This window comes from Eutrigla gurnardus (genome assembly GCF_963514095.1).
Source record: "Eutrigla gurnardus genome assembly, chromosome: 12".
NCBI lineage: Eukaryota > Metazoa > Chordata > Actinopteri > Perciformes > Triglidae > Eutrigla > Eutrigla gurnardus.
The window spans coordinates 25,009,094-25,071,897 of record NC_139926.1 but is presented as its reverse complement, the minus strand read 5'-3'; the positions used below and the strand labels follow the sequence as shown (position 1 = coordinate 25,071,897).

General features: G+C 43.8%; 4 protein-coding genes across 10 annotated transcripts; 1 reads left to right on the top strand and 3 right to left on the bottom strand.

The window, feature by feature from the left end:
- Positions 1 to 8,567: 8,567 nt before the first annotated feature.
- Positions 8,568 to 26,853, top strand: ppp2r3b (protein phosphatase 2, regulatory subunit B'', beta). 4 transcript variants are annotated; one of them, XM_084023041.1, is made up of 15 exons: positions 8,569 to 8,740; positions 9,207 to 9,565; positions 19,315 to 19,500; positions 20,048 to 20,151; positions 20,773 to 20,875; positions 22,147 to 22,221; positions 22,305 to 22,391; positions 22,966 to 23,122; positions 23,641 to 23,689; positions 23,772 to 23,861; positions 23,944 to 24,119; positions 25,323 to 25,441; positions 25,518 to 25,627; positions 26,139 to 26,185; positions 26,708 to 26,802. In XM_084023041.1, exons 2-14 carry the CDS (start codon positions 9,227 to 9,229, stop codon positions 26,155 to 26,157), a joined length of 1,614 nt encoding a protein of 537 aa, XP_083879167.1. In that variant the 5' UTR covers positions 8,569 to 8,740; positions 9,207 to 9,226; the 3' UTR covers positions 26,158 to 26,185; positions 26,708 to 26,802. The 4 variants fall into 4 exon arrangements, with proteins under 4 accessions (XP_083879165.1, XP_083879167.1, XP_083879166.1 ...); XM_084023039.1 differs by lacking the exon at positions 26,139 to 26,185 and having other exon boundaries at positions 8,568 to 8,740; positions 26,708 to 26,853; XM_084023040.1 differs by having other exon boundaries at positions 26,139 to 26,850.
- A 1,729-nt stretch (positions 26,854 to 28,582) lies between these two features.
- LOC311022025 (cohesin subunit SA-2) lies at positions 28,583 to 42,759 on the bottom strand (the record flags this gene model as incomplete). Of its 2 annotated transcripts, XM_084023024.1 has the most annotated exons (33): positions 42,600 to 42,759; positions 42,052 to 42,144; positions 41,296 to 41,383; positions 40,863 to 41,024; positions 40,117 to 40,213; positions 39,944 to 40,020; positions 39,672 to 39,743; positions 38,857 to 39,061; positions 37,971 to 38,122; positions 37,829 to 37,902; positions 37,635 to 37,758; positions 37,452 to 37,550; positions 36,485 to 36,564; positions 36,299 to 36,406; positions 36,093 to 36,213; positions 35,886 to 36,015; positions 35,700 to 35,803; positions 35,227 to 35,319; positions 35,052 to 35,138; positions 34,316 to 34,516; positions 34,156 to 34,238; positions 33,997 to 34,084; positions 33,834 to 33,914; positions 33,121 to 33,213; positions 32,872 to 33,031; positions 30,660 to 30,796; positions 29,742 to 29,843; positions 29,631 to 29,660; positions 29,410 to 29,564; positions 29,207 to 29,335; positions 28,940 to 29,124; positions 28,794 to 28,869; positions 28,583 to 28,718 (listed from the first exon to the last, which is right to left on the bottom strand). In XM_084023024.1, exons 2-33 carry the CDS (start codon positions 42,093 to 42,095, stop codon positions 28,583 to 28,585), a joined length of 3,573 nt encoding a protein of 1,190 aa, XP_083879150.1. In that variant the 5' UTR covers positions 42,096 to 42,144; positions 42,600 to 42,759. The 2 variants fall into 2 exon arrangements, with proteins under 2 accessions (XP_083879150.1, XP_083879149.1); XM_084023023.1 differs by having other exon boundaries at positions 28,583 to 28,708; positions 28,820 to 28,869; positions 39,944 to 40,213.
- Positions 42,760 to 43,677: 918 nt separating this feature from the next.
- LOC311022040 (uncharacterized protein) lies at positions 43,678 to 47,010 on the bottom strand. Its single transcript, XM_084023052.1, has 7 exons — positions 46,474 to 47,010; positions 46,180 to 46,298; positions 45,336 to 45,464; positions 45,089 to 45,191; positions 44,369 to 44,487; positions 44,146 to 44,291; positions 43,678 to 44,074 (listed from the first exon to the last, which is right to left on the bottom strand). Exons 1-7 carry the CDS (start codon positions 46,532 to 46,534, stop codon positions 43,966 to 43,968), a joined length of 786 nt encoding a protein of 261 aa, XP_083879178.1. The 5' UTR covers positions 46,535 to 47,010; the 3' UTR covers positions 43,678 to 43,965.
- Positions 47,011 to 47,769: 759 nt separating this feature from the next.
- Positions 47,770 to 60,740, bottom strand: med14 (mediator complex subunit 14). 3 transcript variants are annotated; one of them, XM_084023016.1, is made up of 29 exons: positions 60,313 to 60,740; positions 59,814 to 59,840; positions 59,589 to 59,694; positions 59,295 to 59,468; positions 59,051 to 59,180; positions 58,783 to 58,911; positions 58,584 to 58,691; positions 57,562 to 57,694; positions 57,315 to 57,465; positions 57,111 to 57,222; positions 56,667 to 56,792; positions 56,461 to 56,539; positions 55,991 to 56,150; positions 55,655 to 55,849; positions 55,323 to 55,457; positions 55,153 to 55,229; positions 54,370 to 54,530; positions 54,138 to 54,284; positions 53,692 to 53,936; positions 52,788 to 53,057; positions 51,919 to 52,177; positions 51,292 to 51,414; positions 50,905 to 51,081; positions 50,318 to 50,556; positions 50,051 to 50,230; positions 49,848 to 49,955; positions 49,078 to 49,203; positions 48,799 to 48,988; positions 47,770 to 48,707 (listed from the first exon to the last, which is right to left on the bottom strand). In XM_084023016.1, the coding sequence occupies exons 1-29, from the start codon at positions 60,486 to 60,488 to the stop codon at positions 48,634 to 48,636; spliced, it is 4,317 nt and encodes a 1,438-aa protein (XP_083879142.1). In that variant the 5' UTR covers positions 60,489 to 60,740; the 3' UTR covers positions 47,770 to 48,633. The 3 variants fall into 3 exon arrangements, with proteins under 3 accessions (XP_083879142.1, XP_083879143.1, XP_083879144.1); XM_084023017.1 differs by having other exon boundaries at positions 53,692 to 53,906; XM_084023018.1 differs by lacking the exon at positions 51,292 to 51,414.
- Positions 60,741 to 62,804: the final 2,064 nt, after the last annotated feature.

Here is a 62,804-nt window from a genome sequence, read left to right as displayed (position 1 = left end):
CAGCGACAAGTTGTGTGTTAAAAACCGACACCTGCACAACCCTAAAGGTGTGTTTGTATCTCTGCAAGGCTCCCTGCCCACTAATAATGCATCATTTCATCACTTTGTGTATACTCTACTGAATCTTATTTTTCTCCAACCCTTTTCATATTTTCCTCCCGTTTCAAACAGATTAAGGTTTTTCCCCCCCGGAGAGTTTCCACCCCCCTCTCCATCACACTTTCTGTTGTTTATGCATATATTATTTCATTGTGCATACACAAACAAACAAACAAAAGAATGCATGCCGCTTGTACACCGTTGTTTATGCGTTTGCTTGGTTTTAAGGGTTAATAAACAGTAAGAGAAGTAAGAGAATTATCGTGTTTCGTCGTCATGCAGACAAACTGGAAGAAGAGAAAACACCTGGAATGGTCGGACCTGGTTTGAGTCTAACAGCGATCCTGCAGCGAGGGCTCGACCTCTGCTGCAGGGAAACACCACTGCAATAACAGAGAGACCCACCTTTTTATATCGCTAACTTCTCCCCCGTTTGCATGCAAGACCTGCAAAAATCTGCTAATGTATGCAACCCAAATAAACAAAGATTATAAACAAATGTGTGCATATTGGGGAGCATGAATATGTATTTGCCGAGCGTTGCAACAAAGACACAAAGGGAGGCCCAACCTGTTGTCGGCTCAGCCCCCTTTTTTTTTTTTACTCCCCCTGCTGTGAAAACCCTGCTCCCATAATAATCACACATCATTATGACAATAGATGTTAGGCAAAACACATAAGAGCATCACACGAGGAGACGAGGAGCATGAATACTGTACGGAGAACATCACCGGCTTCCTGCGCGTCATCCTGTGAACATCATGTTTGGAGATAAAGACATAAATATATAAAAAAGGGACGTGACTTTACAGTTCCCTCCCTCCCTTCGTAGTCCGGCACCGATCCCACAGACTTATCATCTAATTGCTTTTCATTGATCCTGTCCGATCAGGTGCTCAACCTTCATCCCCCCTCTCTTCTGAGAAAGTGTGCGTCCTCTTCTGTTGCTTATATAAATGAAAAAATGCCCAGCGAGACGGAGAGAGGATTTGTTTTACAGTGAAAAAAAAACTAAAATCAAAAACCTCTAGAAGAGGAACATTTCCTCGTGTGTGTGCAGGAAACCACATTTGTGTTCAGATAGCTTTAATGTGTTGTGGACGGTTTGAGGATTCATTAAGGATGATATCAAGGATAAAATAATAATCAAAATATGTTTAAAACTCTTAAAAAAATGCACTTAAACATACTGAGATTAAATACGCTTCATTCATGTGTATTTGTACTGCATCCCTTTAAACATATACATGTTTATGTGTATGTTTTTCTTTTTTTGTGTGTTTTTTCTCTTTTCTTTGAGTGGAGTGGTGGGGTGGGTTCCAATATGCAATATTGTGACTATCTATAAAGATTCTATCTATTCTGTACACTTGGCAATACCTTTAAAAATCAATAAAAAGAAAACATACCAGGATTATTTACATTTTGTTAGGAGACAAACTCTCAACTTTAGAGTGAAAAATAAGATTATCACAGATCATAAAAATGTATTTATTTATTTTGTAAATCAGGCTCTACTTTTCTCCACCTTGACAGCGAGCTAGACGTCGTACTCGGGTCTCTCGTGACGATATTCACGATAATCCCGATGTCACACCACGATCCACTTATTGTGTTTTTTTAATAGCGATCCAGAATAAAACCCTACTTTCCTGAATGTCTGCGTGCCTCGGAGAAGAAGAAAAAAAGGGGAAATACAACAATGAGTGTTTATTTTTGGAGGGCTCATCCTGTGAGGTGATCCAGATCAAGGATTTGAAGATTAAATGAAGCATCAGAAGTGAAGGCCAATGTGCGTTGGCAGGCGCTGAGCTGGACTTCTGAGAGATATTACACTTCCTAACCACCATCAACGGACAGCACGTTACAGTTTTTTCTCTCTCTATTTTAGCCCTGAAAACTGGACCGGAGCCACACGACGACGAGACTACACACATTAAATATCATCCCGTCTCCGAGGAGCGGCATCACAGCGTCGGCTTTAATATGCAGGCCGGTTCTCGGTGCTATCAGATCAATGGAGAGTTTCAAAATCAGACACAGCCGCCGCTGCCGAGCCCGGCGGAGGAGAACGCTTTCCTTCCCCTCAAGATCACAGTTTCATCTTCTTCTTTTTTTAAGGAGTAACACTCATGTCTTTATGATGCTCATTAAAAATATCGTTCATTCCTTCTGCTCCAAATTGTGAGGTTTACTTTGAAAGCAACGAGCTAATTACAGAAACCTTTATCTCAACACGTGAGCTCTTTGCCGTCGTGACCACAGGAATCACAGCTTTTCTGACTGTTATCGTTTACGACGCCGAAATCTGGAGTGTGTGGCCCACGTCGGGAGTCCACCTGGCGGAGGAAGCTCTACCGGTCTCACTTCCTGTCTACCACATGAACACGCCATCGCCGACTCCCTCCGAGCCTCCTGCCGTGCATTATTCAGTCTCCTCCTGCAGAAGCAGCCGCCCTCCGCATACGCAGGCACGCCGACCACTAACACGCCGCACTAATGTGATGTAAAAACGAATGATGAAATTCAAGGAGGCCAAATGAAAGAGAAAAACCCGATGTGTGTGTGTGTTTGTGTGTGTGTGTGTTCAAAGGTGAGGCCTTGGGTGATGGAGAACAGGATTCCCTTACCTCCTATAAGTACAGAGGAGGATAAAAGCCAGCTGTAATGACCTTGGTATAATGAAGGCCTTGCTGATTTCCATGATTTTCTTGCTTTCATGCCACGAATCTGCGATTCCATAGGAGGGGCGAGGAGGGGAGGGTGAGGGGAGGAGGGGGGCGGTTTGTCTGGCCAAACATCAGCAGCCAACATTTACCCAGGAATCGAACACAAAGTCTTGTTCCCATGCTCCAGCCATTAAGAGAAAAAAGATTATTATCTCGGCAGCAAATTAACAGATGAAACACAATTTTTCTTAATGGGTTTTTTTTGTTTTTAGGTGACCAATTTACGCACAATTTCCCGTCCACTTTGGCTGAAGTTATTTAGAGAGTGATGTAATGCGTGTTCCTTTTTATCTTGAAAGCCAAGCGGCGGCGCGTGTTTGTCTCGGGCTGTTCGGAGCGAATATGGCAAAATGAAAGGCTTCAAACGAGGCTCTCCCCCCCCAACATCGGTAAGGCTGATGCTGCGGCGCCGCGGCCGACCTCCAAATGTGATTAGACTGCGAGTAAACACGACAATGGCAAACAACAATAAACAACTGGTTAATTGGTGTGATCCTCTGTTCCAACAGAATCTCCCCTTGATTTGATATGAATTATGAGCGTTAAAATGTTTGTTGTGCGACACGGCTCCTCTCGAGGATTTAAAAAAAAAAAAGGGCTCCCAGCTCCGTCTTCATGCCCCTCCTCCTCCTCATTAAAGGAGGAATCAGTGATCATGACCTCACCTCTACTTCCTACTGTCTCTGTGATGGAAAGGTGAAGCATCCCAGGTGAAGTGTGCCCCCTACAGGCAGATGTTACACCCTCTCACACAGCTGCTGTATCGATACAAAACTGCAGATTTGAAGCAAAGACACACACCAGGTCATGTTTACACATGACGTACGAGTGTGTGTGTGTGAGTGTGTGTGTGTGTGTGTGTGTGTGTGTGTGTGTGTGTGTGTCTCCAGCTCTCCACACACGCCACCTCTTTTCATTAATACGTGATGAGAGAGTATAAAATCTCCAAAGACCCCGATAGGCAGAAGAGAGAGGCATTGTTCCTCTTTTTAAAAGTCATCTCAGATGGAAAGGAAGCGAACTTCTGAGCGCCAAGTGAAGTGTCTAATGAAAGAAGTCTCCTCCTCCTCTGCGGCTCCGCTTCGCGCCAAGGATTAGGAATCTAAATGTTGACTGAAGACGGTTTGATTCTCCCGTCTGTGATTTCTTTTTTTTTCTTAAAGGAATGAAAACAGTGTTTACAGTGTAGCCATGAAAGGAAGATGTGGAGAGAAAAAAAGAAGGCTCATCATCACTACCCGGTGCCATTTTGGGAGGCGGGGGAGGAGGGGGGGGGGGGAGAAAGTGAGGTTCGCGCCACGGTTCATCTGAGAAGTATCAAACGGAGAAATGTTTAAGACCAGGATCAAAGACATTTCTGGTCGAAAATATCGTAATCTTGTATTAAAAAAAAGTGTTGCTTTTACACGAGCAGCTATTTCAACAATGTCTGGCTATTATTGGAAATCAGGCAGAGAGAGAAATATCTACAAATCTATCACGCTTCTTTACTTTGAGTTTAAAAATGAATAAATGTGAGATTATGGAGCAACATGCATCAACATCCAGCAAAGAAACATCCAAAATACATAACCTTGTAAGTGCTAAGGAAGCTCAAAAATTATGTTTATATATCTATATAAATATATTACACATTTAAGGTAGAACATATCCAAAAAAAATGTTTTAAACTTCTGTATAATGAACAAACTATGAAGCAAAACACATGAAACATAAGTGGGCTCCTCATAATAAGCTTCTATTTCCACCTCACAGAAACTATGAAAACTGGAAATAAGAGAGAAGTTATTCATAAGAGTCGGGTCGGTTTTAAAGGTTTTCATGACGACATTTTAATAGGAAAGTCTATTAGACACGTCAACATCGTTTCCATGTCATAAGTGCAATACACTATTTAAAAAACAACAGTATGAGAATCAGATGATTCAAAAGCAGAAACTGAATGTTTTTTTTCTCTGCAGAGTCTGGAGAGGAAGAGACGAAGAAGAGGAGGAAGAAAAGGATGAAAAGAGGACGAAGTCGACACCGATATCACTTGTTTCCTCAGATATCATGAGGTCCATACGTACCACCTTAAAACAACAGTGGAGGTCGCTTCACTGATCTGGCGTCAGCAGGGAATGTTGATTGGATTAGTGAACAAACAGTTAAAATGTTGAGGATTAAACAGATCCACAGAAAGTCCCGGTTCTATCTCAGTCATTGTGTTTCCATTAAAGACAGAACAATCGAGGAAACACTAGTTTATCTAACAGTGAGTGACAGTTTGTTTTAGGGAGAAAGCATTAAAAAGCCACAGAACCTTTTTATTTATCATATATATATATATATATATATATATATATATATATATATATATATGTATATGTATATATATGTGAGAAGATGAGAATCCCCCGACATCGTCACGTGAAAACCTAAATTACATTTTCACGACGGCGTTCCAGAGTAGATGTCAAAACCTCATGTGCACTTTTGATCTTTATAATTTTATTTCTTTGGGATTTTTTTTTCTTTTTAAACTGTTAAAACGATTAAACCAACGTTTGAATATTTGTCTTATCACAAAACAGTGAGCTTAAAAAAACTAAAAAAACGTCACTGTGTGATGCTCCTGATTTAAACGGAGGGGTTTAATTATAAAAAAAGCACCAAGTGTGTATGGACCAATGCGGGGATCACTCGGAGAATATATGACGTCTTGGATCGGAATCAAAGGAACCTTTTTCTGCAACGACAACCATCTGGGAGAACATTTTGTCTGAATGTTAAAAGCATTTAACCAATTAAAAACCATCCATCTATGTTTGAATTTATTTTACCACAAAGCCGGAAGTTTAGAGATGCGTTCAGGCGGGAAAAAACCTCCATTCATTGATGCACTTTAGTCGATTATAAAAAACCTCCAATGTGTTTATTTAAACAAGAAACGGAGAACAAAGTTGCGTCTAACTTGCAGAATGCGAGAGACAAACTTAGAACAGCCGTGGCCCGTTGCCTTTTCTATTATGTGCAAAGACTAACAGCGCGGTCCAAATAACTCTCCGCCGAGCAGAGCTGCAACACAACACTTTCAACTTTACTCACTCTCCTTATTAGAGCAGATTGCTTATTGCCTACTTCACAGAGCGCCCGTGTAGCATCGCTGACAGCAGTAAGGGAGAGCTGCACACATGAACTCCTCACTAACACTTTCCTACGCTAACCAGCTGTCCCCCTGTGGTTTCAGCTTCGGCCAAACCTTTGAAATGTCCTTCAAGGCGTGAAAAAAAAAAAAAAAACAACAAAAAAAACATGCACACTGCTTTGGGTAAAAATCCTATTTGTACACTGTAATTACTCTCTGAAAAGTTGCAAAGTTTAAAGTTTCGAGACCTTCACTTTTTTCCTTTCTGGTTTTCTGATATTGATTAGGGCTCTAAAACACAGAACAAAGAGGTTTTCTCATTACACGCCGGGCCTCGGCACAACTTTGAATGTTTCAGATTTTGATTTGTTATCAAGGGAAGCAATCAGGAGGGTTCAGTCAATAATGTTCTCACCACCACACCGTGCTCTTACAACACGTCTACGGGCTCTTTGGATGCGGTTATTAATGAGATAGAAGTCGGGCTGATAGGTGTCCCTCATGTCCTTCAAAACACAAAGAAATACAACATATAACCGGTTACGTCTGCGCCAGGTAACTTTCTAAGAAATAACGCTTTCTTTATTTGCATTAATGGTCACAAAACAGAAGAATAAGCAACAAATAAATTCCATGATAAATAAAAAATGTTATGTTTAGGTCTATAATCAGTCGTTTGAATTCGTCTAGACTGAATTTGTTATGTTGCCTGCATAATAAGTGTAATTACCCAGTAACAGTGTATTCACGGAGACGGGGAGTAATCAAGCTGTTGTTTTTGGTGGCGGCCGCTTGCCTAAGTGAAAATAATTCTGTTATTGTACCATTAATTCCTGACCCTGTGATCGTTAAACCCCTTTCAGTCGTTCTCATGGAACATGTCGGCGACAGCATAATAATGATTCAAAAAAACAAAAGAAAATGTGTTTTTCATCTCTTAAGTATGCATGCAATGAACATGTTATTGTTTTTTTGTCCCCTGGTGTCAAATATGGTGCTGATTATTTAAACTGACCTCTCCGGGTGCTGATGGGGGGGGTAATCAATGAGGACGTCCGGCTCCACACACACACCAGGTGATCGGACCCACAGCTGCTTTCTACGAGGAGAGAAACGAGAGTCAGGATGGAGTTCACCAGAGGATACGGCGAACAACACACAGGACTCGTTTCCTGGAAACGAGCCGCCGCTGTGATGACTGGTTCAAATCTAGATTGTGCAATCAATCATGAGTCGACAAAAAAAAAACGTAGGCGGTCATTTTGGTACGGGGACGTTGGATGCAGCATCATGAGGTATGAATGTGATTGTGTTTAGCAAGGTCATATAAAGGACGCCTTGATCCAGGTGAATTTCCATTATTGGGATAATCCTAAAGCTCACTAACACTAATATGTTTAGATTATTTAACCTTTGTTTATGCAGGCAACCCTTATGAGTTATGATACATTTATAAAAGATGACATTCCCTAAAAAGGACGTTCACTAATAAAAATAGTGCCTATTTGTTGTAGTGCCTTGTTAAGCGTTTTAAACGTGTGTTTTTTTATGACTATCAGAATAATATCATGGTTTTTGTTATTTGCACTACCGGTATTCTCTTTGCTGCTGTAAGCCTGTAAATGTCCCCACTGTGGGACTAATAAAGGATTATTTCATCTTATCTTTATACAAAGTTTCCTTTCTGTAGTGTTTATGCATGATGGACGTATGCAGAGGAGGGATGTCACTAAGTACTAACTACTACATATCTGTATTTAAGTAAAACGTTCAGGTCATTTACTATTTTTTAAAGTTTGAAACTACTTTAAAGATTAAGATTTGACCATAAAATACACATAAATGTAGAAACTAAAACAGCTTGTTACAGATTTAAATTGCACAATAAAACAATATTTTAAGTGGTTAAATGTCCAACATTAAAAGTAGTAGGTCTAGTAGCAATCAGAGGTACTTAGGTCGAATTTTCAGGTATCTTCTACTTTTACTTGAGTATTATTTGTTTTACTTTTAATTTAGTTTAAATGCTTTCAATTATTTTCTTATAAATTTGACACAAGATTAATTTAGCTTGCAAAAAAACAGGGATACTTTGTACTTTCTACTTTGAGTACATTTCAGGGCCTGTACTTGTTTACTTTTATTTGAGTAAATAAGTGTTTTTTGAACACAAGTATGTGTACTTCTACTTGCGTATAATACATGTGTACTTTTGACAACTCTTGTATATTAGTATTAGTAGTAACACTGTCAGGGGGCCACTCTGCAGCAAATATCAGTACTTTATTTAGTTATACTTACTGACGCGCTTAACTGCTTTTACTGGCGGGAGATTTCTGATGCAGGACCGGAAACGGAGCGCTTTAAACCGCCGTTTTGCTACCTTTACTTTCCTACGGTTAATATTCCTCCCGCTGAGCTCTGGGTCTGACAACGAGGAGGAGACTGGAGCAGCAGACACGACGACGCGGCGGCGAAATTCAAAACACTGCCGAAGACGAGCAGAGAAGCAGGCTTCAGCTTTTAACAGGTGGGCGGCGGCGCTGACGAACTCTCGCCCCCCACTCCGCCGAGATCTCGCGTTAGCTCGTCGTTGTGGTTACCAGGGGAACGAGAGCCTGAGAAGGTAGCAGTGCTGCTTCTTCTTCTTCTTCTTTGGCGGCGGCGGCGAAATGAACGCCGCAGATACCGCGTTAGTTTTGTAATTCACAGGTAAACAGACGTGCGGGCAACTTCACGGAAGTAACGTAGGGTCACAACGACGCATTTTGGATTCACTCCCGAGGTTGGTACGTTGATTAGCCGGCTAACGCTAGCATGCTAACGCTGTGCTAGCCCAATACGATCGTAAGCTAATGCTCCTAGAATGATCCAATGCCAAATATCAACTATCTAGCTCTCCTCTTTGCTGTGTTACGGTGGTCTTAGTGACGTTGGCTACGTAAATACTGGCCTTTAAGCAGCTGTACTTCCTCTACAAAACATAGCTAACGTCACCTTGCTCAATATGGGTTCATGTTGACTTTTGCCTGTGGGCTTCAGGCATTGACGGTTCGCGCTAAAAAAAAAAATGTCAATACAGCTCGTGTTTATGTAGTGTACACAAAACGAGGACGACTGACCCCCCAAGCTGTTTCATATGAGCCACTGTGTTTACAATAACCTGGGTCAGCTGCATGCAGATGGATACGTGTTCAGTGTGTGATGGATGGAGCCAGAGTGATGTGATGTGTTTAATTCCTCACACACAGGTACAGACACAGTCAGCACAATGCCGTCACCACCAGTCCTCCAGCCGGTACTCAAGATGAAGGTGGACGAGCTGTTCCTCAACTGGCTGAGCGACACGGACACACAGTCGCTACTCAAGGGTTATCTTGACATGATCAAGAGCGGACAGCACGTCGACGTGAGCAGGGAGGACAACAAGAGGAGCTTGGGTGACAGCGTGGCGTCTCAGAGGAACCTGGCAGAGAAGAAGCGCCTCGCCCTCTGTACTCCATCCAGCAGCCCCACGTCTCCCGGTACCCTCCCCTCGGGCAGCAGCAGTAACACCAGAGTGACCGGGCCCAACGGCAGAGCGCTACGGCGGTCCATCAGCACAAAAAAGGCAAGTCGTCCACTGAAAACAATCATTTGTCATTGTGTTTCTCTTAAGCGTGCAGTCCATGAACATAATTCAAAACTCTTATGAAACAGGCTTAAACCAGATTTAGAGGTCATGTGAGATCAGGCCACGGGGCTTTCATGTGCTGTTACATGACATCCAACACAAGGTGTGTCCCAAAACGTTCAGTCTTCTTTATGGAGCCACCTGAGGTACATGTGACTTCAGGGCGTGTTGCGAAATGTGTGTTTGGCAACGGGTATTAGCAGTAAGAGCTCAGGTTCAGGCAGAGCGGGGGGGGCATATGTCATTACTTTGTGATTTTTTGTTTAATTTGATAGCTCCAATTAATCGTCATCACGGAGATTCAAATGGTCATATTGTGTTTCTGTAACCGCATTTAACAGTTTATACGGGAACACCTCCAGTGTAATAGCCTGGAATTAATTCCATTCTTGTTAAGCTAAGTTAATAACCGCCTCAACAATGGCAATGAAAACTTGTTTGTTAACTCTCCTTAGACAAAGACGATAGAGATGAGGACTTGTTTCACTTGCAAAAAGGAGTTTAGAGGTTGAGTTTCTTGAACGCACTTCACCGGGAACCATAAAATGTGTATCAACCCACAAGGTTGCACAAAAGCGTTGCCAGTTGGCTTTTTTTCACAGAAACATAACATGTTACGTTACCAAACAAAAAACAGGTCTACATTTAATGATGGCCCCATTTAAGCTGCGTCTTTTTCAGCGTCCTGGTATTTTTTGCATGCTGGCGTACTTTCTGGTATATTTGAATAGAATGGAGCCAACATCAACGCCTTATAGTAACACCTCTGCTTTTCCTGTCATGACAGGCCAAAAATGTCTGCTCTGAAAAAAGGACTAGAAGTAACTACTGCTTAAGATTATGTGCTAACAAGTGCACCTGCAGTGCAACCGAAAGTTTGCACCTCATCAGACATGGCATGAATATCCAGTTGTAAATGAGCAGAGTTTATGTTTGATCTTTTTTTTTTTCCCATGTGATTATGGCATCTGTCACGTTGGTAGCAACACCAGTTGCCGTCTTCTACAGTGTCTCTTTAACACCAACGCCTCCCTAAATCTGGAGATTTTTCAAATCTTACACTCGGGGGAGCTTTGATCAATTTAATTAGTCCTTCCTGACCGTTTACAAATTTCAGTTCTCAAACACGGCCCTAATGTGCCCTCCAAGGTCTATTTTCCCAGGCTGGCCACAAGAGGCTGCTGAGCGGCCTATAGGATCAAAGGCAGTGAGAGGCTGCCCACTCCACTATCATAGCGGAGCCTCCATGTCTGTAGGCCGCATACAGTATGTAGTGATCATTAGTCAAATACTTTCCAAATGTTAAGGCCTCGCCCATGAATTAGTGTGGTATGAGTGGTGGGAGTGTCTGAAGCTAGCCTATCCCTGGCCCTCTGGTCACTCCTTCAGTCTGTGTGCTGAGGATCTTCCTATGTCTCCAGGTACAGTAAATAGGACGTATGCTTCGATGTGTACGAGACATTAAACCACACAAATCAGTTTCAAAGACTCTAAATGTTCAAGGACTCTTGTCAAGATGATAAGTTGTGAACATGGCGAGTGTGGTGACAGCCAGACAAACTGGAGGCAACGCAATCTCAGAGACTCCGCCTCCCACATGCTGTTGACATGCTAAAGACGGGTTTGAGGAGGCGTTCAAGTGGTGCTCTCCCTCTCTGACTGAATCAGCGGGCTGGAGAGCTAGACCCAATGTCAGACTCACAGCAAGGCACTTGTGTAATACAGACAACTATACCCGGCCTGCATAGGTTTACAAAACTACAGAGAGTCCAAAAATAAAGAACAGCTGTTCCATAACTCGCATAGGCGTGGGGCAATTTGAAAACTTCATGTCACAATTTTTTACAGACAAAATAATTGCGATTCACGATATTATCCCGATAATCATCGAAAGATGCTAAAAACACAACAAAAAAATGTATTGCATCACAGATTAATTTATTTTTCTAGTGAAAACAATCAAATAATCATAAATCTTAAGGTCTCCCTGCATAAATAAATGCATGCAAATAAACAATGTAGCTAGACAGCTTTGTCACCCGGACAATATTTACGATTATCCAGATAATGAACAATCAAATATTTGTGAATGTGTTTTAACATGGTACCAGATAAAATCCTATATCGTCCCATCACTAATTTGCATAATGTGATTTTTTTTCAAGCTTCATATCCACAGGAGATTTTGTAGATTTCTCATACAGCATGTCACTTTAATCAACTAGAAAAATGGAAGCAAAGCTTTTCAAAAGTGCTTCGGACAAATGGAGCTCAACTAAAATGCATAAAAATCTAACATCCACTAGTTTTGGGTCAAGGTGAAGATACAATCAAACTTACCATGGCCTGTTATCTGATGAGAAATGATTCATTGCAAAACAGTGTGAACACAGGAGGAAGGATGTAAAAGGCAGTTTTTTAAGAGCGTTCCTGCTGTAATATGAGCCCTTATTGTGGTGCAGTAAGAGCTTTGACAGATTTTAACTTTTCTTGATGTTGGCCCCTAACGCCAACACTCTGACTCCTCCAGCACCGCACCGTCCGCACCGTCATTCAATATTAAAAGGGATTTCCAAGTTCTTTAAAGTAATACTTCTATTTTGAGAGAACAAAAATGAATTCCTGCGTACAGATGCATTCTTCAGAGGATTACTAAAAAAATTCAATTAATGTCGCGCCTGATGCGGCCTGGAGCAGCTGGTGTGACTTTGACATCAGACACCGATATAGATAGCCTCGGCTCCCTTGTGTTGGCGTTACATACCCAGAACTCTGCCAGTGAGATGAGGCGTGGCAGCACATTCATCCTCGCTGCGATATTCTCTGAAAAAACTTCTGTTCGACGCGGCTCATTGTTGTCATGGATACGTTTTCTTTACACTGCGTTCAGTAAATAGCAGCTTCCTCTTATAGCTTAGCTTTGAGCTCAGCTGTGTAGCTCAGCACCTAACATCACCCCTGGGTTATGAATGCAACAGGGTGCACAGAGACCCTCAATAGTTCCAGTAACACAGACCAGAAGAGGTAGTTTGAGGCGTCTGCATTTAGGATCGCAGGTTCACAAGATGTATTTTTATAACGCGCTCGGTTAGGCTCAGCAACATTGAGGCTATTTGAAGCAAAGGGTCTTGGGTCACATTATCGGCCGCCGGACCTGTCAGAGAGAACCAGGTGTTGAACTCCGCAGTCCTTTTTATTTTGGAGTCTTGGGAACAAAGTGTGCTATTGCTAACTTTGGGTTTCGTCGAGTACTCGTTTGACCTACGTGAGATCGCTCTAACAAATGTGTGGCTGTTCACCGAGGCATTTCCAGAATACTAATCCAGTTTATATATCAATACTAATCCAGTTTTTACGAGATTTTCTTTCACTCAATTGACCTTGTCACTTGTGCCACTTCGTTTTCATTATAAAGTTATTAAAGATAATATGTATGAACTCCAAACACGCATCGCTTGAAATATGAAGTAAACAGAAGTCTGTTTCCATTATAAATGTTAAATATCATCTCAGTAAACTTGTGGATAATAGGTCAAAGGTCTCTTTCCGAGGTTACTTCAATACTAAGTAACTACTGGGGGGGGGGGGTTCTTCAGTGTTGTGACCCTTTGCTCCACTTCTGGTGCCACGTAGACGACACAGATCTTCCAAAAACCAACCCCCATCATCCCGACTGCTTTCGCATTATTCCTCTTACGCAAGCCAGCTGATCCGCTAACATCATGTTCTGCTTGTTGGCCTTCCCGGAGCCCCGCCGTGTTGTCAGTCAGTCAGGGGCCTATTTTTGGCCCGCGTTCGCATGAATCCCAAAATCCCCGTCTCAGACATCCGATTGTGGCGGATTGGATCGGAGCTTTCTGGATTTTTTTTCTCAGGCAGCGCTTGGCTCCGTACCCACGCCGTCGACCAGCTGTGGCTCTGTCATGAGGTTTGAGTCACCTCTGTGTGGATGTGCTGTGGTACGTGCGATGTCGGACCTCCATCAGTCTGTCGACGGAAAAAACCTCACAGGGTCACGGGGTCGTGTGGTTCTAAATCAGCATCAGACGATGGCTGATGAGTTTTAATACCGATACCAACATATCGTCCCACTGCCTGTAGATTCTACACCTGAAGGCAGAATCTGACAACAGAGAACCCGACTGGTTCAGTCATGTCCGTACCGCTGATACTGAAGCCGGCTGAGCAGAGTTATTTGTGGGACACGGTGTATGCACGTATTGACAGTTTGGGAAAGCCCTCCAGGGAGTTTTTAATCAGTGTGCCCCACCCTCCTGTAATATTTCTCTCTCTCGCTGTTTGCCTGTCTGCCCTTGTCTCCCCGAACAACACCGCTTTAAAAATAACAGCGTTGAATGCCATTTTGATTGAAGCTTAACTAAAATACAACCTCGACAACTTGTGAATAGTCGTCTGACCGCTGGGAGTTCTAACTTCTTCACCCGTCCATAGTCACTGAGTTATAAATTAAAGGATGAAAATGTATTCTGGGACGACATGTGAAAGACAAGTACCTCTGCTACTGTACATTACAATGACCCACGATGAAAATGACCTCATGCTTTCAATAGTTCTGATTTAAACTTTCACATAAATACACAGAACATACGACCTCTGACCTTGGTGATGGAGAATTCAACCCATGCTTGCTAGTATTCATGTTAACGTTACCAGTCAGCAGCTGTAGTTTGCATTGACTGGTGAGTCAACATAGATGTTGATCCTGTTCTGTCCCACCACTTTTTCTGTGTCAGTCAATCAGTGTCAATGATGATGCAAAACAAAAAAACAATCACATTAAGACAGCCAGAAAGCAACATAGGATAAATAATAAGCATACAGCGGTGCATGAAAGTGTCTGGTACACTTAAGGGTCCCGGATTGGGGGTTTTGAATCTATGGTCGCCCTTCATCTGTGTAGCTTCAGTTAGTTCTCAGTCCCTGCTGTTAACAACATGTGTGCATTGATTTTAAAAACGCCACCGTGAGCAAACAAACACATCATTATCCCCGCTGCGTTGTGAAACCTCTGTTTTTTTGTCGATGCGACACAAGATCGGACAGAAGAGTGTGAGCTGACAGTTTCGTGTGATCTACCAGGGGGATTTTTTGTTTGGGTGCTCTCCTTTTACATATTCGGTTTGAATTAATGAGCAGGGAACAAAAAGGCAGTCTGTGTTTAAAAAAAAAAAAAAAAAAGCCATCACACAAACAAGCTTATCAAGCACGTGCAGCGTGTCCTGTGTGGACGATAACAGGAACCGGGTTTGAGCAGAAACCATTGGAAGGGGAAAAAACAGTGGACTTGGTGATCCCGCCATCTAAAAATAGTGTGGGGCGTGCTTTCACTTTCTGTGTAAAAATAACAATAACATTAAGGGAACTGCGTGTTTATTTACATAGGCATACTGATGTGGATCAGCAGGCGTGTACGGGTAGGCGTTGGGCTTTCCTTGCGTACAGTGAAGGCAACCCCTGAGCCGTTAGATCAGCACGTTTGTGCCGAATTGATGTAATTGCCATCACTCCGGGACAGCGGCGGCAACCGGAAACGGATGTCTGTTTGAGGACTAAAGATACACCCTTGTTGTCCAGATCTAGTTTCTCGGATTGCCCAAACAGTGCTTACTGCTGCTTTTAATAGGCACAGGCTTGTTCGGTCATCATTCTTTGAATTTGACATGCACCCCCCCCTTCTCTCTATTACCCATCAACTATAATAAGATGTGGAATGGCTGGCAGCCCGAGCTTGCAAGGGGAAGGCAAAAGAAAGACCACCATTAAGATAAGATGCAGAATATTTGAATGTATCTCTTTGACCTGCACTCCTGTTATCTATTATTAAGTTGTCATACCGTGGCTGTGTTCTCTATTTGCCAGTGCCTCATTAGGTTTATTTTAGATGCTATTTTTCTTGTTATTTATACTCTCAGGCAGATTTAGTGACAGATGTGGGCATGTGGTTTATATTATATCCCGTCACTTCGGAGGGTGGGGGGTTTACTATAGAATTGTCCCATTAGCGTCTTAAATGTACCATCCGAAGGAAGCGGGGTCTCCGTCTCCACGGCCTCGGAGCGCAAGCAAAGTTTCTCTGAAGCATTTAGTTGTGTTGGGAGCTTTTCAGGAAGGAAGCCTGAAGTTGGGTTGCATCCCTTGACTGGCGTCTGAGGCTGCTGCAAGCTGCAACAACAGCTCTGTCTCTTTACGTAACCTTCCACGAGCACTAAGGAATGCAAACTGGAAAGGGCAGATCCATTGCGAACACCCCTCCCATCCCACACATGCACTGCCGCACACAAACACCCCCCCGCCGTCCTCTTATCTCCTCGCCAGCTTTGAGGCGAGGGCCCCCCAGTGCAGCGTAACGTGTGCACGTGTGTGCATGCTATGTGGACCCGGGACGGAGCGGGGCAGGGCAGGCAGGCAGCGCTGAGATTGTACGACCAGATCTGGAATGGGAGAGAGAGCGTCACAGTGGCAGCTGCTCCCTCGCATTAAGAGGCTCCCACTCTGACAGAGGACAATCACAGGGACACAGAAGGACTTCCACTGCTGCTCTCACACCGCTCATCGGCTCTGAGAGATCCACACCGTCCGAGGAGGATAACGCCGAGCGTCGTGGGCGTGTATATGTTTCCCCCGTCCTGTCCGGAGCGAGGATGAGGATGAGGGAGCTGTCTCTGCGGCAGGACCCTGACCTGAGGAAGGAGTTGGCTTTGCTGGCTCGCGGCTGTGACTTTGTTCTGCCCTCTCGGTTCAAGAAGAGGCTCAGAGCCTTCCAGCAAGGACAGGCAGGTGTTGTGTATGAGTGTACCCTCGATCACAGGCCTGTCGGCCAGCGGCCCGGCTCTTAATGTGGACTGGTATTTGTGGGCTTCGTGTCTTGGTATTGAGTTTTGCATTCGTACAAACGTGTGAGATAAGATTCCAGTAGTGGTACCCATTCCTCACAGTAACCACTTCCCCCGTCATAAAGTGAAACGACAGGAGCTGTTGGAGCCGGCACACTACCGTGTCATACAACAATGTGTCAGTTGTGCGATCGTATCCTCGTTTCAGGGAAGGCTTCTTCATGTGTACAGAGAAATAGGAGCCGTGGTTACCGGGTGACGTGTCTTCTTCTGCTCGGCCACGTCTCCTGGCGAATGTGCAAAATGTCACTGGGCTTAGCGGGTTGTGCTCAAGAGCTCTGCTAGCGGTTAGCATGAAGCGAGAGATAGAAAAGGGGACGGTGCTGGGCAAGGGCGACGGGAGATGTTTATGTCCTTTTATAGCCATGGCTGACACCAACACTCAGGACGGAGGAGAGCAGGAGGATCAGCAGCATTTACTATCTGTCAGGTTCAAATACACAGAGTACCGCTGATGCTTCTATGTAGGCTTTGGCAAATCTACATGGTGTTGAATTGGTCGAACATGTCAGAGCAAAATACAACAAGATGGTGTTTTTTTATCTGGATATTTCTGTTCTGTTTGTGATTTATTAAAGGGCACGGAGACTGATCCGGTTAGCAGATTGTTGAGTCGTGTAAATAGTCTTTGGGTATGAGATGACGACTCAAGCTGTTTATAGTAAGCGGCTACTATCTACAGCATAACAGCGTTTTGATCCTAATGCATTCTGGCTTTATTGTGTGCAGCGCTTCACTGACAGTCGGGTAAATGAACATGATCTCCTCTCAGTTTGTCAGCTGAGCCTCGGCCGGTCGGTTTAGTACATCATACTTGTTTGGATTTATCATTACATAAAGACACGGAGGCCCGAGGTTGGATTATGGTCTAGACATGGGATGGTACGCAGATTTCCTGCCACGCTTATCCTGACCAAAATATTCACAATATTATCCCGATAATTATCAAAATATGCTTAAAACTGGCACATAAACATACAAAAATTGCCTATTGCCTCACAGAGAGAACACTTTTTTTAAGTAAACATCAATTATAGTGAAAATCAAGCAATAATAAATCATAACGTCTCCCTGCAGTTACAATTATTTTTCCTGTCTTCTTTTAACAACCGTGACGATATTCGCGAATATCGAGATAATGAAAATTCACCACGATTAGCTTATTGTAGAAGGTTTTTCTTGTCCCGATCTGGGATAAAATCTTATATCATCCCATCCCAAATGATGTCATCGTCATTGTTATACTTAATAGGAAGGGTTATGATGTTTCCATGCTGTGACCTATTGGAAGGTTTTAAAGATGTATTCTTTTTTTTGTTTCTTTTTTTAAATGGAGCTCAGCTTTATATCCTATATCTTTATAGACCCTGAACCTGCTGTTCAAACATCAAACACACACATGTCGGCCCTGTTTCTGTCTCCAGGTCTGTCATTGACCTCTAACCTCTAAGTCTTCTACCTGCCTATAATCAATCCTCGGGCCGATACTGACTGGACACCTGGATTGGGTCAACTGAGTTTTATATGTTTATATTTTATACTTTATTTAAGACATTTGTTTTTGTTAAAAAGGTTTACATTTGAACTGTTATTCCTGTTAAAGTTAGGTTAGCGATATTTTAGTAAAGCCTGATGTTGCCTTACGCATAAAAAAATAAATAAATGAGAAAACACTTCATTCAATTCAAAAACAAGCAGCAATGAATGCAGGCAGCTGGCTGAAAGCCTTCATATAATATATATACAGTTATGCCAAAACCAAAATTATACTCACCAAGCTGTCTTCCGTGGTAGCGAATCACAGCTCACTGTGGGTGGGGTGGGTGGGGGGGTCAGAGATGCACTAGCGGCCCCTACTGGCCGGTTTAGAGCTGCCAGTTAGAAGTCAGTCGCCGGCAGTATAAAATGTGCAATAAAAGGTGTTTTGAGTCACTTCCAACCACCCAAGGTCCTTGAGCACGAAGCCAAAACTCAACCCCAAAATATTCTGCGGTTTGCTGCTGCAGAATGTGAGATTAGCCGCGGACGGACAGAGGTGCACACACTCACTCACGGACGCCCACGGATCACATGATCCTCCTGGAGAAATTAATGTTATCTAGAATTTTCAATGTGGTTTCCTTCAATGTTCTCAAAATATCTGTGGATTTATTGATGTATTATGTAAATATTTTATTTATTAAAGATCCGGTCGGTATTTATTTATCATATAATTTCCAAATATATCATTTCCAAATATATTCAAATGGATCACAATAGCATTAAAAGTAATTAAAATGTGTGGTTGTCTTGCGTTACCATATCTCATGTTGTTTAGAGATCCCACTTTGTTTACAGCTCGACCATACATTGTATCTGTTGGCAGATTACCATATATATGTATATCGATGTTATTTATAGTTATAAACTCTGTCCTCAGCGGTCTCTAGTATTATCTTGTTCTATTTAGCTCTTCACATTCCTGACTCTTGAACAGATAATTTGATAAAAGGACATTGCAAGGTCGGTCACGGCTTTAAAATGATTGTCAGTCAAAGCATTCTACACACATAAATGTCACATGACGTATTATTTTTAAACTTATTACAGCATGACGATCTATTAAAGGGGGGAAGTATGTAGCAGAACTACTAACTGCTGGTCACAACTGTTCCCTGATGGGCTTCGGGGATGTGGAGAGGTGTGGTTAAAGTGGCAGCGATAACATAAAGAAAGGTGTTAGCCTGTGCTAGCGTGGGCGGCTAACAGTTTGTCCCTGTGTGTTTGTCTCAGGCCCAGGTGAGGACGGAGGAGCCCGTCACCACAGCGCTGAGTGAAAGCATTCCAAAGTTTTACTTCCCGCGGGGCCGGCCCCAAGCCAACATCAACATCGACGGCCTCATTTCCAAAATTGAGAAAATATTTTCCCAATTCCCAAATGAAAGGGCCACCATTGAGGACATGGGGAACGTCGCCAAGGTGAGAATGTGATTCTGTAGCAGGGAGGTTTTTCGACTGCCACCCAGCAAATTATATTCATTAGTGCCATTTCACTCCCGGCTTCACCAATGTTTGCTGATTTTTTTTAATATATATTTAGTTGTTTTTTTATATCAACCTCTTTGGAAAATATGGCCTCCGTCTCCCTGAGGAATGTGAGAGTGTTCTGAGGGGAACCTGACTGACAGCTGGGTTTCCTCAAGGTCTTTAAACTCGAGCTGAAATTAAAAATGTTTTTTTTTAGATCAGCCGCTACAAATTTACAAAAAAAAAAAATGTCTTTGCATCTTTTTATCCAAATCCAACATCTTTTTCTTCCTGGAACATCAGCTGGTACCAACCAATGACCTTTTTACAAGGTCGTGAGCACATCTTTTCAACGATCAAACGTTATGTCCCGGCCTTCAATCCCGTTTCACTCTGAAATGCATCACCATGCGATGGACATACCGTTGAAATGGCGTTTCAGCCCGACTTGAAGTGATGCAATGCTGCTTGTTTATGAAGGTTTTGTTTACCCCCCCAGGCCTGTGAGTGTCCCCTCTACTGGAAGATGCCATTGTTCTGCTCGGCTGGAGGCGACAGGACCGGCTTCGTGTCCGTTCACAAGTTCGTGGCTATGTGGAGAAAGTAAGACAATGGTTGCTCTTATTCTCACTGGCTGTTCCTCACACAGTCTCCTTCGGAACAATGATGACCACTCGCTCTCCCGCCGCTATCGTGACATTTTCCTTTTCACTTCCAAACCCCCAAATCATTGATCACAAAAGGCCTCACAAACGCTCACGAGGGAAAAGTCGCTGCACACACAGTATCTGAATGGAAAACATCCATCCGATGTTTTTCTGCGTGCGATTGAAAGGAAGTCCGCGGGGCTTTTGTAGCGGCGGCTCTTCCTCGCTGCGTGCTGAATGGCGTTGTGTGCGATGGGCTTGTGTTAATGTTCGAGGCCCGGGAGGACCGGACAGACCTGGCCTTCGACTCCAGCTCATGACTGAGTCATTCTTAGACGAGAGACCCTCGCATTATTCCCCCCCCCCCCCCCCCCGTCACAACACTCATAATCACCAGGCAGCGATTCAGAATCCTAATTTCAGAATGCATTATACCTGCGCTGGCACTTTTTTAACGGGAACAATTTCAAAACTCGTGCTCTTGAAAGAATGATTTAAAAAAAAAAGAATAGAGGGAACATAAGAGCAAAAAGAGGGAGTAACCTTGCAACCATCTGTTCTCTCTTTTCCTCTCCAGAACTCTGCAGACCTGTCACGACGACGCTTCGAAATTCGTGCACCTCTTGGCCAAGCCTGGCTGTAATTACCTGGAACAAGACGACTTTATTCCATTCCTGCAGGTACCGGCTGCAGCACACCCAGGGAGTGGGGGGGGGGGGGGGGGGGACTTGGCAACGCAGGGGTGGCAAAAAAGAAATTGGCGTTGGCTCGTGGTGGTGCAAACTGGACTTAATTTTAAACGCCACGCCGGAGCTGTGCTTTCTCATGTGGTGGCGGACTAATTCAGGGACGTTCCTGGAGGCCGGGAACACAGAGGGGTGGAATACTGCAGGCTCAGCAGAAATCAACCCACGGACATGGAAACGTAACACATTATAGCAGCATAATGAATCCCACAAATTCTGGATGCAGCTTAATGGGATTGTTTTTCATAAATTGAGCGGTTTGGTCAGTCTCACCATGTGGACCTGCTGCTTTGTGTTCTCATCCCCTCTGACAAGCCCCGCCCCCCACCCCATTCATTCTCATGCGGCGTCGCCGCCCCGTTAGCATAGCGGCAGAGATGCCTTGTGGCACACGGCGTTTAATTTGTAGGGTTTGCGCCCGGCGAATGGCCTCTGACTGTTTTGATGAATGAAAGGCGGATTGCAGTGGAGTAGATTTGACTGTCCCCGCCCGTTTCCTGTGCCCTGTGATTTATGTGTTTCTCCTATGATTTAATTTCTCACACTAAGAGTCAAAGAGGCACGACGGCTGCCCTGAAATAAGGCCTTTTAATTTCATCGCCGCCTTCGCATTTATGTCAACAATTCTTTGCCCCCAGTGGAAAAGGGGAAGGTGGAATAAAGAAAAGACGCGGGCGTGGGGGGGGGGGTTCATGGCTAGAATACAGCTCCAGTTCATTTGAAATGCAGCACACCCCCTGTGACTTTATGGCACGACGAAGGTTAAGAGCAGTCGTCTCTGGCCTTTTCTCTGCTGTCAAATCAGAAAGACTCATCCCGAAAAGAAAAGCGGTCGACCGAGTGTTTTCTGCCTTCAAAGGAGCGTTTAAATTCTTCACACAGCACGGTCTCTCAAGCATATGGCAGGACGGAGTGATGCAGATCCACACTGACAACGTTGAATGTTTGAATACGCGTGCGTTTAAATGCCTACTCTGAATGTCATGTGTTCCCGGCTGCCAAAAAGAAAGCACATGTGCGCCGCCGTTTGACTCGCCTGTGAAAGCGACGGCGGGATCCGACTGAACTCGCGTGTTTGTTATTGTTGTCGGCGCGGCGTGTCATCGAGCCGCTCCTCTGCATTTGTGTCCGTTTAAGTTTTGAAGGGTTTGTTATGGAAATGGGGGCAGACAGGCAGTAGAGCTGACTCTACTTTATCTCTTCAGGATGTGGTGAACTCGCACGCAGGCCTGGCCTTTCTGAAGGAGGCGCCAGACTTTCACTCCCGATACATCACCACGGTACGCCGCCGCAGCACGGGAAAGTAATAACACTTCCATTTAACGGAGCCGAGCAGTTGTTAACTCTAAATGCTGTGTTTCAGGTGGTTCAGAGGATATTCTACAATGTGAACCGCTCATGGACTGGAAAAATAACGTGTTCTGAGCTCAGGAAGAGTAACTTTCTGCAGGTACGGGACTACTTTTTGTCCTCCGATTGTAAAAATGTATGATCTGTGTTTTTGCTCCTTTTAAAAATCTATTGGATGTTTTAAACACACCAGACATCACACGTTTTAATTCATGCTGAATGCCGAGCCTAATATACAAACACTTGATATCTTCTTTTCACTCTTAATAATATATGGATTATTATTATCATTATTAACATCATCAAATTAATCGTGGGAATCTGGGAAGCAGCGTCGTCCAACTAGGCAAAATACATGCAAACCAATTCAAACAGATGAGTCAGATGGTGGTGAATTATCAAAATAATAATAAGTCATTTGTAAAAGATGTCAGGATACAAAAACACATTTTTAAAATGTATTCATCCTTTATCTAAATATACGATTCATGATTATCTTATTAAAGATTGTTTTTCAGTAAAAAGGATGTTCACTAAGAAAAGTTGCGTATCTGATGCAACAAAACATTTGTTTCTTTACTGAATGTAAAGTGATTCCAGTATGATTTAAATTATAGGAGTATATTGATTATTAATAACACAAAAAGTGACCCTAACTGTTTCTTCGGTCCCAGAATTTGGCTTTGCTGGAGCAGGAGGAGGACGTGAACCAGCTGACGGAGTTCTTCTCCTACGAACACTTCTACGTCATCTACTGCAAGTTCTGGGAATTAGACACCGACCACGACCTGTACATCGACCAGAAGGACCTGGAGCAGCACAACGACCAAGGTGCCCCAGCATGCCTCTCTGCAGACTGATCTGCTGTATCTGGATGAACTCCGTGTCTCATAGTCGAGTCGTCAGAACTTTCCTTTAAGCTTCCGGCATTTTGGTTGACGGCCGTCGGTAAGCCGAATCGACACGCAACAACAACAACAACAACAACATTAGTCAATATTATTTTCTTTCACACACACAAAACGCATAGTCAGACAAAAAAAGAAAGCCCTCTCCACACCACATGTTCCTGGTTGATGTCTGAGTGAGGGAGGGGAAATGAGACACGAGATCAATAAGAGAGCAGCATATATACTCGGATGACGCCACGTCTGGAAGGATTTCTACCGCTGTACGGTCAAAATGTGATGACCGGAGGATTTATGGCGTTGTCGAGATTGAGAGAGAAAAAAGATGTCTTACTGTAGCCAGTTTGGATTTAAAGTCCAGGAGAATGGATTACACGTGTCGTGAATAAGTGATTTCCATCGGTCTGGATTCTAAGTTATCTCTTTGCTCTGTTTTTCCAGCCATCTCCCATAAGATGATTGAGAGACTTTTCTCAGGAACAGTAACAAGGTAAGCCATGTTTAAAGGATGCCATTATTTATTTGAAGAAGAAGAACATTTTCAGCAGTAACCGTGAGATCCGTTCCACCAGAGACAGAAAGGTGCACAAGGAGGGGCGGCTCAGCTACGCCGACTTCGTCTGGTTTCTCATCTCCGAGGAGGACAAGAAGACGGACACCAGGTACGTGGACTCCCTGTTGCCACGGCGACCGCCTCCCCCCCTGGTTTCTCCACAGCCTCACGTGCACATCTGCTGTCTCCAGTATAGAGTACTGGTTCCGCTGCATGGACCTGGACGGGGACGGCGTGCTCAGCATGTACGAGCTGGAGTACTTCTACAGGGATCAGTGCCAGAAGCTGGAGACCATGGCCATCGACCCGCTTCCCTTCGAGGACTGCCTCTGCCAAATGCTCGACCTCGTCAAGCCCGAGGTCGAAGGTCGGTCAAGTTTCACAATCATAAATGCACACCTCGGAGTCCTAACAGGCTTTTTGTGTAACAGGTTGCGAGGGCGGGGTCGTGGATGATTAGCTGAGGTCGCCGTTATGGATGACCGGTGCCAGCTGCTTGGTGTCATCCACACTGTCAACAAATCCCCTCCAGCACTTAGCCTCCTCCCCGCCGTGCCATTTAGAAGACACTAGCCGGCGGCGGAGGCCACGCATGTTCAGTATTGATAGCCGCAGCAAGAATGTGACCCTTCGGCGACCCCGTGGTATGCGGCGTAACATGAGACGTAACAACTTCTTATTGCAGGCTGACGATTCCCCCCCGAACGCTCGTTGGTCCGTCCCGATGGCTCAACTCTTAACGGTTTTAAGAGATGTGAAAGTTTGTTAAAACGTCACGTAAATCTCGTGAAGCCCGTGAACTCCCAGCGCGATGTAGATGGAGACGTTACGTTTGATAACGTAAAATCCAGATCAGAGTCTGGCGGAGTTTTTCGTCTGAAAAGCCGAACTTTATCCTCTCAATCACGAGTCTCTCCTCGGCTCGTTCAAAAGCAGAAAGCGGGGACTTGAGTGCTGCAGACATAGAAATCACACACGTTAACGACTATCTGCTGGGTTTAAAACTTGGTATGAGACATCAAGCCGCGGAGGATTAAACCTGAAGGTGATCGGGCTTCTGCTGTCAGAAGCCCTGAGCTTTCTAAGCAGCTGCTGCAGATGAGGAGGCTAAAAACACTCTAAGATGTTTAAAAATCAGCTCGGTTTATTCCAGATTTCACACACCAGCTGCAAAACAGTGTTTGGATCAATCGCAATCAATCATTTTCTATCTATCATCGATCCGATTAAAATAAATAAATAAATCAAAATCTGAAAATATGCTGTTCTGTTGTGTTTTTTCTGATTGGAACGTCTTTTGGTGTTTCGACCAAAATAACTTGACAGGGAGACGTTTTTAGAGATGAGTCGGTTAATTGATACATTTGATTGGCAGATTAATAAATAATAAAAAGCAACCAAATTTGTCGCAGCCTTTAGTTTTTTAAATATCGTGGCCCAGCCGTTTTGTGGTTTGATTAATAGAGAAAAAGATCACATTTATAATTAACCTTAATAAAAGTTGACATTTAGCGAGTCAGCTGATTCAAACCTCCTAAATCCTCCAATCATCTGTTTTCATCCCGTCCAGGTAAGATCACTCTGCGGGACCTGAAGAGGTGCAAGTTGTCCCACGTCTTCTTCGACACGTTCTTCAACATCGAGAAGTACCTGGACTACGAGCAGAAGGACCCGTTCTCCGTCATTAGGGTACGAAACGGAGACTCTGTAGACGACGATTTCCCGTCACGACGACCGATCACGTGACTCCTCCTTGTTTTTCCAGGAGGTGGAGACGGACGGCCAGGAGATCTCCGACTGGGAGAAATACGCCGCCGAGGAGTACGACAACCTGGTGGCCGAGGAGGCCGCCGCCAACGAACAGTGCAACGACGCGTGAGTCCCACTTTATTAAACCGCTGGAACTGGCTGTGAATTGTGCTTAAATGAAACGGAGAATAATAATTCCTTTCCTGCTCCAGTTTAGTTTTCTTTTTTTATTTTCTCCCCATTTTTATACTATAAACAGATCATATTTTAAAAAAAGAAGACAATATGTGTTCATGTCATCACAGAATAACTCACAGCAGATGGAGGCTAAACACTATAACTAATCATGTGATCACTGACAGTTGTTTTAATAGTTATTCCTGCACAGTAAGTTGGACATTATTGCTTTTTTTCCCTCTTTTGTGACTTCCAATCAGTTTTATTCTTTCCGTGTTAGCTATTTGTGATCCCAAATACGTATCGTGGTGACGATGAGTGTGATGTGACGCTGCAGACGTTTGGACATGTGGTGGCAGGACACGTTTTAGTGTGGTGTGTCGTCCAGCAGCAGAGCCCCCGGGACAGCGAGTCAGTGATAGATGAGGCTGTTGACAGGCATGTTGTGTGGCGGTTTTAGGAACTCCACCGACTTCTAAAAGACAGACAGGCTGCTCACCAGAGCAGGTAAGACACTCAGGGAACCAGCAGCTCCTCCTCCTCCTCCTCTCCGAGTCAGTCCTATTTTTTATCCTTCCTCTCCCAAAGAAACATCACCATCCATGCCTTGCATGTGTTCTCTCCAGTTGAAAACCTCCTGTCTTGATTCACTTCCTTGCCCGGAGCTAGAAGAAACGATCGATACCTTTCTCCTACCACCAGTTAGCTTAGCTTAGCATCAAATACTGGAAACGGGGGGAAACCGTTAGCCTGACTCTGTCGACGGTTCTAAAAACTCTGAAGCTCACTGGTTCATTAACATTTTATATGTTGTTGGTTTATTGTATAAAAACCAAAGTGTTCTAACTGCTGGACAGTCTTGGTTAAACTTAAACGAGCTATATAACACCAGTGGGCTTTAAAACCCGCTAGCAGGGGTTCACCATCTTTGTGCTAAGCTAACCGGCTAGTGGTGGTTCTGTGGTTGCACTGATCTGCTCTAACTCTGTGAAGAAGCTAACTTCTTGAACGTTTCCTCGGTGCGTTCAGGTACGATCACCCTCTGAGCCCTCTGGGGCAGCACATCTCCAGCGAGCTGGGTCTGACAAAGAGACACTTCTTCGAGTTCCCCAGCCCACACTGCAACCTGGACCTGGACGAGTACGAGTACGAGGATGACTTCGAATGACTGTTTCCTGTCTCGCCTGCTGAGCGCTGGGCGCTCCCAGAAACACCGGCTCCACCGGAGATTCGCTGGTTCCCGGGAAAACGGCGAGCGCTTCACCACGCCGGCGGTGGGGTCGGAGGTCGGACACCGTATCTTGTGAAAGGAGAAGCTGTGAAGTTCTGCTTTTTTTTCTAGCAGGTGTTTTTTTACGTCAACATCATGAAGCTGACTTCAGCCTCTTTTTTTTTGCTTCATCGTCCCCATGGCAACGCAGGGAAAGTCGTGTTTGTGCACGTAGCGCTTTTTGAGTGAATTATGTTTTTTGGGGTGCAGGTGTTAATTTCATCTGGCCTTCAGTGCTGTAGTCATCACGTCTTTATAAACACTGGATCTCCCTGGATGGAAAACGCTGTAGATTCGATGCAGGCTCGGAGCTCGTTATCATCTGAAGTCATTGGCTAATGTTACATTCCAGTGATCGGAACGGAAAGGTTTTTTCTATAAAACTGTAAATTAATTCGTGGTCGTTTTGTTGAAATGAGGAAGTCGCGTAAATGCCACCGTCGAGCCTGCTGCACTCACACCGTTTCTTTGTACATAGCAGGTCTGAACGCATCACCACAGACTCACTGGATGCGTGAGATGGGTTTATTAAATTATTAGACATGGATTTATACATAAATGTACATATTTATTTGGTGCTTGCCGTGTTGTAAATGAGTGTCAAATTATTTTCTTTTCTATGTTATCAAGTACTTGATTTGAATGTACTTTTGACTTTTCTTTAAATTAATAATAAAGTTATTAGAAGCATCTGGTAAATGTGTGTAAATGTTCATTGAACACCACATGTAAACACTGATATTCATCACATTAAATACACATGTATAAATGCAGTGAAGTACTTAAATTAAAATGTCTCCATGGGTATTACGTGTAAAAGCATTTATAGAAATGAACATGATAAAATATATATTATACAGCTTGGCAAATTAAACTTGTTTGGAATATTTCTTTTTTTTTTTATTTAAATAAATTTACCACAATAAATAAAATTGTTTTTGGCAAACTTTAACTCAACCGTAACCTAGCAGCAAGCAGCGATAATAAAGTGGCGGGCAGGATAATACATAAAATGTCAAATTAAAATACGGATCATCATGTTACACACTCTGATTCACTTGGTCCTCGAATGAAAGGGACGTTATCGGAAGAAGAAGCGTTGTGTTTTAAATATTTCTGTTAACGAATCCCAAGAAAAGATGATTTCCATCTAATAAAATGTCCAATCTGTCAACACATAAATTACTTTTAAATACATATTATATACTGTCAGTTATTCACTAAAACAAGTGGACACTTTAGTTTGGAGTTAATTTACTCAAACAGGAGTCAAAGTGCATTTGTTGCACTACTTCCAGCTGTGGATTAATACATCTGTGGTGCTCAGGTCAGTATTCACAGCTGCCGAACGGTTAACATGGACTGATTGAGAGTTAACTACAGTTCCCATGCTCTTTGCCGTGTCAGATAAGGTCACCGAACACAACAGTGGTGTGTTTTTAATACTGTGGGCTGAAGATTATGGCACAGAGGAAGTTTTGGTCTTTTCATGGGATTTGTTGACAATAAGAAATATCTAAACAGTATTGTAGAAAAAACAAACTTGACGCTGGGACACAGAAAAGGAAATCGTCTCACTGTGATGTCCCGCCATCCGGACGGGAAGCACAGATTCTCCTCCAACTTCCTGTCCGTTACAGTTCGACCTCCACGGTGTCATCGTCCGCCTCACAGCCGGCGCTGAGGACGGATCCCTCCACGCTCGGCCTTTTGGCGGGCGGCTCCACGGGCACGGAGAAGGGATCCTGGTCGGCCGTCTTCTCCTGATGGCTGAGGAGTCAGATGAGGTTGTTAGCGTGAGCCAGGTGATGATGCGTAGAGATTTATAACATAAGAACACCGCACCTTGGACTGAAGCCGGATCTGAGAACTTTACCGACCTTGGAGTCGACGGGGTTGAGCGGCGACGGCGACTTGTGTCCTAAAAAACAAACAAGCATGATGATGCAGCTGCTGCTTTTTAACTCTACCTGCTTGTTTCCGTGCTGCACCTTCAAGTTTATGTTTGGAGAAGGGAGAGCGATTGGGCGGCTTCCTGTCCGAGCTGACGTACGACACGGCGTCTTCGCCGTCGGCCGCCGCCAGCAGCGAGGCGCGATAGTAGACGAGCGGCTGCCACCTCTCCGCCCGGAGGTCCACGGCGTGCTCGGCCGTGTGCTTCTGCAGGTAGGAGAACCTGCACGGGCGACAACAAGACATTCAGAAAGCAGCGCTTTAAAAAAAACAATGTTGTAATATTTATGTCATGCAGCACTTGCACTGTTCTCTTGTCTGGTTTCAGGAGTTTGCTGGAGAATTCGCTGAGGATGGTCAGATAGGAGAGGTACGGCGGCGTAGATGAATCCGGGGTCTGACTAAACTCTTGGAACACGAACTCGATGCCGTTCCTGCACGCGAAGAAGACCATGAGTCAAAAAAAAAGCTTAAAAAAACCCAAACAATGTGAAAGAAACAAGCTGACCTGTGGATCATGACGACGCACTCGCGGAACTTGACGACGTCCCCGAAGGTGAGGGCGAAGCGCCTGGAGAGCTCTTTGATGCTGGTGAAGGTCTGGACTCCTGGCTGAGGCCCGCCGCCGCCAACGCCACCACCGCCACCACCGCCGCCACCGCCACCACCGCCACCAACGCCACCACCGCCACCACCGCCGCCACCGCCACCACCGCCACCACCGCCGCCCTCCTGCTCTCGCCTCAGACGAACGAACAGCTGATGGGAAGAGAGGACCAACACACATCAGCTGTTTGCAGCGTGTAGCCGAGGCTGGTATCTCAGGATGTGCAGGTCTACCTGCTGCAAACACAGCACCAGGGTACGAGCACTTTGTATCTTGTCCATCTGTCGGGTCCTGCACATCGTCTCCTTGATGATGTCACCGAAGTCATTATGGTACTGGAGGCGAAGAGATACTGGTGTTAATGGTAAAGTTTAAACTGTCCAGAGGTAACAAAATATATCCAACAAGACCTTAAAATCTCACTAATTACCAAGTTGTAAGCTCTGGGTCTGAGAAGTGAAGCCGAATCTAAAGTGCCTTAAACCTGCATTCTCTGTGCTGGCCACCAGGGGGCGACTCCTCTCTGGTTGTATAGAAGTCTATGAGAAAATGGTCCTACTTCTCTCTGCTGGCCACCAGGGGGCAACTCCTCTCTGGTTGTATAGAAGTCTATGAGAAAATGGTCCTACTTCTCTCTGCTGGCCACCAGGGGGCGACTCCTCTCTGGTTGTATAGAAGTCTATGAGAAAATGGTCCTACTTCTCTCTGCTGGCCACCAGGGGGCGACTCCTCTCTGGTTGTATAGAAGTCTATGAGAAAATGGTCCTACTTCTCTCTGCTGGCCACCAGGGGGCGACTCCTCTCTGGTTGTATAGAAGTCTATGAGAAAATGGTCCTACTTCTCTCTGCTGGCCACCAGGGGGCGACTCCTCTCTGGTTGTATAGAAGTCTACCTGCTGATTGACAGGTCGCTACCAATGCTAGTTAGCTACTAAGATGACTTTAACACTTAGCTGTAAAGTTGACCTTGAATTATAGAAGCTAACTTTGTTAGCAGCTTCACACCAGAATCCACATGGATCCAGATGCTAAGCTAAGCTAACCTCTCTTTAGATTTACCTTACAGACAAGGAGATTGAGTCAAACTTCTCGTCTACTTGGTGCAAACACACATATTTCCCACTATTCATTTGAAGGAGTTGACCTTTCACCTTCATGTAGTGCATGAAGACCTCGGCGGCCGTGCTCATCTCCAGCACGCCGTGCACGATGAGCTTGCAGAAGGCCGCCAGCAGACTTCTCCGCTTGTGAAGCTCCTCCAGCCTCTCCACTTCAGAGCCTTCGCCGGCTGAGGGAGCCCAGATGGAGTCGGAGGGAGAGCGGTTTGAGAGAGCGAGGGGAATTAATCACCAGAAATCATATAACAGAAGAAGGAAAAAAAAAAGAACAAAGCGGAGTGTTTTGGTTAGTTTGAGGACAATGGCTTTAGCAGGTGGAAATCAAAGATAACATAAGAGCGGAGTTATGGTTGTGACACCATGTGGCTTCAATCTTTCACAAGGCTAATAAAACCGGCTCAGAGGTGAGCCAGAGTTAATGGAATTTTCTCACGGAAAGAGATTGCCCTGATTTTATGATTTAACTTAGTGCCCTTGCCCTCCGAGTGATCTCTGATCCAGCAGCTAATAGAAAACACTGTCTATCCAACAAAAAAAACCTTACCAGGCAAACCCAATAAAACAATAGCTTTTTATTACATGTTCAAAAACCAATAAGCCTGGATCGTATTTGCTTGAACATTTAAGAGATTCCCACCAGGACTCGCTATCGACTGCGTCCCCCGTGTTTGGATGCAATATGAGCGCGGACGCCGATCGCACCGGATAATGCAATGTTTTGGGTGACAGGCCGACGTGAACGGATTAATACGTCACAAAGAAAAAACAGCACAAAGCTCCCGACGCGTCAATCTCGGTTTCTGGGCACCAGACGAGAACAAAGTGCCAGTTTTCAGTCTGAATGTATTAACAGGGGTTTTCCTTTTGTGAACGGAGGGTCCTGAATCAGCCCCGAGGTCAGGCTGGAGACGTTTACCGTCAGCGGGAGCAGATCTGGAGTCAGTTATTAAGCCAAATGTGTGGCGCTGCATTCAATATCTGCATGTTCTCAAACCGCTTCACTGAATCAATAAAAGGCTGGAGAGGGGGGGGGGGGAGGGTGCTGAGCTCCGACGGCGTGAGACTGCCATCTGCTGTGTATCTACTGCCATGCCATGTGGGTCCTGGGGTGTCCTGCACTCTGCCCAGGTACCCGAACGCACCGCTGAGGCAACACATCTCAAAAACATGCAGATCTTTAGTGCACAGCTTCCACTCCCTACTTTAAAACTTCCCATATTTATTTAACTGCTGCGGTTATGAGAAGACTCTGCATGAAAGAAATGTAAATAATAATATTTAAAATACAGTTAAAAGCAGAGCGTTTTGCTGTTTTTCTGGCTTGCCAAAGAGACATTTCCACATAAACATCTCAAATAGTTTCAGTTCAACTGGACGACGAGGAAAGAGGTCAATGATAGAGAATACTTTGTACACATTTGTGTATCAGAGCTTGCTTTTCTACTCCGTTAATATTAAACCCCTCAGAGGCATCTGTAGACCCTTTAGAGGTCTGACCCTTCGGTTTAAAACCACTGTAGTAAAATACTTCATACGGTGTAGTACTTTAAAGAGGAGATGTAACTACTTAAGTACATTTTGCTGCTGATACCTCTGTACTTTTACTTCAGTAGGATGTTGAATGTAGCAGTTTTTATTTGTTGAATTGTTACTTTTACTTGAGTTAAGATTCTCTCTACTACTTTTTTCAAGTGTTCACTGTCAAATAAAAGTTAAAAGTTAACAAAAAATACTGACTAGGAAATACAGACTGTTTCCTAAATAAAAAGCTGAATGTCTTATAATGAAGGTAGAAAACAGGCCACATTTGTGTATATTTTAAAATTAATTTGTGAGCTTTTAGTTCACTGCTTGGTGCACATTAATTGTGTTATTTGTTGGCACTGAGAAACCAAGTAACCATAACAACCACTCAAATAGGGGGAAACTTGTGAAAAAACGCGGTAAAGAAAAATACAGTGTGGGGAATATTACATTTTGATGACAAGATTCCATGATATTCCCGACTTTCCCTGACTGGAAAATACTTTTTAAAAGTCCCAGAAATTCCCTGACTTGTGGGAAACCCTGTGATTAATCATTTGCGTCTGTTTTTCCAGTTAAAAGTTGAATTAACTTGTTGAAAGCGGTTAAAGTGACATCCGTGTCTTCCCCCACATCGTTCTGCACAGCGAAGCAACAGAAAGGAAAACATATCAGCACGAAGGTTCAAGTGAAACCACGTAAAACAAGGCCGATGTCTCACCGCCGTCCGCTCCAACAAAGACGTGAGCGCACACAAAGGCCAGCAGCGCCCTCTGCAGCTTGGGGCCGGGAGTGTAGAGCAGCGGGCCGAAGGAGGAGGGATCCCACACCTGAGTCTGGTAGGAATGAGCCGTCAGGACGTCACACACGCACAGGAAAGCCTAAATATGGGAAAGAGAAGGCAGTTAGGAAGGTGAGGGAATAAAAACCAGTATATTATATGATATATTATGTATAATATGATGTTTACCTGCTGCTGCACGGCGAGGTCTGAGTGGGAGAGACAGCGGTGACACCGTTCACAGAAGAGACGGAGCTGGAGTCTCTGGGCCTCGGCCTTCTCCTGAAACACAACATGAGGCTCAACATACACTTCCCTTCACTCCTTCCCTGCATTTCTAATCTACTCATTCATTGATTGGATTCATCAATACATTGCTCAAGTTATCGAGTTGTCAGAAACCGCAGCGACATCTTAAAATGTCACGTTTTCGTCCAAAACAACAGTCAAAAGTAAATATTTTATTTCAATGTCACAGATGACAAAGAAAATTAAAAAAAGATTCACAGTCAAAAAGCTGAATTTTTACAATTTTTGTTTAAAAAAAAAATAAATAAATAAAAATGAAAGCTTGTTCTACTACTGTAATAACGGATTGATCAATAAATTATGCAGGAAAATCGGTCAGAAAATTAGAAAAACATAATTTGATGCTCTTTTTTAATAGTTAAAACAATTGTTTCTCTTCACAGGCTTGATCAGCTGTTTTATCATTTTTTCTTGGCATAAACAAATTATATTTGATCAAATAATTTTCATCACAATTAGTAATTATGCTACTGAAGAGGATTTCTGCAATTCTTTTATGATATTTCTTCGGGACACACAACCACAACAGAGATACAGATTTAATATAAATGTTATTTTAACCCTATTTTAATTATAAGTGAAGCAGAACTCACTCTGGAGTTTAACGTGTCACCGCTGGTGTTGAGCGACCAGAGCATGCAGTAAGACAGACACTGCAGCGCCTCCAGCTGGACCTTCACACGACCAGAGGAAGAAGAGAAGGAGAAATAAATCCCAGAAGACAAACTTGATTTAAACGGAGCGGTGTTTAGCTACCTGAGGCGGCGCTCCTCCCTCGCTGCTCTCCATCGCCAGCAAAGGAGACAGCAGCTCAAACAGGTTCCACTTGAGGAGGTCGTGACAGCTGGACAAACAGATGACCAACAATAAATACGTTGTAAAAACAGTCAACTGGAGCGGCTCTAACAGTCTTACTTGTGGAAAGCTCTGAGTTTCTTCAGCGTGGCTAAAATCTCTCCGGTTTTCTCCTCGTCGGCAGAGAAAGTCTGACTCTCGCTCTGCAACGGAGATGAAATAATAAGTTCATTGTGAAGGCTCTTTATTCTATGCTCATGTGTGTCGACCATCTTTCAACCTTGAGTGCGTCCCCCAGCAGAGCTGCCAGGCTGTCCACCCAGCGCTGGACCAGAGCGTCTCTGCCGGCCCGGGCTCCGGAGCACCAGGAGGCCTCCTCCCCACACAGGCTGAGGGAGGTGCGGGCGGCGGCCTCCAGGACGCCGGGGTCGGCGTGGCGGTCTAACGCGGCGCCCATCTCCGCCATCAGACCGGACACGGCCTGAGGACGAGAAATAAATCACGTGACCCAGCAGGCGATGACAGTTCAGGCGCTCGGAGCGGCTGTCAAAAAATAAAAAATAAAAAACCCACTGTGGACGGCCCGAGGCAAATAGAACGATTATGACAAGTTTTTAAATAATTAGTTGAGGTGAGCAATTAGTTGACATCCCTTACTTACATTTATTAATGACAAATGATTCATGATAGGAAATCATTTATGCATTCAAAATATGAGACACTCAGATGTGAGGATTTGCTGCAAAATGTGCCATTTTTGGGGAGGATGAACATTTTGGGACATCCTACGGTTTGATAATGTAAGGAAAACATTGATAATTTTCCTGGTTGGAGAAGTTTTCTGTCCAACTTTTTTGAAATGTTGCAGCCGTTTAGTCTGAGAAAGATTTTATCTTTATTTTCATAATACGTCTATTATTTACCACTCAATTTAAATAATCGTGTTGTTATTTCTCAATTAAAAAAAATCCTGTGTAAGTTTTATTACATGACTAATGAGGGAAGGCGATGCAGACCTGTGTGCCGTCAGCCTCCAGACTCTCGGGGAGGAAGTACTGAGGGATCTTCATCAGGGAGGCGATGATGTCACAACTACCTGAAAACTGCACAAATAACAACACCATCAAAATAAGTTATCCACAGAGCATCAAAGAAATGTGACGTTCTGCAGACAGAATCTGATATATGGACCTTGGACAGCAGCTGAGGAAGCACGGCGAGGAGATGATCCGTGAGCTTCGTACAGTCGTCCATCTGAGCCTTCTTCTCTCGGGCGCTCATTACCTGAAACACAAAACACTGCTTATTAAAACACATTAAATGTGCTACAAGTTAATCTGTTAGGAAAACGCATCGAATAATATGAGAAAATACAATAAAGTGTTTCAATCTTTTTTGCTTTGTTACCATGACTTGTTAGCAGTTTAACTCAAAATCAAATTAAACAAAAATGTTTACAAACAAGATTTGAGATAAAGTCCAAAAGAAGAACATCTCGTGAGCCCTCAGGTTTATCTTGTGACCCCTAGGTTGGGATGCACTGGATGAAAGTCCCTAACTGTGTATAAAAGTAGTTTAAAGATACTGTGAGACATTTTGTGCCGTTTCAGCGCCCCCTGTGGACAAAGGTGGTAGTGTTTGAGAGCAGCAGGATCTCCACTAACCTTCTTAGCTCCGCTCCTTCCTGCCAGCATCGGTCCCTCCGAGGCCTGACGCACCGAAGCCACCAGGATCTCCACCAGGACTGCTTGTTCTGCCTGAGTAAGACCTGCACACACATCAGCTGGTTTACTAAAACAAATCAACTAGAGAAGAATTTAAAGGACACTTCTGCCTACAAATCCACAGACCTGCAGGGTTGCCTGGACTGTGTGAGGAAGGGTCCTGCAGCAGGATACATGTGAGCGTGGGCCAGTCCTTCAGCAGGACTCCACCACAGTCCCACAGACTGTCCACCAGGTAGACCACATGCTTGTGCAGCTGAAAGCGTACGCAGAGACACACGTTACTCCCGTCTTATCTACGTATCTAACTGAAGCAGCCGGTGTATGTTTCACCTCAGACTGCTGGTAGAACTCAAGCAAAGCCTTCAGTCTGGCAGATGTTTGCCGTTGATGTGCGCTCTCCTCATCGATTTCATCCTGAGTATCAGATGAAGGGACTACAGTGTTGAGAAGCCTAACAAAGACCAGAAAAACGCATGTCATCCATTATCTGGGGCTTGTTTTTGCCTGTTTATGCCAAGTGACGGAGGTGAACGCACCGTGAGAAGAGCAGCTCCCCTGCAGCGGCAGCTAGGGGGCGCTGTGAGGAGTAAACGAAGCGGAGCAGCTGCTTGTAGTCTTCAGGACTGAGCACATCATCAGACGTTCTGAGGAGTCACAAGAAAACGTGGTGGGACATGATGGAGGATTCAACGGGAGCAAAGAGCATCTGTGAGGCGACTCACTTGGAGATGAGGAGCAGGAGTTTCATGGTCTGCACCGCCACCTCGTTGTCCTTGTCCAAGGTCATGGAGATCATCCGCTCCTGGAACGCAAGCGTTACACGTCACACATGAGCATCAGTGAAGGGAAATCACCAGCAAGGATCCAACGTAGCAGGGTATTTAGAGAAATGAATATTTCCCCTCCTCCGTTTCAAAAATAACATCGTGCACACAGCATCGTTTTCAAAAGTTGTCATTTACATCAACCCGCATGAATCCACCGTCGAGCGCTGTTATAACTATGCCATACCTATGGGCGGCAGTGTAGGGAGAAGGATAAAAAGCCATGCAAGCCAATCAGAATCCTCAGAATCAACAACAACAAATAACACCAGCGACTTCCTGTGATGCTTGAGGACATAAAACCCTGTTTCTCCCAGTTGACGTGACAACACATAACGTTATCAGAAATCTCTTTTTAGAAATAATCGTTTTCTGTGATAAAAAAAACTAGGTTTTCGTGTAAATGAGAGGCCAAACCGCGTGGAAATATCTGCATTTTCCCTTCGTTTAAACGGGGCCTCAAATGAATGAAAAAATGCTTTTTTATTAAATGTCTTCCATAGTTTTTACACTTTTCTGAGATACCAACTTATGCAAGTTCTGATGTTTAATACAATTAAACTCAACAGACGTTCATCCTGAAAGTGCACTAAAACCATTGAAACTGGTGGAGAATTCATCCTTACGCACCGCTGTGGGACTTAATCATTAATCATAATCGTTCTGTGCAACTTTTACTTATATGGAACGCATAAATAGGAGACATCATTTTTTTTAAATCTGACATTTTTACTGTTTATTCTAGGGCTCTGCCGTTCAAAACAAATCACAGAATAAAGCAGAATAAAAACTCACTTTTCAACCGATTTTGAAAATTGCAAGCCCAAACACAAATACATCTAAAATGTTGAACAGAAGTGTTTACCTTGAAGCGGGTGGTGAACAGGTCCAGTTTAGGGAGGAGTGGAGGATCGGCGTACAAACCCTGCAGACCTAACACACACTTGAGACGCACGTCTGGTGTCTGAAAATCAGTTTCCCAGCCGGCGTTATTAAAGATTTACAAAGACATCCACTACATCTGTGATATCTTTGTGACGTGTCACACCTTGTCGTGCATCATCCAGCCCATGTACTTGAGGTAGCTGTCGTTGAGGAACGCAGAGCTGTAGAGCTTCATCCACAACCCCAGCTCCTCCACACAGATGGAGCGGATCTCCGGGAGCACGTCGCTGCACGGGAAGACAGGATCAGCAGATAACACACACCGAGATCCACGCCGCGTCACACACAAACACTCACCGATATCTTTTCAGGAAAACCCCTTTGAAGATGACGTCCATCATGCTCTCGATCTCCACTCTCTTCTCCTGCAGCTGGAAGGGAAGACAGCAGTCAGACTTCATCTCACGGAGATAAATCCTCATCCTGACGCCGGTCTTACCTCCGTGACCTTCTTCTGCGTCCTCTCCTGCTGCAGGCTGCTTTTCTGTCTGGTGGTCCGAGTCTTCTGGACCTCGTAGAGTTTCTGGCTGTTCTCGATGCCGGCGCTGAGGCTCAGAGCGACGGCCACCAGAGAGCTCAGCAGCTTCACAGCTGATCAGGGACGTCCAGGTAAGACAGGAGGCATGGGTGAGCTCAGCAAATTATTTAGTTATTTTTATTTATTGTTTATTCTCTCAAGATTACAGTACTCTATTCTGCCATCTCATAAATATTATCACTATTATTATTTTTATTATTATTATTAATTAATGTATTTTTATTTTTGTTAGTTATTATTTGTATTATCATCATTATATTATTATTATATTTTTCTTATTTTTATTGTTGTAATTGTTGCTATATTTTTTACTATTATTGTCATTATTTTTATTTTCATAAACATTATATTATTTTTATTTAAAAATTGTATTATTATTATTATTATTATTATTATTATTAGGGCGCAGTGCCAAAAAATGTTTTATTTATAAATAAATTAAATTACAGAAAGATGATATATTAATGTTTTCTGCCCTTTTGATTTACAGAATATGATTTTACAGGGCAAACACTATTAGAACAACTAAATGTTCTAAATGAAGGTTGTGATATAGGTAAACAATAAAATAAATAAAATAACCACTGCAAGTTTTGTCTTTAAGCATTTTGGGCCATATCTACAGTCATAATAATAATAATAATAATGTTCCAAAATGATGTAAAATAGGATTATTTTAATCAGATCTCATGGGGGAGGACCAACAAACCTAATATCTCCTTAAAAATGTTTTAATGAATAATGGCAGTATATATATATATGTGTGTGTGTGTGTTCTCTCCCTTACCTGCCAGCGTACAGGTGTGTCTGAAGGCTCGTACGTACGAGTCCGACAGCTCGGTGAGCAGCGAGATGAGGGCGTTCATCAGGTAGCTGTCGAAGAGGACGCGGTGCTGACACCGGCCCACCAGCACCGACACGAAGTCGCAGAACTCGGAGTGGAACCAGCGGCCGTACGCTCCCGGCTGGACCAGAGGATACTCGGCACCGTCCTACAGCGCGGGGAGGAGAAGAGCAGCAGTTACAGGAAGGGGGAGGGGCTTAAACCAACTGGATGTCAGTTCAGTTAGAAGGAAGAAAAAAGGTCCTGAAAGGGAGAATCTCTCTCTGTGTGAAGTACTGAGCAGGACAACAATACACAGAATAAATAACAGATACAGCAGCATTAATAGCATTAATTCTGCTTTTATTACGCCGTCTTTGACCCGACAACTCACTGCTGGACGAAAAGGAAGTCTGACTATGAACAGAGTTACTGAGACACAAATCTAACTGTGTTTCCTATAAAACAAGATTCACGCCGGATAAATACAGACAATTAAGTTGAATCCATAGTATAAATAGTATAAGTAGTTGGCGTTTGCTTGTTTTTTTTTGTTTTTTTGTTCTCATTTTTAATTACATGTTTGGTTCAATATTGTGATTTTTTAAATGGGCCGCAGGAAGATTAGTCCCTACCTTGGTAGTAACTAATGGGGACTAAATACATAATAATTTAGTCCCCATTATAATTAAAATAATGCAATTAACTGAAATGAGGCAAGAAGGCAAAAAGGATGTAAAAGTGAGGACAAATCCATGAAGCAGGGAGGAACTACTGACTGTGTCCATGGGCCATGTGACTGTGAGGATCCACGGAAAGGCCAGAAACTTCTTATACTGCAGACCGGAGTCCTGAAACACACACACACACACACACACACACACACACACACACACACACACACACACACACACACACACACACACACACACACACACACACACACACACACACACACACACACACACACACACACACACACACACACACACACACACCTTTTTACTTCGAGTGGTTTAATCTGATGAAGACGCAGGAAGTAGCCTCTTACCTCATCCAGCTCCTCCACCATCTTACTCAGGACCTCGCTGTCCTCCTCGCTCTGACACATCTCTGCTGTTACCACACCTGGGAGGGAGGAAAACACCCTGAGTGTGTGTGTTCTCAGTGTGTGTGTGTGTGTGTGTGTGTGTGTGTGTGTGTGTGTGTGTGTTGGCGGCTTGCCTTTGCACCCGGAGCATTGGATGAAGAAGCTGATGAGATCGAGGAGAGAAGAGTCTCTGTCCGTCACATACGCCTCGATCCAATCATCAATCACCGCCTGCTCAGACGAAGCAGGATATTAGAGTGCTTTCTGTATATTATTATACAGATTCTGACAAATTGGCTTTTTATTACATTAGCTTGGGAAGTAATAAAGTATGAACACTTTGTTATTGTACTAAAGGAGAATTTTCAGGTATCTGAACTTCTTTATTTATTTCTTCTCTGTCTTTATTTTTACTTACTTTTCCTCCATTTTAAAACAAATATCTGTACTTTCTATTCCTCACATTTTTAAAAAAGGGCTCATTACTTTAGTTTGAATGCATTTGAGAAGAATTAGTGATTTTTTTTATAAATATTATGATGCAAAATTCAGTTAACTTTGCAAAAAAAAAACAGAAGAAATGTCCTCATATGGATACTTTGAGTACATTTCTGTACTTTTTCACTTTTACTTGAGTCAAGAAGTTGAATCAGTACTTCTACTTTTACCAGAGTGTTTTGAAAACTCTACTTGAGTATCGTAAGTCTGAACTTTTGACAGCTCTGATGTGAACCCACTAACACTATTATTATAAAATCAAAGAGGAAGTAATGTTTCTTTTGCACGTCTCACACTGCGTTTGACTTTAAAAATCACATAAAAGCAGGAAACCTAGCGTGGAGGTGAAGATATATCAGCGTGGAGGGTGAGCTGGTGTTACCTGCATGGCACTCCTGCCCATGGTGACCACCTCGAACAGCGTGACGGCCTCCACCTGCCTCTGTTTCCCGCGGCGGCCGCCTCCTGCTCTGCTGCTGCGACTCGCTTTGGCACCTTGGTGCGCGGCATTCTCCGAGCACTCGTGGGGTTTCTTTCTCCGTCTCTGTGGGTTTAAAAAAAATGTTTGGTCGTTACAATCAGACCTGACGTTAGTGAAAAGATTTAGTAAAAAAAAGTGGGAAAAAATCTATTTACAAGGATTTTATGGTAATATTTACTTTGTGTACAAAAACTGGCATTTTAAAGGTCAACATTCTATAAATGAGTGAATATTTGGTCGTTTTAATCAGGACTGAAGTTGATTAAAAGATTTACCCCAAAAAAAAAGTATTTTCTGTTAATATTTCAGTGACGATGAAGAGGAAAACACCCACCGGACTCCTTCGTCTGTTCTCGTTCCCCGACTCATCCTCCGAATGATTGACAGCCGCGGAGGCGTTCGCCTCGTCCCGACAGTTCTTACTGCATCACGAGAAACGGAGGATTCTCATTAGCATTCAAAGACCAGCGGTGAAAAGTAAATACATGTTCTTTAATACAGCTCACACAATGCATATGTGTACACATTTAAGTCCACGACATTTACGTAACTGCTGTAGAAACTTTGATTTAGTTCTACAGTTATATTCTTTAATTTTCACTATTTACCTGCATTACAGCTGAGGGGTCGACGGATTATCAGATCAATGGTCATTCAATCTGTCATTTTTTAAGCCAAACTGCTGATAAATCAATTTTATCTTAAAATGCACCACTTTGGTTGATGCAGTCTTTATTTTAGTTATTCTAACTTCAGGGAACTATTTGATTTTATTTGTTTTTTCATTGGTTCTTCTTAATGATAATGCTGATAGCTCCCTGTACACTTTGCATTAAAGGTACTGTGAATTAAACATGTGCTGGAAAGAATTTCAACAAGCTTTTGTGTTAAGAGTTTGTGGTATTCTAAACGTGGACACCTTTTGGCACTTTTTTTCTTCAAATAATAATCGGTTTCGGGTCTCCTGGATTAGTAATAATCAGCATCAGCCACGAAAAAGCCATAAGTGCAGGTAAGAGACAATAGGTGTGTGTTTGTGCTGCTGTAAACACCCGAGGGGATCAATAAAGGTTTGATAATCTGATCTCACCTCTGCTGGGAGGCCCGGGATGCAGATGAAGGATCTGGTATCATCTCCTCCTCAGGTCTTCACACAACAGAGCTCAGAAGTGCCTCTCTGCATCTGGAAACACAGTTTGGAGGACAAACAATTAACAATAATAATAATAATAATAATACATTTAAAAATAACATTTAAAAGTCCCGGATTGAATATTAACAAACACACATATATATAAAGAGAGAGAGAGGAGGTCGTCATGCCCATCTCCAGTGAGAGGGAGGTTGTGTTTACATGAAAATCCAGCATGGCCCCTTCCCACGGGGGGGGAGGGGCTAGCAGGGGGATTTAAAGGGGTTGCTCAAGGGCACACGGCAGAGAAGATGCTTTGAGCTCCGTGAGGCTTTTAGAGACATAGCTAACGACTCTGCTTTAGCTCATGACACCGCTTCAGCTAATAACTAAGCTACAGCTAGCTGCTAGTCGCTACGTATCTCTGAAGTAGACCTGTGGTTTGTGTACGTCGTAACAAAGATGACTGACAGGTAAACAGACCGCCTTAAACTTTTCAAACTCACCCTCTTCACGTTGACGTGTCCTTCCTTTATCTTCATGTTGTGTGTTTTTTAGCACAATAATAAAATTCAAACAGTTTCCAGCGCGAATATTATGCTTATACTCCTTCTTCTTCTTCTTCGTCTCCGGCTCTCACATTCAAGTTCAGCCTAACTGCATCCTGATTGGCTGAAGGACTAAATCAAACGCGCGTGATTGGTTGCGGCAGAGCGTCACTCACACTTAGACCCTCCCCCCCCCTGCGGCTTGTCTGTCCGGTTTTTGGTTTTGTTGCCGCATACGTCACCGGAGACCGGAGCCGGTCTGGAGACCGGAATGATCACAAAGAGGGCTTTAATAAAATTAATTACATTTTATAAAAATTACAGGACGCCATGTTGTCTCCTTCCGGTCGTGAGTTCTTTCAAAATAAAATATTATAAATTAAAATAAAAAATGAGATAAAAGGTAGACATTCAGATGCAAGCAAGTATAAATATATACAACAGTGTAGAAACTAATACTAGTACAAGTAAAATTCATGCATTTCATATTTTTACTTAAGTAAATGTACAAAAGTATTGGCATAGAAAAAAATGTATAAGATACTTTTAATAAATACCTATTAATTATACTACTATACAACTAATTATACTATATTACACTCATACTATACAATATATTTATACAATTATATTGCTGTACTATACTATGCTGTACTATACTGCTATATTTTATATTCCATACCATATTATGCTGTACTGTATCATACTTTATTATGTTTTACATTATTTTATTTACCATTACATATACTATATCACATTGCTTGATGTATTTATGAATAAAGGCAACAGTAAGTATTATTAATCAATCATATTATATATTAGTCTGGTAGTAGAAAATGGATATACTCAAGTAAAGTACAGGAACCTATTATTTACCGTGCTTTACTTTGTTTAATGTCTCTATTTCTCTATTTGTGAAGACATGTTTTTACATTTTTATCCAGAATTTAACAGTAAAAGAAAACCTCAGCTCATGTAAGAGAGTTGTAAAATCACCTTTTCGGATTCCATCTGCCCATAAGAGGGAGAACGCAAACACAATTCCCTATTGCATTACATTTTATTAGGTAAAAAGAAGAAAGTACAACAGTATAGTTGTAGCAGTAGTGCAAGGAGGGATTTAAATTCACACGTTACATTCATTTCCACGGGGACGAATATGATCCACATTCAGGAGGACGATATAAAAAAACCTACATGATTTGTAAATGAATCCAAATCCCAGCATCCATCACATGAATCATGGCGTAGCACCTTTTCATCACAGCGTCAGTTCATTTTAGAAGCTCCTGGTGCATCGGAGGGTCAGGGGTCGGCGTCGGAGTCAGGACAGGAACTGCGAGGCGAAGGTCACAGCCTGGTGAAGGTCGTCCGTCAGCTCCTCCGGTAGCGTCAGCACCGCCGATGTCAAGCTGTGAGTCAGTTCTAATATCCTACACAGGGAGGGGTTGTTATCAGATTAGTGCCCGAGGTGATCCTCCTCAAATCCACATCGTGGACTCACCAGCTGATGTAGTGAGCGGCCAGCTGAGGTTCGTGCCGGGCGCCTTCCTCCACCACCAGAGACTGTTTCATCTGCTTGAAGTTCGCCTCGATGTCCTTCTTCATGTCAGAGAAAGTCTGGATTCCTCTGAAGGAGCTGATGACTTGCTGTGGGGAGAAAAAATAACATTATACAGAAAAACACTGAGGTTTTTTAATTTTCTATAGAAACATATCGTCCTTACGTAAAGAACCGAGAGCTGGTGGGCGATGTATTTATGACTCCCGAGGTGCCGGATATCGTCTTCTAGCTGCTGACTCAGCACCAGCAGCTGGTTCAGTTTGGTGATGTGGAAGAAGTATTCTACAGAAGGAGTCACTTTACATTAGTTGCATGAATATATATTTTTTTTATTGCGTGAATACCCAGTATGGATGGAGGGGTGAAGTCATCCATGTGAAATATATAAATTATATATATAATATAATATAAAAGGTGCAGAGGGAGAGAGAGAACATTTTCAAAATGTGTAAAAAATACATTTAAATTCAGCAGAATGTGCTCATTATGCAGAATAACGTTCCCCTCTGACGCATTTTATTATGCATTAATGTTGGAGCCAATTTAAGATATTTTACACAGTGCATCATATTTAAAACCAATCTTGTGTTTTTGTGTGTCAAGTCAAGCAAAGAAAAATGAAGTATTTGGCTTTTAAACTGTACTTCGGGCAACAATGGAGCAATAACTGCTGTTTTTATATTCATATGTATATTCTTTACATTTTTATATTTATATTTGTCATTTATTTCTTATTTATTTTTCTAGCTACGCACTAGAAACTGCTCCCAACAAAGGTTGGTTGAAGGCCTATAATCTGCAATGACAATAAAGATCTATCTGTGCAGAACAGAATAAGATTTCTAAATTAGAAAGAAGCAAATATTCCTCCTCCTCCTCCTACCGTCCATCGGCGGCCTCTCCAGCATGTCCACTGGGCTTCCTTGAATGAGGAACACCTCCACGCGAGGAAACATCACCGACAGACCCACCAGGTCCAGATAGTCCTGTAGGGAAAACACGTATCAACCCTCAGATGCCTTCCATCACTCTTCTGTGTGTGTGTGTGTGTGTGTGTGTGTGTGTGTGTGTGTGTGTGTGTGTGTGTGTGCTTGTGTGTGATGTGAACACGATATCATGGGAAGCGATACCTCCAGCTGTGGCATCGGCTTTGGTAGATGTTCAAGGCACTGCAGCATCTGGTCCAGGATGTCTGATCCTTGAGTCTGGAAAGTGTCCGACTCCTCCGGGCTGCAGCCTTGACCCAACTGCTCCTGGAACTGGAGCACGGATATGAGGAACAAGGATGGAGGATGTGGAATGATTATGAACACAAACCAGTTTATAACATCTGGGCATGTTGGGACAAGGGACGGGTATACAAGGAAGTCAAATGTAAGCCTTGTATGCTTAAATGTGTGCTTTTGTTGCTCCTGTCTAATAGCATCGTAAATTATTTGAAAAAAAAAAAACAAGAACCTCAAATGAAAGGCAACATGGAGGCAATTCTTTCAATTGTTTTGCTAAAGTATGAATTTTCAATTATCTAAATTATGATTTAACACATTTTAAGATAAGCTTCCTTTTGGTGGTTATTTAAACATTGTTTTGTAGTCTCTATTTATTAATCCTTATCAATCAACCTTGCTTTATGTCTCCGTTTGTTTGTATTTATTATATATTATAGTCACTGTTTGTTTATTGTTTAATGTGTGCACCTTAGTCACATGACAAATTCCTCGATGGTGTAAAATCCTTCTTGGTAATAAAAATCATTCTGATTCTGATGAACTTCTGTTGTTTTATTATATTATATATTATTCATGCTAATGTTGATATAAATGACGTATACACATTTAAAGGGAATGCGTTACTTAATACTTCCAAGACTCCTGTTTATTTGCTTTTTTAAGAAAAACTTTTGTTTAATTTCAGTCCCAGTAATGCAGTGAGAGATTTTTTTATATCAGCAGTGGGTGTTGAAGTGATGCATACCTGCTGCATCTGCGCCCTGATGAGGAGGTCCAGCTGCCCGCAGAGACAGAACATCTCCAGGCCCACCTGCACCGGACTCAGCTGGACCGGCATCAGGGCTCTCTTCACCTGTAGCTCCACTAGACCACATACACAGACCACCATCACCAGGCCTGTCTGACACATCCCCACCCTTTAACCATAACAATCAACGTGCATGCGTCATCCATCCGTCCATCCGTCCATCCACCCTGCAGGTCCCGGGGGGGGGGGGGGGGACGGGGACGGGAGACGGACCCGGGGACCGGGACTCACCTCTGAAGGCTTCGTGGTAGACGCACGGCTGCCGGATCGGCTCCGACGTGCTCACCGCCATCTCTCCCCGATGTCTCACTCTCCTCCTCTGCTCATGGACGCGACGTCATCAGGCTGGTTGGGGGGGCTTGAGAGGAGAACACACCGATCATCTAATACCGATGTAATGCATCCTGTTGTGGCCTCGGGTCGGAGGAGTCCCGTCCACCGCAGGCTGGAGGCGCGTTCAGGGTCTCACCGCTCGGCCGGGTTCCTCAGCGGTGATTCGCTGCGGTTTTCTTGCAGGTGTCGAAGCTCGCGAGCAGCTGAGGTGATGACGAACTGCTTCACACCCGGAGGATCCATGTCGTCATAGAGAGAACAAACAAAAAGAACTACAGAGCCCACCACGCCCTGTGCAACGGCAGCCACACACCGAGCCTCTCTCATTACGTCATGGTTCAGCTCTGCATCCCCGCCGAAGTGATGCTGAAAAATGACGTCATGGTTCTTCCTTATTTACGATATACATTTTACTCCACTACATGTATTTATAGGGCTACAATTAATGTTTACTTTCTATTAATCTGACAGTTATTTTCTCAGTTGATCATTTTGGGTTTATAATGTAAAAAAATATTAAAACATTACCTTCAGTTCAGCAAATCTTCACAACCGAGAAGCTGGAAGACATGTTGGCCTTTTTTTTTCCTCGAAAGAAATATTTGCAGATTCATTTCCTCTTGATCGATTAATATATACTTAAATAAATATATATACAAATATTTACATATAATCATATTTACAAATATATATAAATATATATATATTTTCTAGTTGGAACAGTTTGAGATTAAATTAACCAAAATTATATGAAACAACTAAAACTCGCTCTTCCTTCACCCGTGACAACAAAACTCACATATAAATGCAATAATAATTATCAATATGATCAGAAAAATAACTTTAAAGTTAATTATATTTAACAAAAATAAATTCAAAAATTCAAAATATTGATAAAGCACTTTAAGTTCATTTTGCGTGTCAAGAGGAGTTAATTAAGGTGGAGCCACTTTCACTTTGTTAAGTTCAAGTAAAAGTTTAAGTGAAAAATGCTAAAAGGAGTTGAAGAGTAAGACATGAAAGCAGTCGGGCTCACTGTATAATAATAATAATAATAATAATAATAATAATAATAAGTAGATGTATATTATATTTCTCCAGAAGGGGACATTCTGCATAGCGAGTTTTTACTTCATGTGTATTCATGAGTACTTTTTGGTGTAGTATTGCTACTTCAGATTATTGGAGTCCTGCTAGTGGAAGATCCTCAAAGCACAAACCAACTCTGGGCTTGGTTTATTAAATAGCAAAGGCAGACAGGAAGTCTCAAATCCTTCAATCAGGACTCAAACCGGGTCTTAATAAAATACAACTGGCTTATAAAGTTTGTCACAGTTTTACAGTATCCAAAGTGAAAGGTTTGAAATAAAAATGCAGAGGTTTTGACAAAGTAAAGGCAAGAAAAACATTTAAATAGTGTGCTAAGGAATATATCTTCTGATACTATAATAATATCAGTCTGGCGTTATAAAAAAAAAATGAAGACAATTCTCTAGGAAAAATCTAACTCACCTGATCTTTTCAACACTCAAATATACAACAATATACATATTTTTCGTAAACAACCTTAAATTTCAATAGATAATCTTGTTTACAAGTGCACCTGGGAGGAAAAAATAACATTTATATCCTTTTTGCATCAAACGTCCATGAGCTACCTCGACAGCAAATCTTGTTTGTGAGCTTTCAAAAACAGCATTTCTACATCAGGTCACCAGTTTAGTGGCTGACGGAGAGAGAGAGAGAGGGAGAGAGAGAGAGAGAGGGAGGGAGAGAGAGAGAGAGAGAGAGAGAGAGACAGAGGGAGAGGGAGAGAGAGAGAGAGACAGAGGGAGAGAGAGGGAGAGAGAGAGACAGAGAGAGAGAGAGACAGAGAGAGAGAGAGAGAGAGAGAGAGAGAGAGAGAGAGAGACAGAGAGAGAGGGGCTGGATTTTGACATCTTGGGAGGACAGTTGTTTACTCTCCGTTTAGTCCTTTTTGAGCTCAGAAACGGACTGGTCCTCGGTCCCTGTGGGACTCCGGCTGCGTTTCAGTCCTCTGAATGTTGTTGTTGTTGTTTATTGACGAGTGCCGGGAGGAAGAGTCAGGTTGGCCATCAGCTCGTGAACAGACGCAAATATCGTACACTCTCCTGAAAAAAAAGAAGAAGAAGACATTTGTGCATCAAGTACAGACACTGAATATTCAGTCGACACCGGTTTCCGTTTTTCCCAAAGCCTCACCCTGTCTGGCCGGGTGCAGCTCGTTGAACCTCTTCAGGATGTTCGACACCATGAGGGCGGCGGCGCCCGACGAGCTGTGCTGTCTGGGGATGTCGGCCTGCTGCGTGAGGCCCGTGGCCATGTCGTACACGATGGGCACGATGATGCTCACCGGCTCCTGGGGCACGGGGATCCGCTGGGTCAGCTGCAGCTGTGAGGCCACACACACCACACACACACAGAGGGTCAATACGGTTCACACGATGCGTCGCGGGTATGAGACTCTCTGCGGAGACTTACGAAGAACAGCATCTTGGACTTGAGCACCACGGCGATGGTTCCCGGGGGGGCGATGGGGGGAGCACTGGGAGGGATGGTGAGGCAGAACTGCACGTTCCACTTGAGCTGAGCCGCCTGGTCAGGGAACTGCAAAGGAAGGCCATGTACACATATATATATGTTTACTTGATCTAAAATGACTGTATGTACACCGATATCCAATCTGAAGCTCGAAGCAGGTTCTGGGTTCAAGAGCGTCTCAATAAACAAGCACACTCTCTTTTTTACTTCCTGTCTCTTTGGCTTGGCTGCATCCCATTGGCCACACGTTCTCTGGCTGGCTCTGATTGGTCTTTGTAACCAGGAAGTATGAGATACGCTGCAACTGGAATTTGAGCTAGAAGGAGGATTTTAAACTAACCTTGAAAAACATTTTCTGGTACGTTCTGAAATGTTTATTTAGTATGAACAAAACGTAAATAAAAAACTAACGGTATCTACCATGTTTTACCAAAATTGCTTTATTTTTAGAGGATTATGTAAACTAGCTGGCTGATGTTGTCGGTGGAGAATGACATAATAGCACTGGTACGGTCCTTTAAAAGGTAAAGAAAGGCATCCAGATATGAGGTCTTTAGTGTACGTGCTCTGTACTGACAGCTAATAACAAAAGCTCTTATTCAGTTTGCATATTGATAACATTCTTATATTTTCTGTGTAGAGATGATGCTATGTGTTTTCTTCACAGATCTCTTCCTCTTAAAAAAAGAAAAGAAGAGCCGTCTACCCACCAGTTCGAGCTTCATGATGCGCACACAGTCCCGGAGAATGTTGGTGGGCGCCCCCAGCAGCTTCGTGAAGGCATTCAGAGTGTTGTATTTGAAGGGAGGACCAGCGACCTAGAAGGAGGAAGACGGATCGATGGAATGACAACAATGAGTGCCGCCACATTTTCCTACCAATGGCCCTAAAAACCCGTTGTGCTGATTCTTACCCGCGTCTCAAAGAACTTCTCCAGCACCTGAAGCTCCTCCTGGGACCAGGGGCCGGTGTTTTCTGGAGTGACCTTGAGCTGCAGCGTCTGGTAGTTCTTTGGATTGAGGGCCACACGGCACTTGAGTACATCCGTTTTGAACATTATCACGCCCGGCTCGTTGGAGTTCACGATAGATAACTGGAGGAGAGTTCACAGAGTAAGGGGGGGAGTTAGGGGAGAGCAGAACGCATGGACTAAATTAAGAGAAACCAAACAAATACTCACGTTAGCCTCCTGCTGGATGATCCTCTGTAGGTGCCGTCTCATGATAACCGAACCTAGAAATCGCTCAAGTGGCGAGCAGAGGTAGCTTCCTGCCAAGCCTGGCACGAGGCAGGGAGTGGGTGAGGGGAGCAGAAGCACATGCAAGGCATTGTGGGTGAGGATGGTAGGAATGGAGGCAGCCCAGGGGCGCTGAGGTAGCTTGCGGGGTGGAGGCATACTGGTAGGCATGACTTGTGAACCTGAAACAAAGACGACAGGAGTTGGTGAGAAACACTCAGCGGATATATCGGGATCTTTTTCACAGTTTTATTGTTGTTTTAACTTATGTCTTGCATGCTTCCTTTTGAATTACTTTGTTTTTATACTATTTATCTATTTTTTATACTAAGATGTTACATTTTTGGCATTCTGACAGAAAACGGAGAATTGTATGAAGACGTTTCTTTACTGTGCATATGACAATAAACCCTTTGAATCATGTGTGTACATGTTGGCTGATAAGGAACAAGAAAGTAGGTTTTGAGAAACCTAGTTTGTGTACCAGAGAGCACTGACGGGTTAGAAACACTGAAGAAAGCAGAACTTACTGTTGCCGGCACGTGGAGAATGAGGGTCGGGGATAGGCGAGTGCAGCGATGGGTTACCAGGGGACATGCCAGGGATCCGTGCCCCAGGAGAAGGCCCTGAGACCTGGGGTGAGCCTGGCCACTGGCCCCTATGGCTGGGGGACACCATGGCATACGGAGAGCTGGGGTCCAGAGCACCTAGGGGTGAAGGAGAGACGGCCATCAGCGACGGAAAAAACAACAAGTCCAACACTCAAACGAATACACCGCTGTGTGCCCACTGACGACGGGCCATTTTGTCATATGCTTGTTAACGTCTGCAGCCTCGAAGTGAAGCGGTTCGGTTCAGCCCATTCCAGCCCGTGTCCCCGCAGACCAGAAACACCACCAGGCCACCCTGCTGCTTACCGTGGGGACTGGCAAAGCTGGCCGGGCCCATGGCTATGCCCAAAGAAGACGGAGACGGGGTGGGCCCGAAAGGAGAAGGTGCCCTCAGAGCTCCACTAGGGGAGCCAGAGGCATGGATGTTCCCTGCACACACACACACAAACAAACACACACACACGCCAAAGGACTCGTCAGGTCTCGGAGGTTCTCCTAACACACACACACAAACACACACTCACACATAAACACATGTATGCTAAAGCTGTGCAGGAGGGCTGAAGTCTCGGGCTGGCGGGGCTGAGATGGAGCGTGATGGAAGCAGCAGGACTAAAGACATGCTTTATTCCCTCTGGGCCGTGAGGTAGGTGTGTGTGTGTGTGTGCATGAAAAACACAACTGATCAAATAAAAAATGGGCACACATGGTTGCTCAGCCTCGTTCTCTGTCACATTGTTGCAAAAAAAAAAACAACAAAAAAACACACAAGTCAGCAGGGAGGTTGATGACAGCGATGCGATGTTTTCCAAAACAATGATTTCTTTGGTCAGAATCCCCGTATGGCAGCTTGACAAGCTCAGATGACACAAATGATACGGGATATCATTCACTCCCACACACTTGGGACAAAACAACCGAGCTTGCCGTTACCTGGCGACTGGGTGGGCATCATGGAGGGCGAGGGCGTCACGTTAGCGTGGTAGTTTGGTGGCGGCGAAGTGAGAGGCGGATAGACACCTCCCGCACCCCCTCTCATCGTGGGCGGCGGCTGCTGCTGCTGCTGAGCTTGCAACTGGTTCATCAGACTGTCCATCACGTCCACGCCCACCGGCGAGGGCGGGTTGTCGTCTTCATTGACGGATCGTCTGCGTGCATCCTGATTACTGTCTACGAACATATTCAGGAACGTCTAGACAGAAGAAGTTCATGTTAAAAGCTGGACCAAAAACGTTGATAATCATAAACTGTTTAAGTCAAATTCAAGCACTTTCAAGCATTTCCAGGTGCATTTCCATGCTTTTCCAGCACCTTCCAGCTGTGGTAAACTCCATATTTGTATCAATCCAATGGTCAGTATTCAGTCTACTTATTCTGTCACTTGTTCATCACATTAAATGAGATGTTCTTGTCCTCTAAACAACCAACATGATGTTTGGAGACAGCTTTTTACAGAAGGACCACAAATGAAAGGAAAACTAATTCCACTAACAGATCCACAGAAATATAATCACCAACTATTTTCATCATCTGTTCATCATCAAAAGTCATTTTTCATAAAGAAATGTCAGAAAATGCTGTTTTCAGTCCCTCAAACATGGAGATCTTCTTTTCTCTGTTCTATCATAGATGTCATCACACACAACACACATTTCAAGACCGTTATTCTACATCCAAGCACTTTTCAAACCTTGAAAACACCACACTAACATTCAAGTGTTTCCAAGGATTTCCCTTGAGTTTGTTGTGCTGATTAGAACTTATACTTCAGTATAACTACACCTCCACCAAGTCTGGATTACCTTGAGTCCAGGAGCCGGGTAGAAGCCCTCGACAATCTTAGTGTTGTCAAATAGGCTGTAGGCTCCATCTCTGATGGCGACCACGCCGCGGCTGCGGCAGTAGATGTCGATGCAGTACATGTTTCTGAACGCCAGGCGGATGTGCGTGGGCGACTGCGGGAGGATGGAGAAGCACTGGTAGGCAGTGTTGGTGCGCTGGGTCAGGCCCAGCATCGGCACTGTTGGTAGCTTGTTGATTGCATTCAGAGGCGCCTGTGTGTCAGAGAGAACCTGCAGGAGACGGTGAGAGGAAATGTTAGCCGGGTAATTACACAGAAGAGTGAAGTAAAAGCAGATGGGGTGTAGATGGAGAAACAATAATACATTCTAATTGTTTGTGCCTTTTAAGACTTACGAAACAAGTAGTAAGAAAAAAAAGCACATTCCCCTTTAGCAGTACGCTGGGAGCGACTATATTAGGTCGGCTTGGAAAGGCTCGGGTTAAAGGTGGCTCACGGAAAGGACAGCACCCCTCGCCTTGACCTCGCTGCTTCCTGGAGCTGTGGACTTCCCAGGTTTAGGGTTCACGGAGCGTGTACTGTCAACCAGGGCAGACTGTCCAGAGTGGGAGGGGCCTGTGGCGTTGTTGGCAACCCACACGACACCTCTTGAAACACCTAGCCTGTCTCGTTAGCCGTGCTTTGTGGTTGTGACGTTTTTGCTTTCATATCAACACAACCAGTGAGTCGATGAAGAGTAAATGTTTTACTAGAGCAAAGACTTGTTCATAGATCTAGACTATCTAACTTCGCTCTTAGATAAAAAGTGTAGAAAAAGCAAATATTGTTCCAACGTCACTCAGTGGCGACTTGAAATCCTCACTTGATCCAGATATAACAAGAAGAGCAGTGTCATAGCCGTGTACCTGCAGCAGCTGCATCACGTTGGGACTCTTGTTGAACATCTCCTGCAGCTGATGGAGGATGATGTTGTGGCAGTTGGAGCAGCCGGAGTTTGGCCCCACGGTGCCCAGGGCGAGGTGGAAGCGCTGGCTGTTGGAGTTCCACTGGATGGTGACGGAGCTGCCCTTGGTGGTACCGTAGCACAGCACCAGCTTACGGTAGTTGTACAGCCGCACCTCTGAAAACAGGCTCAGGTAAGACGGCATCTCTGAAGGGAAGCAGTCACAATGTGCAGCTGTGTTACGTCAGTGTTTCGTTTAGCCTTAACTAAAAAGTAAATCTGATTACGCTGGGTGTAAAATGTGAAACCAGGCCAATAAAACAAGGTTTGTTTTACGTGAAGGATTTCCAAACAACACCCAATAAGCTAATAATTCATCTTTGCTTTACGGACGAGCCGTGCACGTACCTGGCAGTGTTCGTGAGAAGTTGAGGACACACTGGTAAAGCTGACTGATGGCGTTCCAGTCGTTGAGAAACATCTCGACCACCTTGCGGCCGCCCACCGGCTCGGACAGAGGGTTTTCATAGGTCAGATACACGTGCCGCGTGGAAGCTAACACAAGGAACAGATATGGCTTGTTAAGACGTTGTAAACTTTCAGTTAGGGGCGTTCAGAACACACTTTAGGAGGCGCGTACCTTGCTCTTTGCTGTGTGTGCTGTTGAGGGGGCAGTTGGCCAACATCAGCTCGGCCACCCAGGTTCGGTTGTTTCGGCCCTGCAGTCGGAAGGTGCAGTCCAGTAGCGACCGCTCCAACGCTCTCCTGGTCTCCTCTCCGACACCATTACAGGGAGGAATCCTGCGAGATAAACCATTTCACTATTTAGTCACAATGGCTTTGGTTTTAAGTTTCTCACACTGAAGAAAACGTAGCTATCATTAGCCCCTCTAAAGTTCGCCGAGGCGGAAAGGTGTAACAGAATATTAGGCCTCTGAGACGCCAACGGAGGTCGTCACGGCATGCTATCTAAACACTCCGAGCACCCGAGGCGTTAAAGACGTGAGGTAGTGAAGACGCGTTACCAAGGCGACACGCCGCCGGCAGATTTAACGAGTTCAAAGCGTAGATCCGAAGAAGATAAAACACCGATAGTTGCTCGTACGAGGCTGCCGTTGTACACATCGACATGTTTATGATGCAGCAACTTCACTTGCGGTTGAAGAGTCGTGTAAATATGAGAGACGAGCAAAAGTTCACCTCTCTTAGTTGTTTTGATGCATCGAACTAATCAGATTTCTGACGCTCGTTGAAGAGAGAACAAGTCCAATGAGATAGCGGTCGCGCTGTTGGACAACGCCTATCTAAACTCAGACACCGCTGTGGCGTTACGCCGTAAACAAAGCTCTATCTTAACGCTCCGGTTCGTGGCATATTACGGCGGAATCGTCTGTCTAAAAGGGGCTATAGAGTGTGTTCTTACTTCAGCAGACGTATGGCATGGCTGCTGCCATCTCCCTCCACTTGGACACCCTGGTTTGGGATCTCCATGTTGGAAAGCTGCTCAAAGACAGACAGACACGCAGCATTAGCCAGAAAATGTCATCAATGTCTGGCTTGAAATGACTCGAGCTGGCTTGAACCGACACCTACTTCTGTTCTGAGGCCAATGAAAGGCATGTTGGTGTCGCACATCGCTACCAGGTGAGCCAGCTCTTTGTTGAAGGCACACATCTCTCCAGACCGCTTGGGCTTCTTTGGCTCCGGGTCCGCCTGGTCCCCAGATCCCTACAGAGCAACACAGACAGAAATGCACATTGAAGGCTGAGCACACGTGCATTTTCCTAATCAATTCCTTGTCTGACATTGACAAAAAGGTGCAGTCCAAACCTATAGGCCACTTCCATTAAACCCCAATTAATAATAACTTGTGATGAAATTCATAATAATATAAATGGTTGGTGTATAAGTACAGCAGCACTGACTAGCTTCCTCTTAGTCCCGGGCCGGGCCCCTCTCCCCGTTGTGTCTTGGACGAGGTGTTCTAGGTTGGGTTTGAAATGCTGCAGGAGCTGTGCACAGACGGGTCCGTCGTCTCCGTCCAGCTGAGACACAGACAGGAAAGAGTACTTGTACTGCAACGCTGTGGGGCTGCTAGGCACTTCAAGCATTTCCACCACCTACAAAAACAAAGATGAAGAGGGAAAAAAAAAGAGAGGGATTGGAGAGATCCACAATAAAGAACATGAACAGTAAAGCAGGTCATAACTGTAGGAATTTTCTTTTTTTTTTCAGCAAAATATCTCGGTAGAGGAACTCACAATATAGTACTGCGGAAGACGTGTGAGCTTAATGAAGAGCTTGTGTTTGGACAGGTTGCCAACGGGGTGAGAAGCCGAGTTGGACAGGTGAAGGACATCAGTGCACACAGTGGGAAGGTGTTTCACAGACTGTCGACAGCGCTGCTCCCCCAACCAGAACCTTCGCAAAAAGACAGAGAATGATTTGGCGTCTCGGCGGAAAAAAAAGTCCCGGATTCATGCCCCACTGTTCACTAGTGCAAGACTCTGACTCTCCTTCTCAACACCCATCATGCCACCTGCCTAGCCAAGTGTTGCTACTGACAGTTATTAGTCAGTTTTGACAAGCTAGACGCAGGCATCAGACTTTGGCGTCAACTGTTGCCTCAGCAATGTTTTGCTTGTGGCAAAACAAAACTCCTTCATCCTGTCAGCTGTGAACACACGTTTCATGTTCATAGCTACATAAAAAAAAATGGAGGTGGACTCACTTCAGTTGTTGAAGCCATGATATGATGCGCTTCATATCATCGTTAATGGTCTTTTCAATGTCATCCAGCATGGACTGGTCTAGAGAGAGAACACACACACTGGTTTTATTCACAGAGCTGAGAAGAACACAAAAAACACAAGAATAACCACAACCTGAACGAAAAAGCACAAAAAAAGGCATTAGTTAATGTGTGATATTACTTACCCAGTCCGTACAGCATGGGTTGGAACATGCCAGAATGCAGGTCTACAAAAATGTGCAAGCACTCTGAGCGACCACAGGGCTCAAGTATTGGAATAACGAGTGTGGGTAAAGCAGTCTCGACGAATGCTGAAATAAAAACAAACACACTTTTAAGGGTCTCATTTGCAGACGGCTCAAAACCATGGTAACGGCACATTAACTGACAGAATGTAAATGAGAGCTGCATGAGAGAGCACATCTCTGTGAGCTAATGGGAATATTTCAACATGCAATTCATCATAATTAAGACCCGAGATAATCCAGGTTCAGAATGTGATGTGTTCTGCATTTTAATCAACCAAGCACAGCAGCTGCTAGACATGACAACGCTGGTTTCTGTGCATTTTCTCAACATATACACAAGACCGTGTTTGACATTTTAACGATAAGAAAGTAAATGCATACAGTTGTCACTGGGATTGTTGGTCTTTAGAATGGCCTTCAGTTCCTGCAGCTTCTGATTTGATCGTGCATGCACACTGTCGATCAACAGTTTCTCCACCGACAGATGGTCAATCTAAAGAATAAATGAGAGAAAACTAACCTCATTAAATTGCATACTTTATATCACACCAAAAACACATAATTTAAATGGTATGTCCACCGTACCTTCATAGCTCTCTCCATTAATTTGGAGTCACAGGCAGGAAGAGGGGGTTCATGGGATATTTGCAATGGCTTGGATCCATCGGATTCATCGATCTTGATAGTGACTTTATGTACTGAGGCTGTACCTGTTTTCCTCCCCAACACCTGTTGGCTGGATGAAGAAAAAAAGGGCAACAGGATAGGAATGAATGGTCTTTCTCATGACACACAACACAGTGTGACGGTGATTTAGGAAAAAACGTCTTACTTCCAGACAGTAAGCGTGAGGTATTTTGCGGGCACATATCTCTCCTCCTGTACCAGGTCTCCCCATCGCTCTCTAATCAGCATCAGAGTCTGAGAGTGGAGCACCTCTAGCTGCAGGGACAGACAGAAGGAGTCTGGAAACAATGCGGTTAAAGAAAACAAGCCTGGGAACACACCACATCCAGGTGAGCAGAGATTTAAAAAAAAACAGTACTATACACATCTTTCCATTAACATTCAAAACACACACACACACACATCCTCAAAAACGCATACACTTTGTTAGTAAAAGGGGTATTTGTGTGCAACACAGACTGCTCTTTGACACGGTGAGCTGCACTGCTGGCGATGGTGGGGGAAAGGCAGAGCAGAGATGTACTGATTAGCATTGTGATTAGCACAGCCGTGCTCAGCTTGCATGCTTGATTAGGGTCTTTGATATCAGCATGAATGCTAACAGGCTGTCGTTTATCTCTTCCTGTTACCACTGACTGAAGACTTATAAGTGTGTGACTGACGGATCAGAACAAATCCTCTCCTTACTATATGTATAGGTGACAACTGTGTGATGAATGGCACACTTCCTGAATATACAAATGCGAGGATTTGATGTTGACGCTTAAGATTTTTTCAAATGTAATTTAGCTTTAAATTTCACAAAAGCAAGGGCTTTTCTTCACACACATCTCCATAAGGAATTAATTACACCTCACACAACCTGACTGAGCGACAGGATGCAGTGAGAACAGTGCAGCCCTTTCCCCCTCAGTAAAACAAAAGGAAGAAAAAAAGAAATGTTTGTGTTGTTGGAGAATTAAAGTAAAAATAAGGTGTTTAGTCAGATGCAATTCTGCAGCTGTGTTACTCATTGGAATGCTGCAAGTGTCCGCTTGACCAGTCAATACTCTATACGCTCCCGACACTCACTCCCGCCCCACTGCAGTAGTTTGCATCAGACTGGGACAAAAGCCAAGGTGGTTTTGTGCAGGACATACACAAAATACAAAGTCAAAGAAAGGATACGCAAGCAGTTGTACATGTCCTGTAGGGGTTTCTCATCTGCACAAAGGCGTGCCTGGACCAACTCGTGGATGAAGTTCACCTGCAAACTGTGGACCAGGGTTCGGCCATCTGTCGGAGATGGGGAGAGGGAACACATTAGCAGTGAAGTATGCTGCCAATCAGCGTGTCGACGACACCCTCTGTGGTGTGCATGCCTTACCGCCAGTTTCTTTGTCTTCTACCAGAATCTCCAACTTCAGCAGCCTCCAGGGAATATCTGGGTCATCTCCCATCACTGTCAAAGTGGCCTCAAACTCTCCTTCCACACGAAACTTTACACGGCCATTAGCTACACAAATACACACACAAGCGAAACACACGCGTAAGTGGTTGTCCTCACCAATACAGCTGAAAACAACCTGCTAAATACGTTATGAGCATGGCCATCAGTTAAAGTATACCACAGCGGGTTCACACAAGCCGCTTACCGACTGTGAGGTTTGCTAGCTGAGGTGGTAAATCGGTGGTGACGAGGCGGTGTCGTAGAATCTGGTTAAGCTGGCTGAGGGTGGTCTGCTTCTCAACCTTCGTGATGGGGTCTGGAGGAATGATCTTATCCTACAGAAAACAGACACGGAAACACTTTAGTGGTTCGAAACGCTGAGTTTGACCTCCCCAACACCTTGTTCGCATACACCAGCAGTCCGAGAGCACAGAGGAGAACACACTTACTCGTATACACGTGGGCAAGCGTGGGTACGACCCTGTGGTGAGAACGTCGATGGCGAAGGGGATGGCGAAGCTGGGCAGGCGTGCATGCACCAGGGCGTCCCTGGCCAGCGATGCGAGCCTGTCGGCGGTATCCACGAACAGGATGGTCTGCTGGTCCAAGAAGCTGGAAATCATCTGTAACCACGGAGACGAGCCCAAGTAAGCTTAATTGTGTTCTCATGGGCTTAAAGACAACTTGCAGTGCATCGTGAAAATCAACCTTAACAGAAAGTGAAATTACACGCAACAACGTACCGCACACTTCTCTACTTTCCCCGCGTTGCTTGCCCACTTCACCAGGGAGAGCAGACGCACAAATAGCTGCCTGGTGCGACTTGCAAACTGGACGATCTCTATTTTCCTAAAAAAATAATAATAATAAATAAAAAAAAGAAACATGGTAAACATTTTTTTATAACAAAAACAACAGCTTAACAGGATGAATTAGTGAATGAATAAATAATAATTAAAAAAACATACCTCTCCATGTCCGTTTTTCTGGGTAGCCTGTAAAAATAAACATTAAACATGAATGATTAATTATCCTGAAAGTAAACTGCCTGAACGCTGTGCATCCCTGGCTTTGATTACAGCAAATGTGCATATTTTCCAGCAAGATAGCTAGCTTTGGGAGAGCCAAGTGATGCAGGTAGTCCATCATAAAAACACATATTTATAGCATTAACAACGTAAACTATTGGCGCTAGTTACCTTAGCTTAGCTAACTTTAGGGATCAGACACATTGATGTTGTTTACCGGTACGCCCCCCCCCTCCTCAACAAAACAGTGTTTATCTGTGGTATCCACTATTAGTTAAGGGCTCTACAAACTTCTCAATTAGTATATGTACTATTAGTAGTAGATTCGTTGTAATAACGGCTAGAAGAAGAAGAGCATCATCTTGAGTTAACTGACGTTAGCTCGAGCTAAGCTAGCCTAAGTTAGCTCCGCGGCCTACGAGGCTCGGGTGTAACTTACAGCTCCGCCAGCAGGGTGATTTCGTGGTAGGTCCTCTGGAGAAGAAATTCAATCAGCAGGCTCAGTCGGACCCCCTGTGTGGCCGGAGTCCCGGGAGGTGGCGGCTGCGGACCCGAGACAACCGGTCCCCCGAGCGGGACGAGCTGCCCGTCTGACCCGATCTGCACCGGAGCCATTTTACAATGACGGTATATATATGTATGTATATATACGGAGGGGGGGTAGTTAGCAACGGCGGCACACACCCAGCGCTACAACGCTAAAAAAAAACGAGTCTTGGTAGCTAGCTAAATCTTCTTACGAGTCTCACAACATCTCATTGACGTTGTCATGGACTCGGTTTAGTCCTTATCCGGCAGGAAAAACTCAAAAAATGGACCGAATGTGGCAACTCATTACGGAGAAGGCTCAACGCCGCTCGGCCGCCATGTTTGCTGTGTCGGGACGGTTTTTTTCCTTACCACACGGGTGCGGGCGGGAAGGAAAACCCGGAGAGAAGAGCCTTGAGGAGCACGGGGGTGGACGGGAGTCGTGGATCAGCGTCTTCCTCGTTATTGTGTTTGACACAGGTTACTGGTTCCCAGACTGAATAAGCTTCTTTTTTTAATGTCAGGGAAGAGAGTGCTCTGTCATTAATCTGCTGTTATTAAAAAAAATACTGTGTTGCAAGTAAAAGTACAAAAGCACCAGAATAAACTTCAAATAGCATACAAAAAATACATATACTATATTATTGAATAATAATCACTAATAGATGATTTATTCTTCCATCTGGCAATTTTAATTAATTTATAACCTGCTGTGTATAAAAATATATGTATTTGTTGGTTATATTTTGGATTAATATTCTGAATTTGTAATGTATCAAATAAATGTGCAACATCCAGGAGCAGAAGCGTCAAAAATATAAATTGGAATTACTCAAGTAGGCAGAATGAAAGGTAACCCCTGTAATAAAATACCAGAAGAACCTAATGAAATCATGTGACCCTGAGCCAGAACCATAGCTGAATCAGCCCGGGGCAAAGCAGGCACCTGCCTTGGGGCCCCTGACCCCAAATGACCCCAAAAACACAAGTTCATTGTCTGGCAATTGATAATTGTCCTATTCTAAATGTGAGGAATAGGGCAACGTGCACTACCACAGCACTAAACTGCAATATCCACTGATATGATAAGGACCGTGAAGTGGGTCCTGCTTTATTACCTGATATCGAGGCCCCTGCAACAAAAGACCACCATTATTGCAGCTACTATTGCATACATGAGTTCAATTAATGCTTGTTTAATCAAATTAACATGTAACAAATTTAGGACTATGAAACATTCCAGGAGTAAAGTACACAATGTGCAAACTGGGGGAGGAACATAGGGGCCATGGTCAGTTTATTACAGGTGTAGTACATGTATAAATGATACCCAGCTGCTACTTTTTTGCCTGAAAGCAGGACGGCTGCCGGTTTAACACCAAAACAGGTTTTGCTTGCTTTGTGTGCTTTCAATAGCCACTTTTAGATAAACGATTCCGCCGTAATGCCGGAAAGGCGAGGTCAAAATATGCCGCGGTCGGCCGTGTGATTAGCTCGACGCATTAAAACAACTACGAAAGGTGAACTTTTGCTCATCTCATATTGACATTGACTCTTCAACCAAAATCTACACTTCTGTGCAAAAATACATTTTAAAGTTTGTCTAAAACCAATATTAATTTTGTCTTTCTGGATATTAAACTAATGAATGGAACCTGGAACCCTGTCAGAGCGCTTTGAGTGTCTTGAAAAGCGCCATACAAATCCAATCCATTATTAAATGGATATATTTCAACTTAATATAAAATGTCCCCTTTGTGTTTCTATAGAATCTTTTCAGCTGCAGTCGAAGAATAACACAATTTGGGAATTTTGTACTCAAAACACTGTAACTTTAGGAGATATGCACTGTAGACTTCCTGATCTATCTCTGCGCCTCAGCTAAACTTTGGAATGTATTGCACAGCGAGATAAACCAGTTTCTGTGTTGAATGGACTTGAAAGATTGTAAACCTATCCTTAAATGTGACCACAATCCAGAAACAGAAATAATAAAAGTGAAAGTGATCATAGTTTATTTGCCATGAACACAATTGTTCCACAACAAGGTAGCCTGGTATGGAAGACAATTTATGCCAATGTCAGAAAGACGAGAAAGTTTCTCAACAACAACAAAAATTGTGAGAAACGTTATCAAACTAATGACTTAGTATCTCAAAATATTGACTCAGTATCTCAAATAATGAGGAACGTTCTGGAAAATAATGACTTAGTATCTCAAAATAACGGGAAAATATCTAAAAAATAATGACTTGTGTAGTAAGTCATTATTCTGAGAGATATTAAGTCATTATTTTGAGAAAGTTTCTCAATATTTTGAGCTACTAAGTCAATATTTTGAGAAAGATTCTCTTTTTTTCTGACAGTGGCAGAAATGGGCTTCCATACTTTATGGATAGTTTG

What these genes read in the sequence shown, in the direction of transcription:
- LOC311022040 (XM_084023052.1), bottom strand. Translation starts at nt 46,534, where the DNA reads ATGGCGGTGAGCACGTCGGAGCCGATCCGGCAGCCGTGCGTCTACCAC. An exon ending in ACCAGCTCTCGGTTCTTTAC is followed by an intron (nt 44,292 to 44,368) that starts GTAAGGACGATA and finishes TTCTCCCCACAG; the next exon opens with CAAGTCATCAGCTCCTTCAG. An exon ending in GCCGCTCACTACATCAGCTG is followed by an intron (nt 44,075 to 44,145) that starts GTGAGTCCACGA and finishes CTCCCTGTGTAG; the next exon opens with GATATTAGAACTGACTCACA.
- med14 (XM_084023016.1), bottom strand. Translation starts at nt 60,488, where the DNA reads ATGGCTCCGGTGCAGATCGGGTCAGACGGGCAGCTCGTCCCGCTCGGG. An exon ending in CACACACAGCAAAGAGCAAG is followed by an intron (nt 54,285 to 54,369) that starts GTACGCGCCTCC and finishes TCCTTGTGTTAG; the next exon opens with CTTCCACGCGGCACGTGTAT. An exon ending in AGAAGTTCTTTGAGACGCGG is followed by an intron (nt 49,956 to 50,050) that starts GTAAGAATCAGC and finishes TCCTCCTTCTAG; the next exon opens with GTCGCTGGTCCTCCCTTCAA.
- ppp2r3b (XM_084023039.1), top strand. Translation starts at nt 9,227, where the DNA reads ATGCCGTCACCACCAGTCCTCCAGCCGGTACTCAAGATGAAGGTGGAC. An exon ending in ACATGGGGAACGTCGCCAAG is followed by an intron (nt 19,501 to 20,047) that starts GTGAGAATGTGA and finishes TTACCCCCCCAG; the next exon opens with GCCTGTGAGTGTCCCCTCTA. An exon ending in ACCCGTTCTCCGTCATTAGG is followed by an intron (nt 25,442 to 25,517) that starts GTACGAAACGGA and finishes TTGTTTTTCCAG; the next exon opens with GAGGTGGAGACGGACGGCCA.